The sequence below is a fragment of the Coptis chinensis genome, chromosome 2 (genome assembly GCF_015680905.1).
Source record: "Coptis chinensis isolate HL-2020 chromosome 2, ASM1568090v1, whole genome shotgun sequence".
Classification (NCBI taxonomy): domain Eukaryota; kingdom Viridiplantae; phylum Streptophyta; class Magnoliopsida; order Ranunculales; family Ranunculaceae; genus Coptis; species Coptis chinensis.
In genome coordinates this window covers 68146370-68218458 of record NC_141457.1, presented here as the reverse complement: position 1 = coordinate 68218458, position 72089 = coordinate 68146370, and the positions used below count along the sequence as shown (strand labels likewise).

The following is a 72089-nucleotide window of genomic DNA, read 5'->3' as shown; positions in this document are numbered from 1 at the left end:
AAAGGCTGACAGCTCAAGAAGCCCTTGCACACCCACTCAAGAAGCTCTGTCAGTGATATGATGAGTTGGATATTTCGTATAGTCCAGTTCAGTGTTTTTTTTTTTGATAAAAGTTTCATAGAGATATTTATATTAAAACATGCATAATAGCCTCCGGAGAATACATATAAACGTTTTTAGGTGCATGTGATCTAGCCTAGTCAGCCAGGCTCATTGGCCAAGAGTTTACAGTTACAGAAGTGGTTCTAAAGCCAAAAAATGAAAAAGAACTTAAAGAGGGATAGACCTTAAAGAGGCATGAGTGCTTTAATTTCCAGAATAGCATTCCAGGTCCAATTTGAATTCTTTTCAAGCTCCGTCAAAATCCTAGTAACTTTTTACTGGTGCCTAGTAACTTTTTTATTAGTGCCTTCAAAAGTAGCTTCCAACAGATACTTTTGCTTGGCCAAGTTCACTGCAAACTTAGCTATTAACAAATGTACATTGTGCTTCATTATTTGATAATGCTCTACTCTGTTGCGTATTAGCAGCAATATATCCTCAATTCCAGTCTCTAACAATCACAGTAGACACACTTGTTTTCTTAGTACACATAAACAAACCAGTGTAATTAACTTTAAACTTTCTGAAGGGATCGGAGGAGCAACCCAATTCTCCTCTCTGCAAGGTAAAATAACATCAAGAGAGATGTGAGATAGGTCACTATCTACACTCATCCGCTCTTGCCAAGTAGAGAAAGTTTTCTCTAAGATAGGGATAAAGTTAGGGTTCATAAAACTAAACCTACACTCATTTTGATGCCTCCATATATTATGCATAAGAGAGAAAGCATATGGAGATAAATGTTCAGAACTGCTATCTCTACTTCTAAAATAATTAAACCAGTTTTGTGTTACAAAAACATCACAATCCACCCTTAAATTGGCCAAGAAAGAAACCAAAGCTTGTTAGTCGAAGGACAAGTAAAGAAGAGATATTGGAAGTCCTTAACATGATTATTATAGAAAACACAGGAACATGGTGTTGCTCAAAAGTAGCTCCAGTAGATAAGAGGTTGTTTACAATTTTCCATAGAAAAAACTTCACTTTTGCAGGAATTTTCAGCTTCCAAATAATCATAAAATCAAATGATTGCTGAGCAGAAAAACACTGGCCAAGATTAATTTCCAACGCTGTAATAAAATTGAACGGAGATTTCATAGAAAATCTTCCATTAACTGCAGGGTTCCACATCAACTTATCTGAAGAAGACGGCCTAGCACTGATACTCACAATGGAGTTTAGAACTAGACTAGGAACCAAAGCACCGAGTCCCACACAATCCCAAGAACCATCAGGATTAATGAACTCATTGACAAAGAATATTAAGATCCACCAAAGGTGGTAGAGGCACAACCATGTCAATCAGAGAGCATGGTTTATCCATCACCTTAATCTATTGATCAGTCTAGAATTTCACAGAGACACCATCCCCAATATTACAGATAGCCCCCAACTCTACAAATCTCTTAACTTTTTGTAAACCTCTGCATATGAGGGGTCAACATGATTACGAAGAGTCAGATCTTTCTCATACTTGGCAAACATAAGATCACTCCATAAAGATTTCTCAGAGATAGCCTTCCATATGAGTTTACAGAGCAGAGCTAGATTAAAGAGATGAGAATCTCGAAACCCTAACCCCCATCAGCTTTAGGCATACATAACTTTTCCCAAGTGCATAAATGAATTATGAATATCATTACTCAGGGGCGGATGCAGGATTCTCCACAAGGGGCAGCTACTAGCCTTAATTGCCACTACTATTTGGTTTTTGACATTTTTAGGGGTATAATTCATGAATAGTGACCACTATTTTTTTTTTTGTAAAGTTAGGGGGTGCTATAGCCCCATACATCCAACTTATAGATCCGCCCTTGGCATTACTGTCAGCATCATTCCACCAGAAATTGCGACAAGCTTTATCCATTTTAGAGGTGATATCAAGAGGTAGATAAAAGGCATACATGGAGCAAATAGGCTTTGCCTGTGCAATAACCTTAACAAAGGTAGTCTTACCTGCCTGTGAAAGCAGTTTTCCTTGCCAATTTGAGATAGCTGCCCCTCGTATCTTATCTAAAAAAAAGATGAAGTCCTAGATTTTTGATGTAGAGAAAATAATGGGAGAACCCAAGTATTTATCTCTCGTAGAACATAGGCCTCACCTGAAGGGTATGCATGCATTACAACTTCTTGGATGTCATGAGAAGTACCTCCACTAAAAAGAATAGTAAACTTATCCAAATTTACCATCTGACTAGTGGCATTACAATAAAGGTTCATAATCTTCGTGATTTTGTGAACTTCAAAAGGGGAAGTTTTTCCAAAAACAATTAGATCGTCATCATAGAGCATATGTGAGACACTAGGTGCCCCCCTCGAGATCTTGATGCCAGAGATATCTTGTGCAGCTTGGGCATGAAGAAGAAGTCTTGACAAGGCCTCAGTGAGAATGATGAAGAGATAGGGGGATAAGGGATCCCGTTGTCTAAGTCCCCTCAAAGGTGTGGTAGTCCTTAAGGGGGGACCCATTTAACAAGACATTATACTTCACTGTAGATATGCAGAATTCCACTAGACTTATCCACTTGTTCGAGAAGCCCAGTTTAACCATGACAACAAAAAAAGCTCCCCAATCAAGTCGATCATAAGCTTTCGACATATCTACTTTAAGAGCAAACAGACCCAATTTATTCTTCTTACCCTTTTTTATCTTATGTATGATCTCATGAACCACTCCTATATTATCCCCTATAGATCTTTTGGGAGCAAAAGCCCCTTGGTTAGGTGATATAAACTTGGGCAATAAACTTCTCAGCCTATTTGCAAGGATCTTAGAAATAACTAACCTTGTAAGAGACATTACAAATTAAGGCTAATAGGTCTGTAATGAGAAGTTTTTGAGGGACAATCAATCTTAGGAATCAAAGAAATGTAAGTTTGATTGAGATATATTCCAAACATGCCAGTATTGAAAAAACATTGTACCATGCATTCTCACTAGATCCTCTCCAACCACTCTCTAATACTTTTGATAGAACATATCAAGAAAGCCATCAGGCCCAGGAGCTTTCAAACCACCGATACTCTTCACCACCTTTCTAATCTCAGTTATAGATGGACATCTAGTTAGAGAAACACTTTCAGAGATAGAGATACAAGGTTCAAACAAATCTAGGATGATGTCAAGGGAAGGTAGAAGAGTTGGATTTGGTGGAGATCTGAAAGTATTCTCAAATTAATGATGAAATGAACTCTTGTGCAACTTCCAGTCTAGAAGTAACCTAAAGTCCTGTTTCATTTTGAATTTTGTCAATACTATTCCTTCTCCTCCTGAAACTAGCATTAAAATGGAAGAATTTACTATTGTTATCAACCTCCAGAACCATAGAAGTATTTGAGTGTTGCTTCCAATATGATTCTTCCTTTTTGTACAACTCCAAGATATGCTCCTTGTGTTTCTAATCTCCACTAGCACGGGATCAGAAATAGGGCCAACTAGAAGAGAAGAGAGAGCATATTCAACTTCTTTAATCTAAGAAAAAATATTTCCAAAAGAAGTTTTGTTCCAAACCCTCAAAGAGGATTGCAGCTCAACAATTTTAGAGTTTAGATTGAAGGAAGGAGACCCATGAACATGAGTCTGCCAACAATGATGAATCACCTCTATAGAAGAGGGGTCTTTAGTCCACATCTCATGGAGCCTAAAAGGTTTAGGGACACTATCAACCTTCCCAGAAATATAAATGATAAGCACCCAAAACTGTAATATGAAAACCCATTGAGACATATAAATTTGGTTAATTATGTGTTTAATAATCATGAAATAAATATATTTTCATACTTTTGCAGGTATACGCAGTAAATATGAAAATATTGGTTAAACCTGCGTTAAAGCACGGGGAACGACGTATATATGAATTCTTCCAAATTAGCCATGTAAAACCCAACAAATCCGTACAGAAGCATCAAACTTCCGAAGCTCCTACCTCTTGAACCAGGACTCTGAATGTGACAAGTGAGCTGCTCAGACAATCAGGGCGATGAACTCTATGCATAGGCGGAAAGTTGTAAAATTGCCAAAAGACCAGACCGCCACTAGACTGCACGTGGACCCACTATGCAGGCCCGCAAGATTTGATGAGTCATCAATCATGGAGCATGTTAAGACAAAAATACCAAATTATTAGTGCAAAGTTGACACCTTGCATGTAATTAATTAGATTAGGTGTTAATAGTGAAAAAAAGGCAAGGTGTCACTTTGTTTTAATGTGGTGGGTAAAAATGAAGTAAATGTGGTTTGGTGTTTCACGTGGGAGGAAATGAGATTTCTCTCAAATGGAGAAGAAAACAAAACAAGGGGGGGACAATCCATTTATTCCCTTGACTTCTTTTCCTTTACCATATATTATTTTAGTTCCTTAGCCTTGGTTTTTATTTAGTTTTTGGTTTTGAAAAAAAAAACTTGTAATAGTTTTAATGGAGGAAACTTTGTTTCCTTCTAGTGGAAATAAAATCTAAATGCAAGTGAGTTTTTATAGTTAGTTTTCTTTTTGTTCTCTCTCCTTCTTTTTACATTCTACATTAGTCATCTTTTAGCACAAGGACCATGAGCTAAACCTCCCCTTTGTGGGGAGTTAATAATACTCATGTGAGGGAAAATCTTTGTTATTTGGTTTAGTAAGTTGTTTAGGAAGAACAACTAGACCTACATCCTATCCCAAAATAATAGTTGGTGTAGTGTCTAATTAGGGACCAAAGTGATGAGCTTAGAGATAAGTCATTGCTTTGGTTCTACATGCTAGCATGTATGAGCTTAGAGATGAGTCATATATGTTAGGGATCAAGTTTTCTTTTATTAGGACTTGTCTAAGAGTTCTAGGAAGATTAGATGCACTTACTAAAATCAAATAACAAAAGTTATCTTCACATGAGGAGAATTAACTCTCCACTTTTGTTTTATTAAAATTTTATCTTGTCTTAGTTTCATGTTTACGTAACTTAATGTTTTAAATTTTTGTGTAGTAAAGAAACCAAGTATTTAGTATTTATACAATCATAGCTAAACTTACTCACTAGTTTCCTAAAAAAGTAAAACCAAGTTGTAAGTGGTCCTAGAATTTAGGTTGGTTCGAATCCCTACTCCAAACAATATGAACACGAAGATCGTGAGTAAGGAAAAATATCTTTGAATTCGCACTTTGGCCAAAGAAGAGATTCAAATCTCTAATATAGAAAAAAGGTGAATATCAAAATGGCGTCGCTGCCATTCTAAATACCCAAGGACCTGTGCTTGCAAACTGGAATTGCTCTAAGGGGAAGCCTCCCACGCTCATCCTTTCATATATTTCTTTTTCTTATGTTTTCTTCGTTTTTTTTTTAAATTTCCCGCATTTTTGCTACTGATCCGCATACTGGTTTTGGTTGTACTGACAGGTTCCAAATACTAGGACCTGGAAACTAGGCTACAACAACCACTAAGCTTACTGTAAAACATTTGGCTGCTGTGCACGTTTCTTTTATTTGGTGGACTTGCGGGAAGCTTGCAGGTTCCAAATTTTCAATATTTTTGCATGCTTCACATGTATGCAGTTATTATGTCGTAGTTAATGGACTATATTTTGCATATTAGTTTAGTAATATGCATGAATCATGTGAATACGCCTGTGAATATATATATACGGTTAAGTAGTCATGAATTACATATTAATGTATATATACATACAAATGGTACTGCTTTTCATGGTTATATATATATATATATATATATATAAGTCACATGTTTAGCATATATATTACCGTATGAGTGGTTATTTGCATGTTGGCATATATAACTTAGGAGTTATACATAATAATTAGGGTGTGTTTTGGTATTTTGGCCATAACTTTGGCTACGGTTCTCTGAATCACGCGTGTGAGCTCAATTCGAAAAGATTTCGATGGCGCGCACGCTGTCACCACCCAGCTTTTCTCGGTAGAGGTCATTTTCGAGGTCAAAATCAACTGTTTTCTCCTTTAAAATCATTATTTTAGAAAATTGTGTTGTTTAATAAGTCGTTTTTGTCATGAAAGAGGAGAACATTCCAACTAGGGTTAAAATCTGAGTTGGGTAAGTTGTTTCTAAAACCTAAGGGGTGAAGCTCCTCTCTATGTGACACTTGCAATCTCAATGAGTATTGACGAAATCAAATTATTATACAATACAAGAGTCGTATTTTAGTCTAGGTAAAATACGTCGCCTATTTAGTTTACGTTTTCACATATTAGTATATATATGCGTATGTATAATATTTTCACATGCTACCATATCTAAATACGTATGAGTAATTCAAATTTGCTCAGAATGTAGATATCGCCTACGCAATATCGATTTACAAATAAAGCGCACATATCATTATTATCGATGTATATTTGCTCAGACGTATGGAAATATTTATCGATGATACAACTTTGCCTATTCGTATAGCTATAAGTATGAGTAGAGTATCTTCACATGCTACTGCATCTAGTATTGTATGAGTAGATCGTATTTGTATGCTTGTATTTTCACCCTTGCATAAATCTTTAAAAAAAAAAAAAAAAAAAAAAAAAAAAAAAAAACGACCTTGCATAAATTTTAATTCCATAAATCTTAATCATATTCCAACGGTGTCTAGGAAACTTGACAGATTGAGGTTACTTAATTAGAACCGTGCTTGCATGGAAAGCCTCCCTCATATCTCTCTTGTTACCTGGCCGTTGGTTTATGCACACGTATTCCTCGCTTCACTGCTACATTAGCAGCAGCTTAGGCCTACGTTGTCCAACTATAATACTTCAAGAGAATCATAAGACTCAAGTAATAATAAGTTCCTTCTATAAATTAGATCTAATTTTATGCTTGCATGAGATTAAGGTCTGGTTCCACTAAAGAATTTGAACATACCAATCGTCGAAAAAAATACGATAAGCAATTGCGCAAGTTCTCACCTAAAAATTGTTCTTCTTCTGTTAATTACCTTCATCAAGATCCTTCATCGCCATTACCTTCTGTCGTAATGGCCGATGATCCTCCACCAACTCAGAAGCCCTGTCAGACTTCTATACTGCATTACAGGAAGGACCTTCTTCCTGCATCAAACTTGAGGACATTGTTGGTGATTTTCGTATCCCGCCAAACGTTTTTAGTTTGTTACCTCTGTATCATGGTTTGGATCATGAAAAACTGTACAATCATCTTCCTAGGCTTCAACAAGTGGCCACAACATTTCACCATCTAGCCGTCTCTAAGGAACAACTCTTGCTTCGGCTGTTTCCATTCACTTTAGCGAAAAAGCGTCAATTTGGCTAGCAGGACAACAACCACAATCCATAGACACATGGAATAAACTTGTTCAAGCTTTCATGCTTCAATTTTACACTCAGAAGAAAACAACTCAAATGCTTTAGAAAATTCAATTCTTTCGTCAAAATCCTCATGAATCCTTTACGGAAGCATGGAGTCGTTTTACTGATCTTCTTTTAGAATGTCCTCCTCACCAACTAGACAAAGCTGTCCTTGTTCGTTTATTCTTTAATGGTCTTTCTAATCATCAAAAAGAAACTCTTGATATAATGAACGGTGGTTGCTTCATGGACAAAGGAGCGGGCTACTGAAGCATATACTTTTCTTGAAAAACAAGCGAAAAAAGGTACACACTGGGGTAACACTGAGTCGTCTAGATCATCCAAGGATACTGTAACAAAGGCTACATCTATTTTTGAGTTAAACCCGATCCCGAATTAAAAAATTTGATAGAATCCTTAACTAAAAAAGTAGATGCCCTTGCAGTTCAAGTAAACGATCAACTCCCAAAAAAGGTCATGAACGTTGACACATCCCCATGTGTTCTTTGTCTCAGTCCTGACCATCCTGATGCTTATTGTCTCTTGTTATATGCATCCCCTTCTCAACCATCAGAAGAGGCATGTGCATTCAACATTCCTAATGCACCTTGGCAACAACATCCGAATTTCGCCAAGCGGAATAATAACAATACGGTGGGGGCTCATCCGGGTTTAAGCTAATCTGCTCGACCAACCAACAACTTTATTCCATACTGCCAAGGAAATAATCAACAATACCAACAAAGTCAGCACCAATTTCAGAATACTTCGGATGCTAACTATCAAACTAACCGCAGCCTTGTTCTAGCCAATCCAAATCCCAACTATAATCAACAACTTCTCAGCAATAATCATGATCTAGTACCTGTTGCACAACCTGCGCCACTCGTTATGGATAGGACAAGTGAGACTTTCTTAGCTTACATGAACCAACAATCTCAAATTTTAACGTCTATCCAACAATCACTTCAACAATTGGCGCAAGAAAAGAGTTAGAAATGCATGTTTCCTGGACAAGCAGTTCCAAACCCTAAGCCAACAAACACTGCCTTTGAACTCACCAATGCACCTGGTACAAGTAATCCCAACCAAGGTGAGGTGCACGCAATCACTACTCTTCGATCTGGAAAAACTGTAAACAATCAAATACGTATCCCAGATGATCAACCAAAGGAATCCGACGGTTCAAATGAATCTATTTCCAATAATGAACCTATGGAGGATTCACCAAATACAACAAAGTCAACATCTCTTATTAACTGTAGGGATGGTTCCATGACTATGTCCTTCAGAAATCTTTCGATCGAGGTAAATGTGTTCAAGATGATGAAACAAATTCCAGAGCCTGACATTGATGGTGACGTGAACAGGGTTGATAGCATTGTGCACGACTATTTAACAAACACTTTTCCTGAAGATGAAGTATACGAATTTCTTTCCTTTAGCGATTCTGAATTTGAGGACGATGATTATACACAAGAAGTAAACGAGTTATTAAAGTCAATACCATTATTTGACCCTACGACCGTGATGTCCAGCGATTTGGATGAACATCAATCTGTTTACTTTATGGACGATGACTTTCCTCAAGAATCTTTAATACCCACTCCACCCGCCCCTGACTTAAAACCTCTTCCTTCGGAATTAAAATACGTACATCTTGATCCAGATGGTAGTCATCCAATTATTATATCATCTTAATTGGCTGATGATCAAGAATCTCGTTTAATAGATGTCATTCAATAACATCGTTCTGCTATTGGATGGTCCCTCAATGACATTAAGGGCATTGACCCTAATGTACGCACCCATCGCATACATCTTGAAGAAAATGCTAAGACGTTGCATGAACCGTAGCGTCATCTAAACCCAACCATGAAAGATGTGGTACGGGAGGAAGTTTTAAGATTACTCGATGTAGGTATTATTTACCCTATATCCGATAGTATTTGGGTGAGTCCAGTACACGTTGTTCCAAAGAAATCTGGCATTACAGTTGTGCACAATGATAAAGATGAATGCATCTCTACTCGTATTCCAATGAAATGGTGAATATGCATTGACTATCGCAAACTTAATGCAGTCACTCGTAAGGATCACTTTCCACTGCCCTTCATCGATCAGATGCTTGAACGGTTAGCCGGTCATGCGTATTACTATTTTCTTGATGGTTATTCAGGATATTTTCAGATAGTCATAGATCCTGCTGATCAAGAAAAGACTATGTTCACCTGTCCTTTTGGTACATTTGCATATAAACGAATGCCTTTCGGCCTTTGCAATGCACCTGGTACTTTCCAACGCTGCATGCTTCACATTTTCAGTGATATGGTTGAACGTTTTATGGAAGTATTCATGGACGACTTCTCAATATATGGAGATTCTTTCGATAGCTGTCTATCAAATCTTGAAAAGGTCTTTACACGTTGTGAAGAGAAAAACCTTGTTCTTAATTGGGAAAAATGTCATTTCATGGTTAAAAAAGGAATAGTTTTAGGACATATCGTTTCAAAAGACGGAATCGAAGTCGACAAAGCTAAGATAGAAAAAATTGCTTCATTTCCTATACCAAAAACAGTTCGAGACATTTACGCATTTTTAGGACACGCAGGTTTCTATAGGAGATTTATTCAAGATTTCTCAAAGGTTGCTCGACTTTTAACCAATCTTTTGCTTAAAGATGCCGTTTTTGACTTCAGTTTCAATTGCAAACAAGCTTTTGAGACTTTAAAATCCGCCTTAACTACCGCTCCGATAATTCAACCACCTGATTGGTCTAAACCTTTTGAATTAATGTGTGACACAAGTGACTATGCTATTGGAGCTGTACTAGGGTAACGCCGAGAAGATAAGCCAATTGTCATTTACTACGCGAGTAAAACCCTTAATGAAGCTCAACGTAACTATACAATCACTGAGAAAGAGTTTCTCGTCGTTGTATATGCCTTGGATAAGTTTCGTCCTTACCTAGTGGGTTTTTCCACAATTGTCTACACTGACCATGCGGCGCTTCGTTACCTATTAGTGAAAAAAGATGCAAAACAGAGGTTGATCCGCTGGATTCTCCTTTGCAAGAATTTACTATAGAAATTAGAGATAAAAAAGGTTGCGAAAATGTGGTTGCAGACCATTTATCAAGATTTGTCAGTGATATTGATACTGATACCAAACCTATCTGTGATTCTTTTCCAGATGAACACTTATATTCTGGTTTTTCGTCCCCCTGGTACGCTGACATAGTAAATTACTTAGTTACCGAGGAAGTCCCTTCATCTTGGTCTCAGTAATGACAAAAAAGTTCTTATCCATTTGTGAAATTTTATTTCTGGGATAATCCCTACCTCTTCAAGTATTGTTCCGACCAACTAATCCGTCGTTGCATTCCCGACTAGGAACACAATGACGTGTTATCCTTCTGCCATGAACAATCTTGTGGTGGTCATTTTAGTGGTAAGAAAACAGCGGCCAAGGTTCTACAATGTGGATTTTATTGGCCAACACTGCTTAGAGATGCACATGAGCATTGCAAAGCATGCAACCGCTGCCAGCAGCTAGGACACATTACTCAACGTAATATGATGCCCTTAAATCCCATTTTAATTGTGGAAATCTTTGATGTATGGGGCATCGACTTCATGGGTCCCTTCCCAAATTCTCATGGTTTCCTTTACATACTGGTAGTAGTTGACTACGTGTCAAAATGGATTAAGGCATTGGCATGTCATGCTAATGATCATAAAACTGTCGTTTTTTTCGTAAAAGAAAATATTTTCTCTTGATTTGGCGTTCCAAAAGCTATAATTAGTGATGGGGGAAAACATTTCTGTAATAAATTTTTTGAATCATTAGTAAAGAAATATGGAGTCACGCACAAAGTGGCAACTCCGTATCATCCTCAAACCAGTGGCCAAGTAGAAGTCTCTAATAGAGAGATCAAATCCATTTTGGAAAAAACTATTAATCTATCTAGAAAAGATTGGTCTCTATGATTATCTGATGCCTTGTGGGCATACAGAACAGCTTTTAAGACACCTATAGGGATGCCTTATCGCCTCATTTTTGAAAAACCTTGTCACCTGCCGGTTGAACTTGAGCATCGTGCTCTATGGGCCATCAAAAGCTTCAATTATAATACTAATGCGGCAGGCGCAAAGAGAAAATTGCAGTTAAATGAGCTTGACGAAATTCGAAGTGATGCCTATGATCTCTCGAAATCTTATAAAGCCAACATGAAAAGAGTGCATGACAAGCACATATTGAGAAAAGATTTCAAAGTTGGTCAAAAAGTTTTGTTGTATAACTCAAGATTACACATTTTTCCAGGAAAATTAAAAACTCGATGGTCTGGTCCTTTCATTGTCTCTGTTGTCACCCCTTATGGGGCTATATCTTTGAAAAACGTAAATGATGACAGCAAATTTCAAGTAAATGGCCAACACGTTAAACATTATCATGAGTTGCGCTCTCCAGATGTCGAAGAGGCTTTTCTTAAAGATCCAGTCTACATAGACTAATAGATTCACTGGTGTACTTCTTTCCATGTGATATAAACAGGGAAAGTATGCCATTAGGGTAGCCGGGCCCTCTTCTATTTTCTTTTCTAAAAATCCCTAGAGTGTGTGGTTGCAAGCGCCAGAACCTTAGTCCACAAAAAACTCTACTTCAGAATTGAGTATAAATGTCTTCTGTTAATCGAGCAAACGTGCCTTCTGGTAAACAATGGGTACCAAAAATTTCAACTCCTTCTTTCTCTTCCCTTTTCTATTCTTTTCCTCGCGAACTTCAGCTTATCATTTAGTGTAAATCTCACCCATCTTGAATAGGTAATAGTCGTAGTAATTTTGCTCGAAAGCGACGGGTGAAAAGGATGGGGTGGTGTATGAATTGTCAAACACCTTTCTGTCCAGGTCTTGATCTACTATCCGATATGAGCCGGTATAAGGTATATTATTGTCTGACACCAGCTCAGCAGGATAAACTTTGTTGTCGTCTCGTTGCTCCCACAGGTTGGGATTTGTCTTGAGGATCTGACGTTAAAAGACTCACATTCGTCTTGAGGGTTTGACGTTAAAAGACTCACATTCGTCTTGAAGATCTGACGTAAAAAGACTCAACATGTATATACTCGTTTTTTTTTAATCTTTCCCTTAGCACCAAGCATGGTGCCCAAAGAGAGTCGTGATATGCAACATCTAACATTTCCTAGTTCGTGCGGGCAATGGATTCCACCCAGGCCAACCCCGATCGGTTTTCTATGTGACTGTATTTCGGGGCGGTTTGAGGCTATACCATATGTACTAAGGGTAATATTATTATTAGACCATTGCACATTGGTTAGGGATGGTACCGTCCTGAACCCTAGGCTCCCAAAACATAAAGGTTAAGCCACAGTCTGGCTGGGTTGGGTTTGCCCAGAGCCGACATGAAAGTTGCCTGATTTAAGTTGTTTGTGGTGTTTTGTTTTTTTTGACTGCCGGTGTTGTCGACACGTTCCTCTCGACTTGTATATTTGTATATAAAATTTGTAAATAAATAATAAAAAAAAATGGGGGGTTGCATTCTGTTTTTACAAGATTCAACCCCCCCAAATAAAAATAAAAAGGTTTGAATATGCCTTATCCATACTCCATTGGATGGCATTTTTAATGCCGATCATTTTCACATCTCATTCGTTCAATTTGGAGTTAAAACGAAACGAAATTTCACGTTTGAAATTTCGGGACACTTCAAGACATAAGGGGAATTTCTGGAAATCATTTGGGCTTGGGCCAAAAATTAGAACCAGACCCAAATCACGAGTCAAAACCCAACGGTCAGATTTTCCATTATAAATCCAACTCTCCTCTTCCACTTTCACTCATCCCCTTCTCTCACTCTTCACAAATTCACATTTTCTTAAACATAATGAATCCAATCGAGTGATGGGAAAAGGAGCAACGCGAATGGGCTATCACAGTATTCATGATAACAGTGTTTATCATTTGTACTACTGTCACTCATGCATAACATGATCCAGAATATCTAAATCTATGTAACCGACAACTCTCTTTCCTTCTGTCATTTTGTATGTTAGTATGGTGTGTTAAATAATTCTCACACATTTGTACGGTTTACGTATTAAATGGAGAAGTTCCGTATTAACTATTTGTGTGCATTAGTTGTATTTTTACCTATTAAAAAAAAAATCAATCAACAACTAAGAAAACCATAACAAAGAAATTACCATCCAAATCTCACCAAAATAATTATATCTCTACTCATGGTGTTCAGAGAAGATCGCGCACGTTACACAATACGCATAACACTTGTCACATACGCAGCTCGATTATTCTATCCATGTTCTATTACTGAGGTATTATCATAAATTCTGAAATTATGGGTAGATCTAACAGCCATGTGAAACCTTCCCTCATACTTTCTATCATTTTAACATCTCATTAATTGTTTGTAGAAATCTAACATGAAAAGACTTATTATGGATACCCATTGTTGTTGTTCATAAAGGTCGGTGTAACAACAACACATGAGTCACTTGTGTTTTCATATATTAATTTTGGATTTAACTAAACTTGGAATCCTCATTGGTACAGACTCATAGATTGCCTATAAATCTCTTCTTTTCATCCATTCTCTTTCAAGCATTCTTCACTATACTTCCCTCCGTAATACTTCCAAATGGATCAACCAAGAAAAATAATGCCTGAGAACGACTACTTGAATTTTTTTGAAGATGGCCGGTTTTCTCCTTATTTTGACACTGAAATTGTACGTCGAGGATGGATGCCTCTTCTATATCATTCAGCAACTGGTTATTCCCAAGAATTGGTTATGATGTTCTACTAATTTAGCGAAACTGAAAATGGAAAATGCTATTTCAATGGCTATGGGCGACGATTGGAATTGACTAAGGAAATTATCTCCGACATACTTCAAATCCCAATGAATACCCAGGAGTTCCTTTTTCCAGAGTCATCATTTGATTCCATCAAAACTTTACTACGAGCTACCGTATCTCATGGTGAATTCGGAAATAGACATCACGTTGTTCTTCAACGCTCTTTGAAACAGAATCAACGAGTTGTGCTCCACTGGTTGGGACACAATGTGGTAGGTACATCACACCAATCAGAAGTCACAAAGTCTCAACTTCACCTACTTTGGGTTTTGCAGACTCAAAGGGATGATTTTTGTCTAATCCAACACCTCTGGAACGCGATCACTAGGAAAACAAAAAGGTCAGCGTCCTCTACCTACTTTAGTCACACAGATTATGATGCGTTGGGGTTATCCAATAATTTCTCCAGAGACACCCCTTCAAAGAGCAAATATTAGTGTGCTCCAAACAGACTACTCCGTTGGTTTTTGGACTCCTGACATTCTGACAGATGAACAGAACGACCCAAGCTCAAACTCTGAACTTTTCTTTGATGAAAATGCCATGATAAACATTTTTAATCCCATGGAAGGCATTCAATTTCTTCATCACGGCATGCGGGAACTATACGCTCGTCATAATATCATCATTACAACTCTTAAGGAATTCCAAGAACGTCAAGCAATGCATGATGTTGAACAGGAGGAAATCTTGGAAAATCATTCTTAGTCCTTGCAAAATCACGCTCTCCTAATGGAGAATCAAACTACACTCTCTGCCAGCCAAAGGGACATTCAGATGTAGCTCAGACAACAAATTGAAGAACTAAACACTGTGGTGCACGATATGCGTCTCCAATAACATCATAATAATGCATGATTTTCTTATTGAATAAAAATGGAATAATAATACTAAGTGAATAAATAAATAATCGTATATATTATTACGTTTTTCATTGTATTATTAATTTTGTTCTTATCTTTGTGTCTTCTTTTGTAAGAAATGCTTGCTAGAATCATTTATGTTGTGACTAACTAATTTTAACATGTGATTTGCAATGTCATTACAGGAGGGTTTATTTTCTTCCATACTCATTTATCCATCCAGTTGCCTTTCTCATTGCCCATTTCTTTACTTCATCCACCATGGCATCTTCATCAAACATTGCATCTTCATCAAACATGACACTTCCAAAACTCATTCCTGAGCAATCCTTTCAGTCTATGATGGATTCCAATACTTATGGCCATCTCTTCTGTGACTACATCACTAACATTGGGTGGTCTTCCCTAGTTCTACAACCTGACCAAACTTATTCTCTCGAGTTTGGCGCATACTTTTATGCTAATATGGAGGACACACCAAAGATTCAATCATGCGCATGGCTTTACTTAGACGGGTTCACAATCCTAGTTGGTGACACACATCATATTTTTTCTGAACAACAGCTTGCCCTAACTTTGGATCTTCCATATCACGAACCGGCCGCATCATGGCACTACATCTATCATAATTCTTACTGTTCCTTTCAGTGGCAAGTGTTTCGCGAAACTTACAGTGATGGTCTTGAGATTAAACGAGAAGGAGATGGCCATGTACCATGGCGCGACATCACCATTCCCTTAGCAAGCATGACCATGAACATGGGGACTGAGATGTTGTTTATACTCCTGAACATCATGGGAGATTGGCATTTTTCTACTGCCAATGAGGCTGCCTGCATAGTATTCAGTGCACTGGCTCAAGGTCATACATTATTTAACATCTTAGGTTGTGTTATTTCTAACCTGAAATGAGCTCGCACTTTTCAGGATCAGTATATTCTTTTACTTGTAACCGCTTTGCCGAATCATGAAGACACATTTCCCACAGTTTGCAGCTACTTTTCATGACTGGGTCAAGGTAGATTCTATGTGCCCAGCAAACAAAATCATTCGCTCATTAAGGTTTAGGCAATGGAAAGGTCCTGCTCGGTACCTGAGGCATGTTCGTTGTTACCCGAAGGATGAAAATATGAAGAAACATTTGAACAAATCCGGAGACAAAGAATGGGCAGAAATTTGGCAGACTATTATCTTTTGGCGCGATGCTAAGGAAATGCATTTCCTTATTGAGGACGCCAGGCCTACACATCTTGCTGGATGGTAAATTTGAGCTTGCCATTCTACATATATCTAGCTAAAAATTATGTTTCGTGTGCTATTGTCTTTCATTATTTTGTGTTCTATGTTTCGTGTGCTATTATACATTTCATTGTTCCTTTCTGTATAATATATTATGTTCTCCAACCTTTCTGTTCCAGCAATCTAGCCTTAATTTTTCTCATGGTTCTCAGGTAATTTCTCTCTTTATTTATTGATACTTCGAGGACTAAGCATCATTCTGTTTGGGGGTGCTTTTAACCTGTAGCAAAAATTAGGCAAATTGTAGCCTGTATATAGTTTTTATTTTCTTGTTAATAATTGTACTTAGTGACAAAGTTTTGTTTCCTTTTCAATGATGAAAATTGTCTAGAAATCTCATATTAGTATCTGAATTAGGATTCATTTTTAAGAAACTTAAGATAATACGTATGCAATAGTTTATACATCTTTTCATGAACATTCATGTATTGAGTATCATCGAGTGTACATAGCAGTAAGTTTCTGGAACCAACGGTTAGTTACTTAAACAATCAATCCTGTGAGAATCTAACAAAAAAGCCTCGATATGTGTGATATGTGATAATGACATAGAGGAGTAGTTTTTCCGATTAGAGAAAATCATGCATCTACTTACTTGATCACCGCCCGAACCCTAGGCGAGAATTTAGGCCTTCTTTGGATCGACATAGCTAAAAAAAAAAAAAAATCTTACCTGTTACAAATTTTATCGCTAGTCACTCCACTGAACCTTTCATTAAACCTTTCACTTTCACCAAAAATTCCTTACCTATCTATTAAACCAAATAAAAGAACCTACCTAAGTGATGAGTATGAGAAATAGGATGAAATGTGGAAAAATAAAGAGAAAGACTTGTCCCAAATGAAAGTCAGTTACTTGCTTCAAGAAAGAAAAATAGAATCATGTTCTTAAGTTTTAAAAAAAAAAAAAAAAAAAAAAAAAATCATCAGTATCTAGAGGCTTAAGAACAAGGTTGGAAAACTCAGTTAGAAGAAGGAAAGAAAACAAGGATTTCTCTAGTATAAATATCTTGAAGACCCTATTCTCTTATACTCGTAAATTTTGATTATCCATTTCCATTTCTTCTACACCATCACCTAAGCCCCACAATACCTAATAAAGACCTCTAACTCATTTAGGAGTAGGAAGGTGTGATAATAAGTAGTAGACGTGATTGATCGACCTCGGCTCCTCTGACTGTCATTGAGATGTGAGGAAATGTGTGCCCACTACACACTGTTGTTAATGAAACCTGAGTGGAAATTTTTTGAGTGAATTTGTGTTTCGACACAGACCTGTGAGAACCCATTTAAGTACGCTCTCCAAAGGATCCAGAAACGACCCTGCTAGTACATTTCAATGAAAAGTTCACTGCATACATGATCATATGTAGATGTTTTAATTATTGAATGCATATTAACTTAAGTTTCAAAGAAATCAATCATCGTTCCCTGCTAAGGAGATGTATGGATATCTGAGATTAATTTAGGAAACGAGTTTTTGTCACTAAATCGTTGTAGTATAAATGAAGTTTGTGAGTATCTTCTCTGGAAAACTCTAACGAGGTTATAACTCATCCACTAGGGAATTCCTAGTGGTTTAAGGCCTTGTTGCATATGGTCAATGCAACCGCACTTTGCGAAACGAGAATTAGTTAGGACTACACATTTTGGCCACTTATCTGTTTTAATGTCTCTTCTTTGCTTGAGGACAAGTAAAGTGCTGTTTGGGGGTAGTGTGATAAGCACCCAAAACTGTAATATGAAACCCCATTGAGACATAGAAATTTGGTTAATTATGTGTTTAATAATCATGAAATAAATATATTTTCGTACTTTTGCAGGTATTCGCAGTAAACGTGAAAATATTGGTTAAACCTGCGTTAAAGCACGGGGAACGACGTATATATGAATTCTTCCAAATTAGCCATGTAAAGCCCAACAAATCCACACAGAAGCATCAAACTTCCGAAGCTCATACCTCTTGAACCAGGACTCTGAATGTGACAAGTGAGTTGCTCAGACAATCAGGGCGATGAACTTTACGCACAGGCGGGAAGTTGTAAAATTGCCAAAAGACCGGACCGCCACTGGACTGCATGTGGACCTACTATGCGGGCCTGCAAGATTTGATGAGTCATCAATCATGGAGCATGTCAAGACAAAAATGCCAAATTATTGGTGCAAAGTTGACACCTTGCATGTAATTAATTAGATTAGGTGTTAATAGTGAAAAAAATGCAAGGTGTCACTTTGTTTTAATGTGGTGAGTAAAAATGAAGTAAATGTGGTTTGGTGTTTCACGTGGGAGGAAATGAGATTTCTCTCAAATGGAGAAGAAAACAAAACAAGGGGAGGACAATCCATTTACTCCCTTGACTTCTTTTCCTTTACCATGTATTATTTTAGTTCCTTAGCCTTGGTTTTTATTTAGTTTTTGGTTTTAAAAAAAAAAAGCTTGTAATAGTTTTAATGGAGGAAACTTTGTTTTCTTCTAGTAGAAATAAAATCTAAATGCAAGTGAGTTTTTATAGTTAGTTTTCTTTTTGTTCTCTCTCCCTCTTTTTACATTCTACATTAGTCATCTTTTAGCCCAAGGACCATGAGCTATACCTCCCCTTTGTGGGGAGTTAATAATACTCATGTGAGGGAAAATCTTTGTTATTTGGTTTAGTAAGTTGTTTAGGAAGAACAACTAGACCTACATCCTATCCCAAAATGATATTTGGTGTAGTGTCTAGTTAGGGATAAAAGTGATGAGCTTAGAGATAAGTCATTGCTTTGGTTCTACATGCTAGTATGTATGAGCTTAGAGATGAGTCATATATGTTAGGGATCAAGTTTTCTTTTATTAGGACTTGTCTAAGAGTTCTAGGAAGATTAGATGCATTTACTAAAATCAAATAACAAAAGTTATCTTCACATGAGGAGAATTAACTCTCCACTTTTGTTTTATTAAAATTTTATCTTGTCTTAGTTGCATGTTTACGTAACTTAATGTTTTAAATTTTTGTGTCGTAAAGAAACCAAGTATTTAGTATTTATACAATCATAGCTAAACTTACTCACTAGTTTCCTAAAAAAGTAAAACCAAGTTGTAAGTGGTCCTAGAATTTAGGTTGGTTCGAATCCCTACTCCAAACAATATGAACACGAAGATCGTGAGTAAGGAAAAATATCTTTGAATTCGCACTTTGGCCAAAGAAGAGATTCAAATCTCTAATATAGCAAAAAGGTGAATATCAATAAACAACTAAGGCAACATAATCAGAAGAAAAAGTAGTGACATGATGCACAAAAACCAAAGGAAAGAGATTTAACCACTTAGCATTAATTAGCAACAACACTATCCATCCTCTCCCTTATAATAGCAACCCCTATTTTACTATTGGACAAAGTAAAAGCAAAACCACGATAGCCAAGATCAGCCATCTCAAGATTCTCCATCAGGGAAACAAAATCATCAATATACCTAGAGGGTGTGGGATTCCCACCCTCTTTTTCAGACAAACTAGCAATAGCATTAAAGTCACCCATAATCAACCAAGGCCCATAAAGAACATTTCTCAAATCTCTTAGATAGGTCCACACAACAATTCTTTTATGAGCAACATGATCTCCATATATGAAAGATAGATGCCATGAAACATTAGAGAGGTAATTTTAAAACATACCATAAATGGCATTTTTGTTCCCATCCATCACTGAGAAAGAAATGTTATCCTTATAGAGAACACAACAAGGCCTCCACTTATTCCAACATGATCAACTGCAAAAACTTTATGATACGTAAGCTTTTTCTGTACATGCTTCAACTGCATATATAATAATTTAGTCTCTACTACAAATAAAACATCATGATTAAACTTCTTAATTAAAACTAAAATACTATGAATGCCCTCAGAAAGCCCATTCCCCGACAGTTCCAAGATGTAATCATGGCTTATTCAGGAAAGCTTATATAACCCAACTAACTCACCAACTTTTTCTAGGAAATACTTACACTTATACAACTCCAATCCTTGAAGAAAACAAAGGCTAAACCAGCTGAACTCCAAAAATAACAAAAAGAATCAAATTGTAGTCCACAATCGACTTCACAAACCCATAAGATAAAGACATTCAATCACTTTCTTACCACCCTTTAGAAGGCTCATCAATAAGTTATTCAATAAAACTGAATTTGGCTCACTGTCTCTGAAAAGTACTTCATCGAGATCATCATAAAGTGATATTCCACCACCTCAGAAAACCCAGAATAGGACTAACACTCCACCACAAGAAAGAGCCCAACTATCAATGGAAAAATCCACTCTTCATCAATTCATCCCTAACTAACATAGGAAATCGGCGAATCAAGACCTAGTTTCCTTTCATCAGAGCGTTATGTATCTCAGTGGTATTAGCAACACTTTTAAACCAATTCATCGCTGATATAAACACATAAAAAAAGATGCACCCTACAAACTTTATACAGAAGAAACAAGACTTGAAATTCAGTAGAAATAGGCAATTCTGGAGAAGGTGGAAGAAAGTAACTGAGTTTTTTTTGCGACACTGAGTTAATTAGCTACTAGGATCAAAATTCATTGTCTTATATATACAACTAGGAAATGGCCTAAATCTGATCAGAGTTGGCCTAAATCTCACCAGAAAAACTCTGGACGATTGTAACTTAATTTGGGATACTCTACCACCTTAGGCAGGCACTGCCATCACACTGAGAATATACTGAAATATAAAGTTGCGAAGTTGTCTTCTTCCTAAAGTTCATTCCTTTTTCACTTCAGATCTCAAACCGGCTACCTCAGATCCAAGCAAAATCATGAAGAAAAAGGAGCCCCTGTTGCAGTTGTTAATGAAACGGAAACTAGGTCCTTCATACCTTTCCCATATTCAAACAATGGCTATCCCAACTTGTTGACTGAGCATAATTCCAATTATTCTTGTTGCCCTTGATACAAAAAACGAGTAAGTTAATTAGCTACTAGGTTCATAATTTCATATCACACGGAAATGTTCACAAATGAACAACTGAAAGTCGCAATTAGGACTAATTGGATGGAAAACATGATTCACTTGCTCACCATGCTTCCGTGAACTACATTATAACATTTGGCAAGATAAATACCCAACTTTTTGACAATAGATCTAAGTAACTAGTATACTGCATAGCAGTGGGGGCGTGAGCGGAGAAAGGGTGGAGAATAACAGTGCCAAGTCCCCAGACACCCTTTGAGAGAATTGCAGCTACCAACAGGGAAGAGTGGGGCTCTCTTCTCCAAAACATTTTCAAAAGAATTCTAAGAACATCTCATCTAAGAAAACTACATTATACGCGTCAAGAAAATTTCAAAGTATAACACAATCATAACTAAGGCAGACTAATGCCTTTCCCACCAGAAAAGGATAAAACCAGGGAACTCACGCTCATGCTATTTACAAGGTGGTCTACGATCATAATGTCGACTATCAGTGTATATTCCTTCAAATCAGGACTACTTGTTCATCAAATTGATGAGAAAGTCCCATACAATTTTCTCTGACAGTACTAACAACATTGTTATTAGCTTAAGTTTGAATTAACAATGCAAATATCAAACCCCAAACATCAAGTACATTCCTCTACGTCTTCCACTAAAAAATCAAATTTCAATTCCTTTTAGTAAGTTCAATCGTATACTATATCATGAAAGATGAAAAACAAATCTATTATCTAAATTTCATGTTTTTATCATGTACTTTACTATCAATCTATTATCTAAAAACAAATCAAAAGAATAAAAAATATGTCTAAGCTACAAATTATGAAAACACAAAATTCAAAGCACCCAAATCATGAAAACAAAAAAATATCAAACACCCCAAGTTCTAAAACTATCAAAAAACATCAAATATCACTAAAATAATAAAACCCCATCACTTGATACTTCAATTCAAAGAATCCCAACTGAATTGAAGAGTGTGTAAGAGGAATAAAACTTACACAAAATCTTCCTTCTTCTTCTTTGCGTTCTCTAGCTCTGTGTTATGAATTTAGAGTGGGGTTAGAGAAATGAGAGTGAGAGATGAGTTATTGATGAGAATAAGAGAGAGGAGTTGAGAGACAGAGGAGTCATCGACAGAGAGAGAGAGAGAGAGATATTGGAGAGAAAGATCGAGTGTTTGGTGAAGAAAAAGTGAAGAGAGATTGAGGGACGGATGCATGTAAAACCAACCAAACTACATTTCCCAAGAACGCGTTAAGCCAGCTCATTTGATTATGTTGCATTGATGAAATGAGCCTATCTAGTCCAATTCAATGTTACATGCATAGGCTTCCAACTCTACTAGCATCAGCCAGGGCCGGCCTCGGGCCAATGTCATCTAAAGTCTTGCATAGGTCCCCAATATAAACTAAAACAAAAGGCCCCATTAAGCTCGAAAAAACCCACACAAAAAGCCCATTCTTTGAAAAAGAAATGGAAATAAAGGCCTCATACGTACCTTGCATTGGGCCCATTCAAACGCACCTGCCATGACAACATACATACAGTGCAGGAAATGACCTAACACCACGGGCATGCTTGATAAAAATTCCCACTTAATTGGGCAAATACTAGTGGCAAATATGAAATTTGCAAGGCACGTGAAGGAAAATTTGGAAAATGTCAAAAATATTTGCCAGGTCCTAAATTGCATCCAAGCAATGACAAATACCCTTTTAAGTAGGAAAATATTGATTTGCCGGGAAAATGGGTTATCAAGCAGCCGATAAGAATATATTATACATGAAATATCAAGTTGCATCAGTAATTCAGTATGCCTACATGTTATGCATAAAGAACCTCAGGAGTTCTTTGCCCATCATGCATGAACACTTTGAACGGTTGATGGGGATGCCCAGGAGTTCCTTAGCCATCATGAGACTGGAGATCTTTTCAACTGCTTAGACTAGTAGAATCCAAAAACAAATTTTCCTTTTTTTATATTAAGATGGCGTTCGACAATACGTCTAAAAGCTACTTTGTGGCTTTCTAGGAAGATAAAAGGCAAAAACTCGTTTGGTAATGTCCCAAAGTCAAGAAACCATAAAATTAAAAAGACAAAAATATAGCTTTTTGAGAAGACCAATAATTGCTTTCTATTTAGCCTATTTTTCAAGCTTTTCCCTTTGGGTTTTGTGGCATTTTATTGTGAAATTGGTCTATGCACAAGTGTTATTGCCTACCCGTGGATCAACCAACTGTTCCGCCTCACCTAGGTCACATGTTTGACTCCTCCCTCTAACAAGTTTATTTTATTTCTTTTTTCCTAAATTCCCATTTATATGATTAAATCTGATATAAAAACTTAAATTGTGTGTAGCTAGTTTCTAACTAGTTTTTTATTTATTTATTTATTTATTTCTTTTTTTCCTAAATTCCCACTTATATGATTAAATCTGATATAAAAACTTAAATTGTGCGTAGCTAGTTTCTAACAAGTTTATTTAATTTCTTTTTTCCTAAATTTTTATTTTTTTTCCCTAAATTTCCACTTATATGATTAAAATCTGATATAAAAACTTAAATTGTGCATAGGTAGTTTTGAAACCAAGGTCAACACTAAACCTAGCGCAAAAACTACTTGCTTCTCCACTATACTCCTTTAGATTAGTAATGAGATACTATAATATGTATAAACTAGGTAAAGACAAATGGTATTCATTTTAAAAAATGCTGATTAGGAAGCATTTTGAAATTTTGTTTACACCAAACAAACTTTTAACTTTTCAATTTCATCTTTTTGGGTTTAAAAATTTGTGTTTTTGACAAACGTGCTTATACTTTACATTAAGTGAAAAATCAAATAAGGACTTTCTAGCTTGGTAGCTTCTAGCTTTTTATTAGTTGCCAAACACCCCCTAAACAAAAAATATATATCCACCAAACTCCATTAGCCAACCATTAGAGATACTTTATAATGTTGACACAAATATGCTTGTTTTAGGACCAATTAATCAAATGAGCGGAGCGAACGTTTCATCGAGGGTGGGGGTATCGCCCAAAATGTAGTTTTGTAGGTTTTTGTCTGTCTGTCCTCAATCTCTCACCTTCCCTCTCTCTCCCTCTTCTTCCTTCATACTCCGCTACTTTCCCTCTCTCTCTCCCTCCTTCACTCTCCGCTCACGCCCCACTGCAATGCAGTATACTAGTTTACAATGTTTTTTTTTTTGGTAAAATCAATTAATTTACAATGTAATTACCTTTCCATTTTTTTTTTCTTTTTGAAAACAATTAATTTACTTATACTGATGCAATTATGTTTCAATCTTTTGCACTTGGACTTGATTACTCAGACTCCGGGTTTTGAGCAATTAGTATTGTTTCCCTTGGATTGTTATGGACTTGTGGCTACCATAGTACAAAATATCAGGATATGGCAAAATATCGATTTCTGATTTATGGATATGTATCGTGGATATATTCTTCTCTTTATAGATATTTGATATTGTTTCATATGTATATATAGTGGATATATATAAAATATCGATAAATATCGTGGATATTATGGATATTTCTTGATATATCATAATATATAATTTATATTTATTTGAAATATAATAATAAATATTAAATAAAATTGTTACCTACCTAAAATATCGCCAAATATCCCAAAATATTGTAAAATATTACTAAATATTGTAAATATCATTGAAATATCATAGATATTTGCAGTCTTATATACCTCTAAACATATCGTGATATTTATATATCTTTTGTTGAAATATGGATATTTATCTCAAAATATCGCGATATTACTGTGAGGTGGCTACAATATAACGACAAGTCGACAAGCCCACCGAATCATTTTAGTGGGGAAGCGGGAACACAAGAAACTGAAAATGTGGAAGAATCAGAAATTATGATCATACTCAACTCCTCTCTAAAACCCTCTTATTCCAAACCTACATCCATCATTACCCTCCACAAACCAAATAAACCCATTCATATCCCTTCCCCTCCACTTCAAAATCTCCCATTGCTTCAAAATCCCCCCAAGCCTAAAATCCACCTCAAATCAACACACCCTTTAAACAAAAACAAGAAGCAAAATAATTATAGTATCCACGACACGGAGGCGGCTTCGGCTGCAGACATTTTACGTCTAATGGACGTCCTAAAACTATCTATACCACATGATGTGTATGCTTATCTTATAAAAGAATGCACCCATTTACGTGACGCTGAAACTGGTGAACAAGTTCACACTCACATGACCAAAAGTGGTCATGGGCTGACTTTACTATTAGCCAACAGGTTATTATTCATGTATGTTTCTTGCGGTAGTCTGGATTCGGCACGAGAACTCTTTGATAAAATGATTGTTAAGGATTCTATCTCGTGGGCGATTATGATTGCGGGTTGTGTTGAGAATGAGGAGTATTTAGAAGCACTTACTTTGTTTAGATATAAGCAGATGGGATACCAATGTTATGAATCTTCGAAAGAATCGATGTGGGGTTTGGTTGTCGATTATATTCTAAGGGCGTGTGTTGGTGTGGGTGATTATGAAGTTGGGAAGCAAGTTCATGGATTGGTATTGAAAATGAATTGTTTTTCAGATGATGTGTTTCTAGGTAGCTTGTTTATTAACTTTTATGGAAAACTTGGGTGTGTTAGAAGTGCTAGATGTGTTTTTGATAATATGAGATTGCGTGATACTGTTATATGGACGACGATGATTGTCGTGTATAGTAGAGAAGAGCATTTTCAAGATGTACTAGAGGTTTTCAGAGAAATGGGAAGAGTGGGTTCAAAGAAAAACAACTTCACATTGTCAAGCGTTATTCGGGCATGTGGGAGACTAGGAGATGAACTGAGTGGCAGACAGATTCATGGAAATGCCATTAGAATTGGGGTTGAATCGGATCAGTTTGTTCAATGTAGTTTAGTAGACATGTATGGAAAATGTGGATTGGTAAAGGATGCAAGAAAAGTGTTTGAACTGACAAAGGTCACCGGGTCCAAGAAGAGAAGGAACGATGTTTGTTGGAATGCCATGCTAACTGGTTACACGCAGAACGGATTTTACAATGATGCCATCAAGTTTCTGTATCAAATGAAATCTGCTGGAGTGCAACCCCCGGAATCAATACTTAATCAAGTAAGGCTTGATTGTGGGATTTAATTACTAGTATTGTATACAACATTGTTAGTAGACTGATGTTACTCTTTGCTAGTGTGCTATAGATATCCAACTTGACTTTTAAGTCAATGGAAAATATGTAAAGCTTCTCATCTAAAAAGCTCTGTACGATTATACTATAAACAGAGATTCAGACTCGGTGCCTGTGTTTGTCTATTTGGTATTTCTCCTTTACATTTGATATAACTGGTGCGAGGTTGGCGTGACGAATACATAAATAATGCTTTTAGTGTGTTGATTCTGATGGGAATTGCTTCTTTTTCAGGGAGTTCCTTTTCCGAATCTGCCTTTGTTAGGACAATGACCTAACTAATGATTGGTCATGAAATGGATTCCTTAACGATTTTTTTTTTGCTTCCCCAACTTGGAGCTGGATCTTTGACATTTAACTTCGTGCATATCACAGTAGGTTCTCGTATTATTAGTAATGGATCATTGGCCATTTAGGCTTACAGGAGTCAGGAGAAATGGATCAAGACTCATATTACTACATAGCCTACAGCCGCCCTACAGAATATTTGGTCATCAAAGCAAAACTTCAGAGATGCAACAAAGCAAATCTTTCAAGCCCTTTTGCTGTGAGCCTATGACCAAGTGTTGTATTGTCCTTGCGTACTCCCTATCATGTCAAATATGTGGAGTATTTCCCAGCGTGATTATAATTAATAATTCTTTTGCAGAAGTCACACCACAACAACTTCTGTTGGGGTTGTCCTTACTCCTTACTAGTTTCATAACTGATGTACTGCTGTACTGGCCTTTACCCTACTGAATCCACCTGAATATTTTGGTATCACAAATTTATTGCTATTTGTTAGAAAAAATGGTGAAGGAGCAAATACATTTGTTTTCATTTGTCTCTTCAGTCTTCTCACTCTCTGAACAGTACAGGAGGTCATTCCTTGGTGTCATGAGAATCTGGAAAACATACTAATGCAATTTTTCTTCCCTTTCCTCACATAATTAAGTTCAAAATCATTTGCACTTTTTCTGATCCTAGTGATCCAAGAACTGTAGGCCAATCTTTAGTTGGAACTCTACACTAAAAGAATGTAGCTGCATTCAAGTGTTACAATAACATTGATAAAATCAGAAGTCTGCATAAGAAGTAGAGGGATATCTCCCCCCACCATTAGGTAAGGAGTAACTGCACCCTCAAAGCGAAGCAATGTACATATACTGGTTTGCTCATCCTCGAGGTTTTTTTTTTTGAATAGATTTTGGGGTTAAGGCAGACCCCTACCTGTATCATTAAAACATAGGAATTTACATGTCTTCTCTAAGAGTAGTCATTAGAGGAAGGTTCGGCATACATCACTTTCAAAGGCTTTGAGCTGGACACAATTGAATCTTCAAAGCATAACATTACACTAGAAGTACATCACAACTATATTTCATTTTGCAAATTGTTTAACCAAGGCCGGGTGATCTTTCAAAATGTGCCTTTGGGTTTTCTCAAAGTCTCGGAAGAAGTTACAACAATGGATGCAAGCAAATGTCAATCCCATTGAGTCATCCCAAACCTCCTTAATGTAGCCATCAAGATGCTTAACCTTCTTTTTTGCCATATATAAAGCTTTTTTCATCATAGCGATGGTAGGATCATCAATACCACCAGGAGAACGCTATCTCTGCTTCCTAGCTTTCTTTGGTTTCACAGCAGTCCTCCATTCATTGCCATTAATCGAGGGTGTTGTTGCCATATTTTCATAGCCAACCTCAACAGATTGAGAGCTAGTGCCTTCAACTTTGTTAGTTGTATCCAGAATAATGTGGTCGTTGAAGACACTCTCAATCTCTTTCTCATTACTATCCTTCTCATCAATGGCATATGGGTATTCATTTTCACTTGTATCCACAAGAGCTTCATACATATGATGGTGCTTGTTAACAAGAACAGGTGGGCTTTCAAGGAGATTAGCTTCGGTTTCTACAGCAATTACACAGTCTCCAAGTATAATAGTAGATGGTTGGACGTACATCAACAACAGTTGTATCATTAGCAAGAGCAGCAAATCTGTTACCTTGGTTACTTACAGTTGTAGTTGATGGCCGCCTACCCTAAGATCCATGTGCAGGCAACGAGTTGCTTCCACTGTCAATCACGCATTGACTAAGGACTTGTTCGGGTGTACTAGAACTAATCACGATGTTAGATAGTTCAGCACTGCCAGTGTTTTCTGCGCTCTTAGTTTCCTTCCTCTTCCACTGTTGGATATACCTCTTCTCACCATTTCCTACATTTTCTTTTGTAATAGTATTGTTCTTTGGTTTCGATTTTGGTAATTGCCTTTCACAACCAGCCTTGTTATGTCCAAACATTTGACAATTTATGCAAATTAAAGGCTTCCAAGTAAACTCTAGAGGAATAAAAATAACTTTGTAATTAGTGTTCACTTTTATCTTCAAAGATGACGGGAGATCCTTTTCCACTGAAATCTCAATGCAAACTCTTGCAAAAGAGAGCATTTGTTTCCCTTCTGTTGCTTTATCCATAAAAAGAGGTTTACCCATAGTACTAGCAAGCAAGCTCAAGCCTTTCTTGTTCCATAGTTGCTTTGGTACATTGAAAAATTTAACCCATATAGGTACATTTCAGATTGAGCCATTATTGTCTTCAACTTCTCTTGTCCATAGCCTTATGACAAACAATTTATCGGCAATGTAGAAAGAACCAACATCAAGTACATCTTCTTTGTCTTTGTCAATGTTGAACTTGAAGTAGTAGATATCCCCATCCAAGGCTATATCTACATCTCCATCCCAAAAGCTTCCATCTTTTCTTCACATTCTCTTTGACTAGAGTGTATGGCAGTTTCTTATCAAGAAAAAACCCCACAACTCTATCTTCCCACTCTTTCACTCCTTCTTCTAGTATAAATTCTTCAATAACCAATACATCATCAGAGAAGGTGGGTTTGATGTAGCATAGCTCTTCACTTCCCGCAGATGATGGTGGGGTTTTAAGGAGGGAGCTCCATGTTCTTTGCTCTGGAGAGATTCTTGTTTGAAGAGCTTGGGAAGGGATATGCATGAGAAGGTTGAGGGTGGCAATTTGATACTGGTGGTTGGGCAAGAGGGGCTGGCTGAGAAATGGTAATTGGGTTAGGGTTTTGAGGAGAGAAGGGGTCGGGATTTGGGTTAGGGTTTTGAAGAGGGAGGGGGCCCGGGGTTTTGGAGCGACTTCCATTTACATCTCCATGGAGGTATATCATCCTCGAGGTTGATATACCTGATTACGTCGTTTCTAAGACATGGTAACATTGATGTGCCTAATTTATGATTTCTACACTATGATGGGTTCCTGGGAGAGAATGACGGATGAGATACAAGCCATAATCACTGAAAACATTTTATTCTAGTCCTTGTTAGGCAACCTACCAAACTTTCATACTTCTGAGAAACTAAGAATATTAATCTGCATTGGTCTTTCTTGTCGAGGTAAAGATCTCACCCCCAAAATTGTACTTCAATTGTCCTTTTAAAGATCTCACTAGAGTACTTAAATTGTATCTAGGCATACATCATATCCCAAAATTATGCTACTTTAAGCTCTTTGATATTTTCTAATGATTTTCAATCTTCAAGATCGATGGAAAATGCACCACTTCCATTTGCTCTACAAAAATCTTCCAAATTCTTCACTTGGACCTACTACTCCAAATAGTATGAGGTTCAGAAAAGAGATTTGAAATTTTTGTTTATGAGTCTTAATCCCACATCAGTAACATATAAGTCTGCAGAAGCAAAGTTATGTCTATAAATCATTCATACGACATCATTAATACTTACTTACCTGGATGGGGTCAATGGGCGATCAAGAAGGTTCATGGCCTAGGTTAGTGACCTCCATTGCACTTAGGAGGGGTGCTCGCCTAAGATATCTCCAAGTGGGATAATCTACGTCATAATTTATTGTAGGGGGGTATGTGTTTGTGTGGCCCCTACCCCCTAACCAATTAAAAGTTCAAATATTAATGTGGTGGGCAATCTCTTTTGCTATTAATGTTGTATAGTTTTTATTTTCTAATTTCAAATTTAAGGAGATTTCTAGATAGTAAAGCGTGGTTTTTTTCTAGCAATTTGCATGAAATTGAAGCTGATTTCTGGTGTGGTGAGAGTGTGAGACAAAACAATTGTTTACTAGTTGATTAAGAGGCATGCTGTAATGGAAAAATTATGAGGAATACAAGATTATTATTTGACCTTATGATTGCTTGATTAGATATATCCTCTTATGTTTCTTCTAGAAGAACTAGAATGTTGTTGATACATAGTTGTTTGATTCATTTATTTTGTGCAGATTACTTGTTGTTTCTCTTCCAATTATCTTCAGGGTCAATAGTAATCCAATGTTTTCTTTTAAAAACGTTGTTTAAGCATCTCATCAGATTAAATTGGACACCAGGCCATCAAACTAAAATCATTATCGTCATACATAATTTTCTTGTACTGGGGGCTTGTAGTAACAAAAATAAAAAAGACAATGAAAAACATGAAGTATCACTGAAAGTTTGCAATTGTTCAGCCAGATGGTGCAGCACTGGCGTTGCGTGGAGAAGTTAAAGACTCTGGGTAAAATAGAAGAAGATATATGTATTAGCATGACTTTGACTACAGTAGAAATGTACGTGGTGCACAAGTTATAGACTAAGATATCAAGCTCTGCTCTTTGTGTTGACCATCAAGATGCACCTCATGAATTGCCAATATATATATATATATATATTGTCAACCTGAATATCGTAGTATATACATCATATCGAACTAGTAGAAATTCACCTGACATTAAAATCCATTATGAAGACCATGAAGCAATGTATACCATCTTTTACTTGAGTGAACACATTAGAAAAGAAAGAGATGAAACTTTACTACTTGGTGTCTTGGTGATAGAGCTTCAGACTTGAGAACAAGTTTAAGTTCAGATGTTGAGCTGCTAGAGAGTGATTTTCCAATTAAATATGATCTGGAAATTGAAAAATGTAATCATTTTGCGCAGGGGAAAGGAATATTAACTTTAAAGTATGTTCTATCGAAGCATATTATATAAGTCTGCTATTTGAAAATGTCTTCTCAGAATTCTATCACCCAGCAGAGTCAGGAACGAAATTTATTTAGCACGATTTATGTGTCACTCAGGTTTTTCGTCTTGAAAGACAGTGTACAATTTCTTTATTGAGCTAGTAATAGGAGTTTCAGACTACATATTTATGCATGTGTCAGTCATCTTTGATATTCCAAAGTTTGTTGACATTATTCATTCGGTGGTCCATAAAAAGAATTATATGGAGCTATTGTAAGATGCCTTATGAGAGTAAACTCATCTCCTTCTGCATTTTGTGAATGTCCGAACTAATGTAAAACATTATTAACTGAAAGCAACTCATTTGATCGGACAAAGAATTTGTTAAATGCATGCTCAAGTTTTATGTTTGCGCCAATGTTGCAATGGATTAGCTAACGTTTATGTGGACATGATATGTTTGCATCTTAACCTTGGATTCAAATCATTCTCAAGATTTTAACTTGACACCATACTATACGGTTGGCTACCTTCCCTGTTAATGTTAAGGGTCGAATGTTAGATGTATACATTCTCTTTGTTATCTTGTTTGTTGTTATGAGGGTTTAGTCCCACATATCTTAATTGAAACATGTATTGAAAGGCAAGCTGGTATAAAATCAGACCTTGGACAATGTACAACCATACCTTTCTCGGCCTTTTGGCTAAGATCAAGTGTAGTATCTGTTCTTATCAGTTTAATATCTGATATGTGAGGCAATGCCTCACATGATATTAAATAAATTTTCACTGGGGGAGGTTTGCCATAATAGCTTACTATTGAGACCTTCAAGAGTCGCCCATGCGTTGCACTATTGCTTGGGCTTGGCTCACCTTACCAAATCAATTGGAAATTTGTTTATTTAAGAATGAATATCTCCTTGGTGCTAAGGGGTACCTTAGCCGTAAGATTTTTTAGTGGAATTTACTCCTACAGGCTTCATATATACTATTCTGATCTTAGATTGCTTGCAAAGGATTTTCATAGATCCCTTTCCTACCGTCAACACTTACAATAACATGTACTCCTAAACGTACTTGAACATACTTTTAACTAATTTTTCCTCAAAAAACTTTGTTGCTTTTGATTCAAGCACAACTTTTGTAGCAATGGTCGAATTTGTTGCTTTTGATCTAAGCACAACATTAAAAATAGGTTAGATTAATTTCTCAAGAGAGTGCTTTCGGGGTGTTCTCGTGTTTGGTCCTTACCTCTCTCTCTATGTCAACTCCTGTGGATACCTCCATAGAACAATGTACTGGAGCCATGTTGACATAGGTCTGTCACTATTGCTCTGAGTTTGTTGACCTACTACTAGTATTGCTTTTCTTGGGAGTGCTGGTATGAAGACAATCATATATATATGGACTATTAAAGGTTGCATTTGCTGGTGCAGGAGGCACATGGACATAAACACTACGAATTCCTGCACAAGCCTTCGAGTGCATGGACTGCCTATTATTAAATATATATGTAATGAAATGCTCAGACGACACCTACTAGCTATTGCTAGAATTTGGCTTATGACACAAAAAAATCATCCTTGTTTCTCCTTTGTGAGAGATTGTACTTTAATCGGAATGAAAATGAATTATGTTCAACTGAAACATGATCTAGAAATGTACTGTGAGAGGGACAATAACAGAAACTCTAAAAGTACGAAACTATCTCAGTAACCAACATCAGGAGTTCAGAGACTGGACTTTAAGCGTCACTTTGGATTTTTTTTTCTAGGAAGGCAGTTAATAATATAATCTTTTAACCAGCTGGGACTACTATACGTTTGTGAATGCTTGTGATTTTTCAAAATTTGTAATGACAAATATATTATTTGGTGGGTTTGTGCCTTTGTGGTGTTACTGTAAGGGCCTTCTGGGGTTCAGGTCAAAAGAATCACTAATCCACTCATCTCAATCTGGGTTTCTTAAATGTCCACAACGATGTAATACATAATTATCTTGAAGGCTGCCTATTAGAGTGGAAAAAGGAACTCATCATATGTGGTGCAATGCCTTGTTGTGCCCTAAAAACTATGAAGCACACCAATCCAATGCAACGGAAGTGAACGACCAATATCAAATGTGGTAGAAGCAACAACCCACAATTACGGTGTATGAAATCAACTAAATCTACTATCTATATACTAAAGCAGAGACCTTTGAAAGAGAATTTTCTCTCTCCTAGGTGGCACTCTAATATGAGAGATAGATTTTTCTCTCTCCTACATGGCTTTCTACAATGCTTTCTACCATGCCACATGGACTCTTTAGAGAGTTTGATTCAATTTCCACTTTCCAAAAGAGTGCCTACTTCTACCACATGGTTTCCTATTTTAGTACAACTCTCCCAACTTAAGTACAATTCAAATTAGTCCCACAAATTCCGCTCAAACATAATTATGTTTAACTAGCAATTATTTCCTCAAAAATAGGAAAGAAATTACCACACAAATTCCCCATATATAAAGAATATGTCAATTATTTCCAAAAAAAAATAGGAAACATGATCTTATTACCTCTATATACTAAAGCAGATACCTCTTAAAGAGATTTTTCTCTCTCCTAGGTGGCACTCTAATATGAGAGATAGATTTTTCTCTCTCCTACATGGCTTTCTATAATGCTTTCTACCATGGCACGTGGACTCTTTAGAGAGTTTGATTCAATTTCCACTTTCCAAAAGAGTGCCTACTTCTACCACATGGTTTTCTATTTTAGTACAACTCTCCCAACTTAAGTGCAATTCAAATTAGTCCCCACAAATTCCGCCCAAACATAATTATGTTTAATTAGCAATTATTTCCTAAAAAATAAGAAAGAAATTACCACACAAATTCCGTACCTATAAAGAATATATCAATTATTTCCTAAAAAATAGGAAACATGATCTTATTACCCCCACAAATTATGTACATTTTTTTTTCTTCAGTGTTGGAATTAAAGATCAACATAAGCTATTTAACAAGATGTACTCTTTTAGTACAACTCTCCCAGCTTAAGTGCAATTCAAATTAGTATGTACAATTATTTTCTAAAACATAATTATCATCTCTCTCTATATTAAAGCAGAGTATATCTGAGGTGGACAGTCTCTTTTCTAGGTGGCGCTCTCCCAAGAGAGAGTGAAGCCACGTGGATCTCCAATAAAAACTGTCACCTAGACTTCTGTCTCAATTAAAACTCTCTATAATATAAACTGAAAACCTCCAAAGCTTTTCCTATACGGCTATACTGTCTTGAATCTCTCTCTCTCTTGACTTTTATATTCCTGATAGATAGAGTAATAGTTTATTAATAGTTTTCTCAATCTATTTCTCCCTTAATTCATCTTCTCAACTTGATTTTCTCATTAGCTTGTGTTGGATTACCATGAATCAGGTCAGCAATAATTAGTTATTTCTCTATTAGTTTGAATTAATCTGAGTTAATAAGTTTTAATCTAATTATGCAAAGATAAAATTTTCATACAATTTAATACATACTCATGTGACACACTGATTTTTGACATTTTTTTTGTCTTATAAAATCATTATGGTAGTTACTACATGCTATCACCTTAATTTGGTCAAGATTCAATTAGTTGCTACAATTGGGAATTTGGGATTGTGATCCTTATTACTGTTGCCACTTGATAAATTTTTGTTTGGCGATTCTTAGCATTGTAGCTGCATATGAAACACTTGCTTGAAAAATAGAAATTTGCAGGTAGTGAGTATTTGGTCATGATTTTTTTGAATTTTGGGATTATGTAGTGGCTGGAAACTTAACTGCTATGATGTTCAAGATAACTAATAACTTTTCTTGAGTTTTGGAAGTTCGCTATACTGTAAAAAAATCTTCTTATTATAAAGCCTTAACCTTCTTTTGGTTGCCCATTATGCACTAAAACCTTGGCTATTTTATCTCCAATAAATCTCATCAAATAAACTTTCTATAAACTTTATTCTTCTATTTGTGGGTGTGCGCTAATATAAAGTAAATTAATTAGGGATTGAGCATCAATGATTAGAATGAATATGTATACTATCAGCCCTTTTGTTTGAGATGTGTCTGATTTTTGAGCAAGCTAGAATGGCTAATAACATTTTGCACGCTAATGCATGGATGTAAGTATAGAAGTAGATTGGTTGAGAGTTTAATTTGAGCCAGAAAATATATAGATGGAATTCCGAATAGCCAGCGAATGGTGGAGGCAGACATAGATTGTGAAGTTAATGCATGAAGTCATGATCCGGTGGAGGTAAGCAAATTGATTGAGGAAATTACCTCCCAAGGGAGATTTGGACGTTCTCCATGCAAATCTCTATATTCATTGTCTCACACAATTGACAATAGAACTATTATCTCTAATATGAATTAGGTTTTCTTCTGTTTTATACTTTCAGCTCTTCTTTTGGTTTTTTATATTTTCCATTTTTGTTTTCTCTTCTATTAAAATGCATTGTAGTAGTCCACTAATTGCTAGGCAATTACAATACTCTCTTCTATTAGACATAGTTACAATACTATGTCTCACACACTCTCCTCTCTCTATTCATCTGTTGTAATTTAATCTATGTGTTTTATTGTGTGAATAGGCTTATTGTAGCAGGGTGCTATTGCCACTGTCCAATGCAATAGCCTAAGGTGATCTTCACTTCCTTAGGTCCTCCATTCCCAGTGAGTGAAATAATAAGACATGTAAACTCATACTGTAGCTGAGTATATTATCTTATATTTATTTGTTTATTCATTATTAGTGTTTGATTCAAGGTCTTTTAGAATGGAAAGTTGCATCTGAATTTCAATCCCAATTCATTTGTATATTCAAATTACACATAGAGGGGGGCAAGAATGCAAATCAAGAATTGTACAATATATATTTAAAACTATACACGTTGTTATGCAAACTTAGGTCAGGGATTTAGGGTAGTTTTTTTTAGGTTGTTTTGTGATGTTTAAGTATAATTAATCCACCCATTTTCCATGTGTGATCACTAATCACGATCCCAATCTAATGAAGAAATCTCTATTCCACATCCATCCCAATATCCCGCTAAATGAAATTTGGAGAGTTTAGACTCTGATGAAGAGTTATTCTCAAAGTGTGTGCCAAGTGGTTAGAACTTCACTTTATTCTGTCTACGTAGCCCTCGATTTTATGTCTTTGTTGACATTAGTTTTTTGAATAATCAACCTACACAATATGATAGTTGATACAAAATTTTGAAAATGGTATTAGCACTAACTATATCAAATTTAGGATGTTGGATATGACTACAACCGATGAAGCTATCATTTATTATTAGTTAGATTTGTTGTTATTGTAGTTGATTGTAGTCTGATGCAATAATTCGATCAGAACTAAGAACATGGTTGTCGATTTAATGGAAAAGGTTCTAATTGCCTCCAACGTGTTTTTGCAGATGCATGAATACTTGAACCGATTCTGAACTATTGTGGTGTTATGTTCACGTCAGTATCGACTTTTCTGACAAGAAAAATGTTTAAGTTTGCATGTAAATTGGCCACACTCATGTCATTGAGCGCATATTGATTCGTTACAAAACATTAAAAAACATTTGGATTGTGTTTGATTGAGTGATTATGCATTTGTGATGAATATCATTAGTATATACATGACAGGGAGTATACTTTCTATTAATCCACTAATACTTGCTTGCAGTGTTACATTGCTACCTTTTAATCCAAAAAGCAAGAATGGAAACAGAAAAGTTCTCAACAGACTTGCAGTTACTCATCACTTCACACCTTAGAAATAACTCTTTTCTGTCAACTCTTTCGACATCTCTATGTTTCTTCATAGACTGGGATCTCTTTTTGAGGTATGATCTAATAAGCATGTATTATAAATGGCGCACCATTATAAATATTACTGCATTAATTATTATAAAATTTCTTTTCAAACTGCAGGCTAATTGTATATGATATAGGTAGGTACGGTATATTTGGCTATACGATGTCAACATATTGAATGGTAACGAAATCAATAATGGAACTTGCCCTTCAAGGAATTGTGGAGTCGAGGTTGATGCTATGAATTATGATCCATAAACTTAAAGACATGATGATTTTCATTAATGAGACTGGTGTAATTGCTGAGCTAAAACTTGGTTATAAATTGCTATTCGAAATTTCAGGTATGAAGTCTTAAGTGGAACTTACGTGCACTGTGTATGCATGCCTATCTAATCATCAGCCCATCTATACCTACCATTTTAGTGTCTTATAAGAAATTGTTTGTTATATGGTGAATCAAGGACTACCATCGAAATTTTGTAGCCGATTTAAAAACTTTGTGGTACATCAAGAAAATTACATCTAACAAGTTTTCCAAAGCTATCATTTTTCTAACAGTGAGATAAATTAGTAAAAATTAACTTCATTAAATCTAATATTCAGGTGTGCAATTAAGACTGAGGAACTTAATGTGAATGTTACACACAATAATTCGATATATAGCAGTAGATGGGTGTTAAAGCACATTTTAGGCACATTGTGTCCATGATAAAAAGGTATATCATGAGCAAATGTGTACAACTATAGACTGCAAATAAATATTCAAATTTGCAACTTCCACTGAAAAGGGAGAAATGAACAAACATTTACCTACAAGCTTATGTGCAACTTAACCTCTTAATTGACTCAAAAGCTATCAGAAAGCAAATTACATGTATCAATGTTAAGAAGTTTACAGCCTTTTAAGTTTACGACTTTGACCAAGAGCTCGGACATATGGCCGGGTCAAAAACCTTGTATATACTAAAGTAGAGACCTCTGAAAGATATTTTTCTCTCTCCTAAGTGGCACTCTAATATGAGAGATAGATTTTTCTCTCTCGCACGTGGCTTTCTACAATGCTTTCTATTATGCCACGTGGACTCTTTAGAGAGTTTGATTCAATTTCCACTTTCCAAAAGAGTGCCTACTTACGATTAATATAGCTCTACCACATGGTTTTCTATTTTAGTACAACTTTCCCAACTTAAGTGCAATTCAAATTAGTCCCCACAAATTCCGCCCAAACATAATTATGTTTAACTAGCAATTATATATTTCTTCAAAAATAGGAAAGAAATTACCACACAAATTCCGCATGTATAAAAAATATATCAATTATTTACTTAAAAATAGGAAACATGATCTTATAACCCCCACAAATTATGTATGTATAGATTTTTTTTCAATGTTGGAATTAAAGATCAACATAAGCCATTTAACAAGACGTACTATTTTAGTACAACTCTCCCAACTTAAGTGCAATTCAAATTAGTATGCACAATTATTTCCTAAAACATAATTATATATACTAAAGCAGAGACCTTTGAAAGAGATTTTTCTCTCTCATAAGTGGCACTCAAATATGAGAGATATATATTTTTTCTCTCTTACGTGGCTTTCTACTATGCCACGTGGACTCTTTAGAGTGTTTGATTCAATTTCCACTTTCCAAAAGAGTGCCTACTTATGATTAATATAGCTCTACCACATGGTTTCCTATTTTAGTACAACTCTCCCAACTTAAGTGCAATTCAAATTAGTCCCCACAAATTCCACCCAAACATAATTATTTTTAACAAGCAATTATTTCCTCAAAAATAGGAAAGAAATTACCACACAAATTCCACACGTATAAAGAATATATCAATTATTTCCTAAAAAAATAGGAAACATGATCTTATTACCCCCACAAATTATGTACGTGTAGATTTTTTTTCAATGTTGGAATTAAAGATCAACATAAGCCATTTAACAAGACGTATTCTTTTAGTACAACTCTCCCAACTTAAGTGCAATTCAAATTAGTATGTATAATTATTTCCTAAAACATAATTAAATTCCGCTAAAATAATTATGTTTAACTAGCAATTATTTTTACCCCACAAATTCTGCAAAAATAATTATGTTTAACTAGTAATTATTTCCTCAAAAATACGTAAATCTGAAGCTCTCACCTAAAAATCTTAAATATAATTGGAAGTTTCGAAGAGAATAGATAATAGGCAATGAAGCCATGAAAGCACAGTAGAAAAGAATACAAATTGACCGGAAACTAGCATAACACGGTGATCATGGAAAGAACAATGTTAAATATGCCTTGATTTCCATTCTCAACAACATAAATGGACTTCATATTATTATTCTAAGACTATCTATTTGCAACATAAACCGTGTGTATACAGACATGTCACATACACATTATCTTACCCCTAATGGTATTAGCAATTTAGCTATAGGTAAAAGCATAAAATCTGAGTGAGAGGATGTCGTCATAAAATTGTAGGCATTGACACCACCAAAATAAATGTACATAATGAGACTTAAAATGAAACACACTCATTAAATTCAAAGCTGTAAAAGAATGACCATTACATTGAATTAAGCAAGACTTGGCACCAAGACATCTCCATCTGCCCCTGTGAATAGATTTTGATATTTAATGTTGGAATTAACGAAAAGAAGATCATTATTGTTGTGGCCAAGTAACCTCCTTGCCAGTTAAGAAAATACAAAACAGGACTCAATTAGAGAAATTATGTGTTTGTCAAAAAATCATGAAAAAAGTCTAGAAACTATGTTCGGTACGTGTCTAGGTTCCATCTTAACATAAAATCCATTTGATATAACATCACAAAAACCTTGACTGGAAATGGAGCTTTTGAGTGGATTTCAAAGGGGTTTGGGGAATGGGACATATGGGATAGACTGATGATAGGCGCATTGGAGTATGGAACACACTTGGTCCAAATAAATACCTATTTTGAAATATTGACAGGTGGCCAGAATACCGCTAGGGATGAGATCGACCAACTGTAACTTGGAAAAAGACCATAATTTACTCAAAATTTATAAGAAGGAAATAAAGAATAAGATAAATTGAGTAGGGCAAATACATAAGGAGACTCTTAATTGTTGAGATGACCAAAAGTTTTCGAATTAAGCTATCAAGTTTAATATTAAGGGGACTGGGGGAGATAAAAGAACTTGAATATTTTGTACTTATAACTTATATATAACTTATAAGTTCTTACTACTATAAGTGTTTGCTACATTTTGTACCTACATAGAATAATTGTGATGTATTAGTTGGGGTGTTCACGTGTGGTATCAGGAGTTGCTACCAAATACATAGTTAAAACCTTATGTATATTGAAGGGTTTAACTAAAGCATCACATTTTGTGCTTGAATTAGATCGTAAAAATTTTAAATGTAAAATCTATCAAAATGAAGCATTTCCTATTAAGAAACTCTCGATCTATAGGGGAAGTTTAAATCTTATTAGCCTTAGGGATAAGGCGGGAAAAAAAAATTTATATATATATATATATATATATCGACCGTTCAAGTAATAAAAAATTATAGGGAAAAATGAGAGTAAGAGAGGCATATATGTGGTATATATCCATCCATATTGAATTGCAGATACATCAATGATAGAATCATTTTTTATTGGACTAAATACAATTATAGGTCCTCTAATATATGAAATGCAATAAAATAGAAAAGAAATCAAACAAGGGAGATAGATGACTAAGGATTCAAGCCCATAGCACACGGTTTCATAAAATCCGAACGATTTTCCCAATCTAAATCGATCAGGTTTTACATGAAGAAGATTTTGTTCAGCATGTTCTATTTGATACGGATAGGAGAAGAACCCGACTCGGTAGTCATACAAATTGGTTGATGATTTTGAAGAACTGGAAACTGAATAAGAGTCAACCGAAGATAGTGGTAGTCGTTCACGAAAAGCCAAACTTTTAATCATTTTTAATGATAACTAAGTTATAAAGTCAGTTGTTGAATTGGACTCCTTATGGACATTACCTTACGTATCAATTCCCAAACCAAACTTTTGGAACACCTTATCAATTCCCAAACCAATCTTTTGCAACACCTTCTCACTCAATGCATCAAAATATTGTCATGCAACTATTTGGTAAGTTTACAGTTACTTCGAAACAAAAAACAAAGTTAATATATATTGTCTGACCACCACATCAAGACATAAATAGTAATACCTACTACGACATACGTAATTTTGATGTCTAGAAATTATAGATTAATTTTATGAACAACACCACCAAAAGCACAACTGAACAAGTAGAAGACGAGTCAATAAACACAAGTGAATAACTAACATGTTGGTTACCAACATACTATTCTCAAGAATACCAAACACACAGAAAATATGACTAGCTAGCATCGGAATGGTACATATCAAATCCAGTTCAACTCCCGATCCTATTTTTTGAATAATAAGAAATAATAAATGGATTCAGATGCATAAGTGGACAACATACAATGATTGATTAAGTGTAGTCAGAGCACGCAAAGAACAAAATCTACCTACAATTCCAGAAAAGTATTACAAGAGATCAGTTATTGTCTGTTCAATTTCAGAGATCTTCACAAAAGAGTCCTCAAGAATCGACCAATCAATGCAGTAAAGATTCTCCATCATCCATGCCTCTTAGGTAACACACTGTTACCCATTTGGAGTCCCCAACTAAGAGCAATTATTTGTGCAAGAGTTTTCAACAATTTCTCTGACACCATACTTAATCTTAGATGCTTACGCACAATACTCTTTAGCCATGTTGAACTAGGGGAACCTAATGGTTAATATCCCTGCAAAGTGAAGGCCAGATATGGAAAAAAGCTCTGCAAATATTAACGTTAGAAGCTTAAGTTCCTTAAAAATTATAACTCATGGATAGGTGTACTCCGTTTAATTGGCAAAAGGCACGCAACTGAGAATGTTGACAAGCTGGGTGGCATTCCACCCGATTGACAGTAGCAAGGACACTTGAAACTTCCAAAAGCTCTCCCAACTTTTTTGACAAAAAAATTCTAATACCTATAGCATGAGACTTGCCAAAATCATAAAGACCCTCCATTGCTTTCCAAGGTACTAGGAAATTCATGTGAATCTATTACAATTTTCACACATGGGCAATTGTATGTGGTGGTTTAAAGAACAACATCTAGACAGGGATTGAGATATATATCTAAATTATCTGGACAATGTAGTTGAATCATTAAAATGTGAGAATAAGACCTCATTAATGATTTAACCTTATTTTGGATGTAGAAACTAGAGCATGTATACTGATTACTCAAAGGAACATACATGCAAATATACAATGATATACACTAATACAGTGATACACAATTACACATGACTAAGTATAATAAAGATCGGAGAACAAAATTTTCTTTCTCTAATATAATAGGCCACATAGGAACAGAAACAACTTATCTGGCTTATTCGTTTAAAAATCTCAACAAAAAAATATTGGGCTTCTCATAACATCCCATAGCATCAATGTTACTTAAACAATTCAATAACCGAACCGTTACCTATATCACATTACTGTGAACTAAAATACTGGACAAATTAAAGAGGTGCTGAGGTGGGATGGTCAACGAAGTAGTATATTTCCAAGGAAATAATAAACAATGCAACAATATACTATGCATTACTATAGATTTAATCAATTACAAATTCTCTAGAACGGATTTACTCATTGCACTTAAAAATATATTTAAAAACAAATATATCAAATAAATACCTGCAATAACACTGTCAAGAATGAAGAAGAATTGTTGAAGGAGACAAATGCAACTGATAAAGAACATAAAAGGAATTTAAAAATCCAAAAAGAATATAATAACTTCAAATTAATCCAAAGAGAAATGATCGAAGTAATAACTTCATTCTCAGTTTCAAGTTTTAACTAAAAAATTGAACATAGGTTTCACAAAAAAAGGTCTAAATAGGAGACACTAGGACATATGCTCTAACTCAAGAGACATGTACTCTTCACTCTAATAACAACTAAGTTTGGACCAATTACAATAGCCAAGCCTAAAGCCCATTAAAGTACTAGCTATTAAAGTCAATTTATATGTAAGTCAAATCCGGTATGACTCTCAATAGTCTTAATTCAAACATATGAAACAAGTTGGCAGTACTAAAAAACTGCAATTGGAACAATATATATGTGCAATGTTTTTGGGGTTTGGAGGGATGACGTATCTGGTTGCAGACTATCTTTCCAAGCAATGCAAGTCACAAGAATAAGCATAATGGTTTTAAAAGTTTTTTTTTGTAAACTCTACTTCAACTTGGAAACTTCAAGTGATAATAGTAAAATTAGTAGTGGGTCACTGCCTCATTGGTTGGGTTAGTTGCTTATACTCTTAGGAGTCTTACGCAAAAGAGCCACACATTTTGTACTTGAATTACACCATAAATTTTTTAAATATAAAAACTATCATAATAAAGTATTTCTTTTACATCATGAAAGATACCTAAAAGATCCCAGGCGTATGCCCGGGTTCAAAATCTAGTAACTTCTAAACAAGTAGTATACAATGTAAACTACTCACCAATTCAAACAAACAACCAAGATAAGAGAGACAAAGATTTACGTGGTTTAGTTTGTGCCTAATCCACAACCAAATAGAGAAATTTTCAATAGAGAGAATATTTAAAAGAGTACAATAAGCTCTCACCTTGATTCCAAAGAATCTTCAAAGTTTCCCAAGAAGAAACTCACAAATCTCTCTTTTTCTCTCCTTACAATAATGTTCTCTCAAATCTATAACTTTTAATGGTGTAGACAACTACCAAAGAGTTTGGGCATAAACAAATGAAAAGAAGACTCAAGTCTTTCTTCTTCCAAAGCTCTCTAAAGAGAGGCACCAAATCCCAAACCCTAACAACCAATTTTGTCTCACTTCTAATTTATAAACCATAACTTTGTTTTTATAGTGTAGCTGAAATTTCGGTGGTATACGAAATTTCAATCCATTTAGGCATATCCAACATGCCTCACATGATATTCACTTATTTTTTTTAAGGGAGGGAGTCCACCATAATAGCTTGCTATTGAGAATCTTACCAATTGCCAATCTTTGCACTAATGCTCGGGCCTAGCTCATCCCGCAAAATGAACTAAAATTGTTCCTAGGGAAAACATCCTTAGCAATTACTTTAAAGTTTAGTGCTTTCAAAGTGTCGCCCAAAGCATAATTAATAGTAACTAGAACTAAATTTGAGATTGTCCAAAATAACTTGAAATAGTAATGGTCCTCACAGTATTACTATATTCCTGCCAAATGTGTATAAACATGAACTTTGTTTGATGACATTTGAATGATGATGTTGTTATCTCCCATGACTGGATAGCCATTTGTGTTGTTATCTAAGCAGCAAGCAACTCTACTTCATAAGGATTGTTACCTTGAACCAATACCCCTTTCTCTACATGATAACTGGAGCTACTCCCATCCTCCAGCCTTGTTGAAAGTAGCATTAAGTCTCAAATTACTATTTTCCAATCTTCCAATACTCTGAGATGTGCTCAAGTTTGGTGAGGAACTAGGTTGCGATTAGAAATAACTAGTTGAGCTTCAAAATCCCGTAGGCAATCCCTTTATTGTCACTTGGAGAACTGATCTAGTCCTCCACTAGAAAATTTAGTAGGTTGACGTACCCACTAACATCATCTGGCACACACAATCCATTAGATCATTGATGTACCTAATTCGAGATTTCTGCACTATAATGTCAGACTATAAGAAAGACAACAACGGGCATAACCACTAAACACATTTGAATCCAATTAATCCTTGTTAATAAATAACCAACATAGCTTTAACATTAGGATGGGTCGCTTTAACTGTTCCACCTCTGGATGCCAAAACAGAATGTAAATATTGGACTGTAATACAATGGTGAGCTACAGTTATGAGGCAATTTTATGGTCTTGCTTCTGTTGTGCCAGAAAAAAAAACTAGTAAGATTTCCAGACACGGATGACCCATTGTAGCTTGGGCATAATGTAAACCATTGTAACTTCTTTGTATTGCCTCTCAACGTACATGAACTAGTATGGTAAACATGCAAACACAAGTGTGTTTCAGCGCATGTGAGAGTAACACGTGGCGCACAATAGCAAAAAATGTCCATGCAACATCAAAAGTAACAGACCAATTGTACTGTTGTATTTCCCTTTATACTCTTACAATACAATATTTACTACAATATTTGACAAAATAGCAATTGAAATTTAATGATTCTATAGGGACAAAACCGTTTTTAAAATGTGACCAAGAGTTTGAAATATATATAAGAAAAATATTAAAACACTATTCTAGGACTATAGATGAGGGCCGCAATTTTTAAAGTAGTAAAGATAATAGGAGTGTATTAGAGTGGCATATTACACGTAAGGCGTTCTCGTAGTGCTTCACTTAGTGACGTACACATACTATTTGCTGAACTGGGATTTAGTCCCACATGGGAGAGCTACTGAATGGGATATCCACATATCGAAGTATATAAGTACACCAAAACCAACATTGAAACATACTTACCTAGACAAGATCAATAGGCAATCAAGAAGGCCCATGGCCTATACTTACCTGGACGGGATCAATAGGCAATCAAGAAGGCCCAGGGCCTAGGTTAGTGACCTCCATTGCACTTAGGAGGGGTGCTCGCCTAAGGTATCTCCAGGCCAAGTGGGATAGTCTATGTTATAATTTGTTGTAGGGGGGTATGTGTTCGCGCAACCCCTACTAACTTAAAATTTAAATATTTAATAACTGTTAATATTCAGTCTTTCGGATCTAATCTAACGTTTTATTTATCAACTTGGAAAAATTGATGCAAATGACTGGTCAAGGCATGGCTTTTCGCTGTTAATTTGTACAAAATTGCAACTTGGTTTTGGTAGTTAAACGAACAAGAGTTTCTTAGTTGTAATGCAAATAGTTCTTGATCTAATTGATTGGATTTAACTTGTCAATGTTTGGTTTAATTTGAGCAACAACTACTCTATTAAGTTATGAGCAATACTACAAGTGTAAGGTATTTTGTTTTTGGCACGCTTTAATTTTTTAGCATATCAGCGCAACAAAAGATGAAATTGATCAAAACTAAAAACATTACAGTCCCAAAATCTGCTCATAAATTGGGCTCACCTTCCAATGTCTAATGGATTCAAAACTCAGTTATGGTGTCTGCTACCATATGTCATTATATGGGGGTTATGGAACTCAAGGAACAATGCAATTTTTTGCAATGGTGGTGTACTGGTTGGGAGCTGAAAAGACAGACAAACTTCGCAGACATGATGGTGAATTGGGGCTCTCTCACTACAATTTAAGTGTGAGTTTGCTAGGGTATAGAAGGTGCATGTTGGTGACTTTGATGGAGAAGGTTACCCGTATTGTAATTGGTTTGTAACTGAGGACCTCCCTCAAGAGTCTACTCTAAAGTATACCCTATACTTTGTACTTATTGGTTTTCAGAAACATACCATCTCTTTTACCTGATAAAAAAAAACATTACCGTCTTCCCACATGCATTGGTGTGGGAAGTTTTGTTTTCCTCCAAGCTTTTTTTAGTCCATCTCTTTTATCTTGAGCCCCGTAATAACATTAAAAATCTTTGAAAACATTGGCCAACAAGAGAGAGATTTTAGTTGGATCGTAGGTGGAGAAAGATCTTACAAAGTTGTAAGCCCCTCAAGGGGAGGCTAATTGTTGTTAGTATTTACTAGTGCAAATAACTAAAATAAGCAGAAGAACTGACTATATATACATAGTTTTGATTGGCAAGCGAGATTGTTAAGAGGTCCCCTACCCCTTTTCATTAAGAAAGAGCAAATTTGTTACATTCTTGCATACATTTTTCCAATGGCATCATCATAAACTATTTTCCTAATATCTTTGAAGAAATAGGAATTATATGAACTTGGTAGATGGTATGTTTGAGGCTAGAGCATAGACTAGCTTGTTCGCCTCCCTAAAAATGTGCTTAATAGAAAAAAAAATCATGATTTCCTATCAACTTCCTAATGTTAGCCATCAAATGATTGGCTTGCCATGGATGTTGTCCCTTGTTCCTTATGAAGGCCACCTTCTTAAGTTGCCTTCATGCTGCTAGTTGGAGCCTTTATTCCAGTCCTTGTAGTTCAATGAGTGCAATCTGCCTGAAGTTTGCTTTGCCATGTCCCGCTGCTATTACTTCACCTGTGTCATCTCTAATAGTTGCAGCCCAGCCACCTTAATGCCCTTAAAGAATGTCGTATGTGTTCAAGTTACAAATTCATTGTTATGCTCTTTCACATTTGCACTTCTTGACTTCCCTTTCTTTTATCTAAACACTGATGTTCTATATCCTCATGCAACTAGCTCTTTCTGGTCCTTTAGTCATTGTAACGTTCAGTGAATTGGCCTTGGTCTTAGCATCCTTGAAAATCAGCTTCGCAAGCTGTGGTGCATTGCATTACTTGTTTTCAAAGATCCTATTGCATAGAACTCCGCCCTTGACAAATAGTTCAAGTTTAGATGTGGAGCTATTACTAGCATGGTGTTTCTCCATTGTGACAAACTGATCTTCAAGTGAAATATGGTGGTTTATATTATCTTGAATTGAAACATGGTCTAGAAATCAAAGATGGGCAAGGGTAGGTACCAACCAGAAGGTATGTTTTGCCAAAGTGTCGACAATGAAGTATTTTTCGTGTACTCAAGGTACACGGTTCACGGCCCGAAAGAACCATATTTCAACTAGCACTCATTGAAGAGACATGATTTTTAAGTGTCACTTTGGTCTTTTGTGCAGCAACTCATTTCCTTATTGGAGTTACTAATCAGAGTTTTTGTGTGGCTTTTCGGATTTTTAACGTTTAAATTTAGTGGAAGAGAAAAATCTAATGGCAAAATTGCTTGAGGCTTCAGGTTATCAGACTTCATTCATCTTAATATTGATTTCTTGACTGTCTAAAACAATGTAAAACACAATTACACTGAGACTTCTCTCTGTGTTCGTGTGCACGCTCACATCCTTAACCTTGTGGATCCAAACCTTCTCCAAGATTTAAGCGACATATACATTTGATCAAATGGTTCACTGCCACTCGGATTATACATCCGATTATCAATTTAACATTAAAAGCATAACGTGACTTGTACACATATTTTTAGTTATCTCTCATCTGCTTATCTCAAATATGTGTTTACTCCCACAATGACCACTCAAAACATATATTTGTAGAAAATTAGGGTAGAAAAAATAACCTCTTCCAATTCCCAATTCATACCTTTCTCGGCCTTTTGGCTAAGATCAAGTGTTGTATCTGTTCTTATCAGTGTAATATCTGATATGTGAGGCAATGTCTCACACGATATTAAATTAATTTTTGACTGGGGACGGTCTGCCATAAAGCTTGCTATTGAGACCTTCAAGAGTCTCCCATGCGTTGCACTGGCTTGGCTCGATCACCCTACCAAATCAATGAAATTTTCAAGTGTATTGTTGGGGGTGCTGGGAAATTCAAAAATCAACTGCATAGCCTCTACATCATCTATCAAGTAATTTGTTTTACCAGTCTCAGTTTAAATCGGCCCCTATTGAACTTCCCAAGGTTTCCTTGGGCTATTTGCGCTGTTTTGAATGTACAAGGTGCTTTTTCAGAATGCAAAATAACGGGCTGGCTAAGTAGTTTTGCAAAGCATAGCTATGGCACATGTTCAGACCCTCATACAAGCAACTGATGTCAGATACGAACTTAAAGTACAATAAGTGTACAAATTCTGCATTACTAAGAAAATGTTATAAACCATCTCGTATAGAAGCTAATGGAAGTTAGAGAAATCAGATCACTCAAGCCAATATAGCATATTAAATTGCAAGCTCAAACATGCTAAATGGCCTCTACAATCCCATGCACCTCAATGTTGTCATCATCAGCTCTAGTAGCCCGAAATTGTGAATCAGGTGAATTCATATCAATGTAATGCCCATGCTGTTCCAAAACATAGCTCCGTTCGGCATTCCCACACAAGCAGCTTCCAAAGCTATGCCCACCCCAATGCCAATCATGCCAAGGTCGTTTTATTAAAGTTATCGTTTGGCATTGGTCACCAGTCACCACAGTATCACTGAAAACCCCAACCAAGGATCCGAATTGTGGCCTTCCACATCTCCAATATCAGCTCCAACCAAGGATCCGAATTGTGGCTTTCCACATCTCCAATATCAGCTCAGTAGTGAGGAAGCGGGTCGCTTTGCCCTCTCCCCTCATCTGATATTTATTAACCATCGCCATTGAGGATATGAAGGGCTATTACTTCATTTTGATCTCTCCCCTCACATCTAATGTTTATTAAGAGGATATTAAGGGGGCTATTACTTCATTTTGATCTCAAGAATTCGCCAGAGCAGCAAACAACATATATATTAATCAATGCAAACATTTTCACTTTGAATTGTTAGGGCTTTTCAATGCTGAAAAACACTCAAAATATTGGCTTATGCTACTATGAGCAGCGAGCACACAGTATTCTTTGGTAAAAGGCAAAAGAATAGTTCGCTCTGTGCTCACTGGCATGACTGCGTGGTTTTGGAGGGAAATGAGTAGCTTCTTAAATACCAACAGTGAACTGCGTGGTTTTTGAGGGAAATGAGTAGCTTCTTAAATACCAACAGTAAACTGTGCGCAATGTTTCTCCTGAGCAGTGTGGGACTATCAATGTACTAGGGACTTAGGGAGTAGGGACTATAAAAGTTAGCCCTGCTTTGATTGTTCATTTACTCCCCAAAGAAACACTGGAAAGGACTAGTGTCACTTTGCACACCCTAAAGATTGCTTCTTTTTTGTTCTACCAACGTTATAATTGGTCCTTTGGTTTTTCAAAGTACATAAATGGTATAAACTCTAGAACCTACTTCAATTCCTATCAGCATAGAAAAAAAAAAAAAACCAACAATGGATTCTCTATGCCCAACATAAACGAAAGATTTATTAAACCCTTTCAATTTCGTCAAACAAAATGATCTCACCATGAAATCCTTGGAACCAGCAAGAAGATAATCAGAATGATGGGATTGGTGGCATCCCTTTGGTTTTGGAACATGAATGGATATCTAGAAGGTTCATGCTCACAACTTCAATGTTTTTCTCAATGAGGCATGCACAAAAATGCTTTTGTTATGTTCAATTTTTGGTTTTACAGTAATTACTGGAAAAGACATAGGAAAAGTTGGCCTATGATTCCAAAGCCCTTCAAATTTAGGTGAACTTAGAGAGGAGGAGCAATTAATTTACTAACTACTAGTCTCGCCCAAAGTTGGGGAGAAAGTTAATTTGATTGGAAAATATACTAGAAAGAGTGTATGCACAAAAATGTGTACCTAGGTCTATGCAATTGATTTTAGAGTCGCCACTAACTTTATTAAGGAAAAGTTGAGTAAAACCTATGTGAAGGATTAGCCCTCGAAACTAGATGATTATTGGGTTTGGGAGTCAAGGTACGATGTGGGAAGGTGTTAGGCACCCACATTCGTCTGGTAAAAACCAACCTTACTTCTATTGAGGTGTAAAGTTTTGAGAAAAAAGAATGGAGAAAGCTTGAAAATTAACCTACCAAGTTGGATGATCTTCACTAAATTATTTAAAGACTAATAACTATATGTTATATAAAACTAAAAAAAATAACCTAATATGCAATGCTAAATGAAACAAAAGAGAAAAGAAATATATCACCTTGTTTGGAATGCTCTCTCATACTTGATTGTAGATTGATTGACTAATTGTTGATCTTGATCGATTGTTGATGAATGATGATGATGAATTTGATTTTGAATTGTCAATTTTGATTTTTGGATTGAAATAGGTGATTTGGGAGAATAAACAACTTTTGGTGAAATGGAGCTTCTACTAAGGATTGAACTAGAAGAAAAAGAGACTCAAGACGAAGAACTTCATTAGAAAAACCTCAAAGTCAAAATTTTACCTTCAACTCAAGATTAAACTAAAGAAATTATACCCTAAAATGATGAACTAGAAAAGAAAAAAAAAAAAGAAGAACACTCAAGAAAAGAAGACTACTAGGCTATTAGCTATGAATAACTAGTTCCAGATTATTAACTCCGAAATACTAGCTCCAGATCATTTTTTCGTGGGTGAATGAGACCCATATTTATAGTTTTTTGGGATGGATTTCAATATGGTAATGAGTTTTGTCACACCCTAAATTTCCAAACAATATTTAAAATAATTATATTCAATTATCTGGAAACCCGGGGTGAAACAAAACCCAAAACTCTGTTATCAAACACAATATATACAAAATTGAAATCAAAAGAAAACTAAAAGGAACAATCCTTAAATCACATTATTTAACTACAAAGCAACTAACCAACTCTATTACATCTGTCTCGAAACAAAACTGTACCCTTTAGAAAATCTTAAACCAGAAGACTCCAAGAGCAACTCCAAATCACGTGTCCTTATCCACTGCACTCCACCATCTATGTTCCTAAGAACACACCCGTTGCAAAACAAAGCAAACATGGGTTGGCAAATTGAATTTACTGGTATGAGTAGACTAACAACAAAATATATATAATAATATTTCAAATTAATAAATATAACATTACCAACCATTTCAACTTGGAAGACAATATAGTTCCGTTTTCCAAAACGGCGTATAGTTTCTTCCCAAGTAAGATTTCACCCCAAATATACAAATTTCAAGAATCTCATATAATAGTACTCATCATTCCCACTCTCCAAAATAACTCACAACATAAATACCACTTACATTCCATTTATTAAATGCACATATAATAACCTAATTAAATATGAGTTTGATATACCTTACCTTTAAGCCAACACGTCGTCTCAGAATATGATATTTACGTCCCCGCAGAAAAGATTAATAGATCCTACCCTCCTGCAAAACAGAGTTAGACATCACAATAAAATGATTTATCTTAGCCAGTCAAATTTCCATTCATAACCAAACCTCATTTAAGACATTTAAGTCTAATTGATATAACACGGTTAGATCACATATTCGGGAATACCACTTATCATAATACCTATATCAAGGGTAGTCATTCATATGACATCATTCGTCATAAAGTTTCTGCGTGCATAACCATAGATCTCGGACTATCACAAGTCATTAATATTTTTAGTAATAACATATCAAGTTATAGGCATTTCATGATCACATAGAAATCACAATCATTTACTAATATTATTCACAGTCACACTTCACATCCATAACATCACACCATTCATATACTTTTACTTAAAAACCACTCGTCTACTTATGAGAACAGGAAAATATCACACCCAAGGAGTACATTCATCTCTTGTGAGTATCAACTCATGTAAACCACGTATATATTTCTCATAAGAAATCATATACATCATATGCAATAACTCCATCACACGCAAAATCAATATTTTTACTTTGCTTATTAATTAGCTTGTTGACTCATTTATTCAAAGACACAGCCCAACCTTTAGTTCCTACTCCACAATTTGCACTACACATATTTGCCAAATCACACATATTCGTGTGCCTCACTCACACCGAGTACCACTACAAGACATATGTCCCAAGCGGGATATCGCCTCCAGGAAACATACTTTCATCTTGTAAACTCATAACTTGTGAGTCACAGCCATCTCTGGGCTTTCCATACACATAATCACAAAGCCTCCTTTGGGCATAATAAAATATCAGGTCATTCATGGCACATTCAATAAATACCTTGAGTCATTTCCGCCACATTCAAAGAATACCCATCGTAACACTAACGGGCCATTCATGGCACATTCAATGAATGGCCTAAGTCATTCCCGCCACATTCAAGGAATATGCAAACTTACATTCCCGTACATTCAAGGAATACGACCAACCCGCAAGGCGAATACCTTAGTTCCTCTCTAGGGCAATCCAAACTATTGTGTCATTCATGGCACATTCAATGAATACCTGTCTATCACATGACATCACAAGTCATAATATATCATTACCAAATCCTGAGGCGTGGAGAGTTCTAAAGAAGTAGGCAACACATTAAAACATTATTATCACTTATAATTATGCTAGCATTACTCATGTCAAAACAGACCACACATGCAGAGAGTCATTTTTGCGCGTCAAGGCAAATCAAGCACTTAAATATCATTGAATGTAAACAGACTTATAATCAAACAAATACAATTTACATAACCACACTCATATACACAATATCGTAAACAAATAGTTCATTAGCCCAAATTCAAGTCCACACATACTAATGTCCAAAACAAATCCACATATACTAAAGTCTATATTCATATACAACTTCTATCTCACACACATATATTTATGTAGTCTCAAAACAACAGTAATTTATAACAAAATCACATAGTTATCACACAAACTAATATATATATTATAGATATAGTGGCTGCACTTTTGTTCAAAGCTGCCTACGCATCCAAATCTTTCAGGATTGGAATCAAGCCTTCGTAGTTCTTAACCAATTCTCCAAATATTTTAATAATCACGATAAAAGAAAACATATAGATATCTTTTTATTCCACACCAATATTTCTACAATAGTAAGAATATATCGAAAGTATAATAACCACTGACCATCTAATACCATCATGTAACCACCCAACTATATCCATTTTAAACTTTAGCTAATTCTAATAACCTTGTTAATTCGTGCCTTGATAGACAACCCACCATTGGATCTGCCTAAAATTTGTATATGTCATTTAATTGGATATCAAGAATCTATGGATTTAAATTTGAGGTCGATCCGATAATAGGTTGACCTCCATCTAAGCAGAAACAAAGGACTGCGCCCATCAGTTTTATGGTGTAGTTTCTACTACAACCAATCCCACTAATGGAAGCCTCGACAGATATCAAGCCGTTAGATAAATCTAAAAAACTAATATGGAAGACTACAATGTTTCAGGAAACTATGGATTAAATTTCATACAAATCCGAGTACGGAAGGGTCACCATCTAACCATAAACAAAAGACTGCGCACTGCAGTTTTTTTGGTGTAGAAACACTACGACCTGTCACACTTATGCGCGCCTCGACAGAAATCCAACCGTTGGATTTGTCTAAAGTTTTAATATGTCAGACTACAATGTCTTATAAAACTACGGATTAAATATGAAGTCAATCCATTACTAATTTGACCTCTATCTAGTAAGAAACTTCTGCCTGTGCAGTGTAATTTTTTAGGTCACCCTTTTTCAGTTCATCTTCTTCTCAAATATTTTTAGTTAATACTGTTTTAGCAAGATTTGCCAAAACACACCAGTTGAGGGTTGGAAGTAATATTTTTTGGAGATGGTGAAAGAGATGGTGATTGAGGAAAGATGAGACTGTACTTCGGTTTTGAAGTTGCCTATGTACCCAAAGATATTGCTTGGGATCAAGTCTCGATTGCGTAGTTCTGGAAAAATGACGAAGGTTGGATTTTATAGGTAGGATTGGTGATAGTTACTTCCTCGTTCTCCAATATTCCAATCGTGGGATGAAGTTGGAGAATTGGCGGGAGAACTGTCCAATCATGGGATAAAGTTGGAGAATTGGCGGGACATCTGTCAACTCGTGGAATGAAGTTGGAGAACTGGCGGGACATCTGTCAGATCGTGGGATGAAGTTGGAGAACTTGCGGGACATCTGTCAGCTCGTGGGATGAAGTTGGAGAACCTGGCGGGAGAACTGTCATTTCGTGGGATGAAATTGGGCTGGCGGGACATCATCAACTCGTGGAATGAAGTTGGCTAAGCTGGCCGGGACATCTGTCAGCTCGTGGGATGAAGTTGGAGAACTGGTGGGAGAACTGTCAGCTCGTGGGATGAAGTTAGAGAACTGGTGGGAGAACTGTCAGCTCGTGGGATGAAGTTGGAGAACTGGCGGGAGAACTGTCAGCTCGTGGGATGAAGTTGGAGAACTGGCGGGACATCTGTCAGCTCGTGGAATGAAGTTAGAGAACTGGCGGGAGAACTGTCAGCTCGTGGGATGAAGTTGGAGAACTGGCGGGACATCTGTCAGCTCATGGAATGTAGGCTTTGAGCATGGGCTTTTTCATAGATAAGCTCTAAGCATGGGCTCTGAGCGTGAGCTTGTTTATAGTTGGGCTCTGAGCGCGGGCTTGTTTATAGTTGGGCTCTGAGCATGGGCTTGTATTGAATTAGGCTTTTATTGGGCCACATTTGTGGGGGCCGGAACATCGCCCTCTCTTTGTTACATGGGCAAAGCCTGTGTGGCAAAGAACTATTAATATTTATGGTACTTGGTAGGTTAGTAAATTGGTAAAAAATGATGGGTGTTGAAGGCAAATAGGATTTTTTATTTTATTTTATTTTTTTATTTATTTATTTTTATTTATTTTTTATATAGAGTTTGTATAAATTTGGAATTTGATATTGTTGAATTGATTGTATAATGGCGAAAATATGTAATGGCAGTTTGGTAAATATAATTTTGTTAGAATGGTTAAAGATGAAAGGCTATAGACTTATATCCCACGGGCTTTTTGAAGGTTGTTATGGAGATCAAACTTAAATATATGGTTTGTTTTGTAGGGGGCCAGTATAATGGGCTCAAATGCCATTTTCGAGGAAAAGCCCTCTGCTTCGTCAAAATCGTGAGAGAAACCTCCTTTCTTCCTTTAAAAATTTGGACATCAATGTATGCTATCAACACTTTTATTGTGGTATGGGTGTTAGTCATTGGATTTGGATTTTGGGGGTGGGCTAGTGTGAATAACTTTGTCAGACAAGTTGATACATTTGGTCTGTTTTCAAAGTGGTTTAATGTGCCAAGCCCCCACCACTAGTGGCACTTGCACCGGTCCATCATCACTGAGTCATTGATGCGAATGGGTTTAACCACATCGAATCTACTTAATTTGAAGATCCCCTACAACGGCAATTTGAAAAAATAGATTGTTATGAAACCAGTGGGGCAATTCGACCCCAGCGGCAATTTAAACTCTAGCGGCAATTCATGATCAAGTCCAGCGGTAATTCAAACCGTATAGTCGTAGTTGTCAATTCATGATCAAGTCCAGTGGTAATTCAAACTTCTGCGGCAATCTAAACTCGAGCGGCAATTCATGATCAAGTCCAGCGGTAATTCAAACTTCTGCGGCAATCTAAACTCGAGCGGCAATCTAAACTCGAGCGGCAATTCATGATCAAGTCCAACAGTAATTCAAACTCGGGCGGCATCGACAGTTCAAAGATTCGGCATCACGGGATCGGCAAAAGTGATCGAAGCTAAACTGCTTTCAAAGAGATTGGCGGCATGTCTTACGTTAGATTCGGCAATTAATTAAATCTACAACTTTCTTTTCCAAAAATTCATCGGTCGCGAAGCCATGACAACAATCAACTCTGAAATGGCCTTGAAGACACCTAAACTCATTTCGTCGATTATCAATTTATGGCTTTAACAAGTACTGGGCCGTTTAGTATACCATGCTTGACCCAATCTGGGCAAGAGATGCTTTTACTACAACGAGCTCCATATGTTATAGGGTCTTCCTTTAGCCGGATCAGAGAACATGCCCCGGATCCTCAATAGAAGTTTAAAAGCTAAATTCAGAAAGCGACATGACAAAGCGACTTGACACCCGGCATTTGAAGGCATCAAGCAAATATTGGCCCTTTGCATATCCTTCACATTTCCAAGAATAGGTAAAACTTCGGGACATGACATCTTTCGGCCGTGGAGTAAAGCTGTGAAGCTTCAATGAAGCAAAATCTGCAAGGATTTGAACCGTAGCTGGTAGGGAAGAATTAGGCCCGACAAGTGCAGAAAAATTTCTTTATATCATCGGATCGGGCAAATGAGAACCTATATGCTCTAATCCACATAATTTTTCGGAATGTGATTACAAGGATTCTTATGTATGAATGGAAGCACACCATGTAATCAAGGAATCAAAATGAGAGAGTTATGAGCTTCTATTTCTATAGTGTATGGTAATGAAGCTAGCTTTAATCTAATTTCAATTGCTTGACAGAAATGCAAGAAGAGATACATTACATTACACTCGAACAGAATAGCAAGAATCAAGAAGCAATAAAGGGTGGAGTGAAGGGATGTCTTTTAGTGAATTGATGGAGGCTACTCGAACAAGTGATGATTCGTCAGCGGGAGAAGAAACGAGGACGTGTATTGCATCTGGTAATTGAATTTTTCACTGAATTGATCGGCTAGTTTATCGGCATGTTTCGATCCGCCAAATTCAAACTTTTAGTAAGTGAGTTACATTTGAAGATAAACTAATAGAACAAGGTCGGTTGAAGATCTTTGCAATTAATTTCCAAATTGAATTCACACTTCATATATAACAAGGTCTCTTGAAGATAACCTAATAAAAGGGAAGCTTAAAGCGAATTAGGAAAGTGATTGTTGGGTGGGTGTTGAAAATCTAGTCCTATTGGTATCACGACTCGAGTTAGAATATCTATAAAAGGAGAACTTCGTGGGAGCGAGAATAATTATCAGACTTAAAAGATAGAGATAGCTAGAATTGAGAAGAGAAGAATAAAAGTTCAAATTATCTCCTTTGTGTTCTTGTTTTACTTTTGCAGTAAGGTATGTTTTTATTAACCGTTCACACTTTTTTTTTTTTTTTTTTTTTTTTTTTAATTTTTTATTAATGAGGAATGTATATTAGGATTTGTATCTATGTAGTGATCGCGAGACAGTAAACAAGTGTTTAAATCTTATTATCAAAGAAAGAGAAGGATTAATCGATACTATTCTATTTTTTGACATGATTGAAAATATTTGATAATGGAGAAGAATTATAACTTGAAGAGGAGATGGGGTGATAAGGGGATTTTAATATGAATAGGGTGTGAAGGGATTTGATCTTTGATAGTTTGAGAGCAAAGTATGATATCGGAGATGATGTTTCTATTGAGTATGTTGGTAACGATATCGACCAAAAATGTGAAAAGGATGAGATAATTTTATTTTTTCACATTTTTGGCTTTAATAGTGTTCCATTTCGAAATCGGTTTCGAGTTATTAGCTCGATGGAGAGTACATCCTTTACAATTATCTCCTGGCTATTGGGCTATATTTGCCCGTGTAGCGAGAATTTGTAAGGTTTATCAAAATAGTATGTCGTCAGACCTTTTGTTTGAGTTATTGAAGCCTCTGCGGCAAAACAAGGCCTCTTCTAAAAGTTATGCATTGGGATATCATAACCATCACAACCAGAATTATCAGTTTTTTGGGATGCCTTCGAACTACAAGAATGCGAAATTGTATGGTTTTAAGATTAAAGGCAATTGGAGGTTCGAAGATATTGATTATCCTAACAATATATCAGGTAAGATATTAACTTAATATTCTTATAATTATAATTTTAAATAGTTAGCATCACATTTTGATTATCTTGTTTATTTATTTATTTTTTTTTTTTAGGGGATTTTCTGAAGTTTCCAAATAAATCAGTGTTTAGCAGCGTGATGATAAAAAAGAAATTTGTTAGTTTGTTTAGCCATAATGTAGATGTCTATGATCTTTCGTTTCCAGACGATATAGTAGATTATTATCATGATATAGAAACTAGACTGCGGAATGAGCCTAGGGAATTAGCACCTTACTGTGGCTCAAAGAAGAGAAAGAATATTATTGTGGATGATAGCAGTGAAGATGACGAAGAAGTAGAAGGAGATGACTCTGAGGATAGTTGTAACGCCCGTATTTTTAAAATACGTTTTTATCTATTTAATTAATTAATTTAATTATTTATTTTCAAAATTCGTCGGATTGGACTCGGGATACGTGGGCTGGTTTTGGGCGAAGTGCGTGTGGGGCTTGGGTTTTAGGACCCAAGTATATAAACACATTTTTCTAGAAAATAGGGTTCTGGAGAATAAAATATTAAAAATGGAAGAGAGAAACTGGTTTCTTTGGAGAGGTGGAGCCTTATGACGGTTCGGACTGAGGAGGATTCGTGGGTTTTAATTCAGTGAGTAGCTATTTGGCTATTTCACCGGATTTATAGTTTTAAGCATATATCGTATAATCATTTTAATATTTACGTTTTCTTATTCATTATATTTGTTTTGATTTGACGTCGTGTTGTTGAGTTGGTATAACTCTAGTGATTTCGGATTTGTTTTAAAACCGTCGAACTTGGTTAAAATTGGGTAAAACCGGCGGAAGCTTCGAATGAGCATCAATGGCAGCCCCCGTCCGTATCTGAGTTCTTGGGATCTTGTGGGGGCTAAGTGATTGCTATGGGTTGCTAGTCTGTGGTTAGCATAGAGCTGTTGGAAGCTCTCAAGAGGCGTTAATGGCGCCGAACGCCATTACTGGGATACTGAAGGTTTTGGTTTTTTTTGTTTTATTTGTCGTGTTTGAACTGCGATTTGGTATTGGGAGTGGGTGTATGGATTGAATGGTTTGTAGTGATGGGACTGAGTGTTGTGAAGTGGGAGAAAGCTTGAACCGCCGTTAATGGCGTTACTGTGTTACTGAAGGATTTGGTTTTTTTTGTATTTATGTTCGTGTTTGAACTATTTTTGGTTGATGTTGTGGGTGGTTGATGTATGTTGGTATGTGGGAATGTTGGTTGAGTGATGAGGGCTGTCGATTGAAGCTCGAAGCTCCATCAATGGGGTCGCGATTTTCAGATCTAGATTTAGGAAGATTTTTGATTGTATGATTTTCGGTTTTTGCATTTATTAAAGTTGGAGGGGTTTTCTTGAGGAGAAAAATTGGTGGGTCAAAATGGGTGGTTGTGTAGAAGGTGTGGTGGTCGGTTTTTGGTGGCTGTTGGTGGAGGGGAAGATGAACAGTAACAATTTCGGTTTGGGCTTTGGGCCTAACCCCTTTTGGTTTTAGGTGGGCGAAATTTAAATGTTTGGTTTGGGCCAAATTCTTTATTTTTGTCTTGGGCGATTTCTTGTAGTTGTTGGGCCGATTTTTTATTGGGTTTAGGTTGGGCCCGGTTTAGCTTAAGTTTTCTTGGGCGGTTTCTATGAGTTTGTTTGGGCGAACTTCGGTTGTGTTTTAGGCGATTCGATCTAAAGTTTTTGGGCCATTTCTAATATTGTTTGGGGCCAGTCCATAGGACTTAAAGTAGATCTAATTGGGTCTTTAAACGTTTAGACTTTCGGGTTCTAAGGTTTGGGCTTGGCGGTTAGGTCCGAACCATTACCGCGGTCATGAGCCCATGAGCCATGCACCATTGACCTTAGCCATGAGCCATGGCTATGACCCTGAACTTGTCGAACAGGGAAACGACAGTTTGACTTTGACCCTGATATGTTGAGTTTGACTTTGACCTTTGACCTTTGACCATGACATGTTGACTTTGACCAGGACAGTTTGACTTTGACCCTGATATGTTGAGTTTGACTTTGACCTTTGACCTTTGACCATGACATGTTGACTTTGACTAGGACAGTTTGACTTTGACCCTGATATGTTGAGTTTGACTTTGACCTTTGACCATGACATGTTGACTTTGATCAGGACAGTTTGACTTTGACCATGATATGTTGACTTTGACCATGACAGTTTGACTTTGACCAGGACATGTTGACTTTGACCATGACATGTTGACTTTGACTTTGACCGTTGACCTTCGACCGTTGACTTTGACTGTGGAATGTTGACTTTTCCAGTTTTTCACATATTTGATTGTATGGACAAATATAGTAATAAAATATTGTTGAGATTGTATAACTTGGTTGGTCATTATCTAATTTAGATTTGACGTGAGTAGTGTGTAAAATATTTATATATTGGGTTTTGATTGTGGACTTTTGACTGTCTAATTGTGCTACGTGTTAAGTTGTATATTGTATGGACAAATCAGATGATAAAATGCTGTGGAAGCTTGTATATATTTGGTTGTCATTATCTAAGAAAGATTTGACATTTATGTTGTGTATTTTGACACGCGTGGCGATATTGAGATGTTAGGAGATATTATATTCCTAATACGTTATAAGAAAAATGTATGCGATACGTTGAAGCATTATGACATGATATCATATGTTGGGATATTTATATTAAGGCAATATCTTGGAGAAATGTATATACACTCTATTATTTTATATGTGAGATGCTACTATGAGGTAGCATAGTATTGATGAATATTTGCCCACGGGAGTGTGGTGTAGTGCAATAATATATTGGCACGTGAAAGAATGAATTTTGGTTATGAGATATAATTGAGATGTTTCTAAATATTGTGGCTTAGTGCAATAAGGCAATTGACACGCGACGTGATATAGTGGAATGTTTATGAGTCATTAATGTATGACACCTGAATAAATTACGTAACGAAAACCCTAGAACGACTACCACAACTCATGTGATTGGCCCTTCCGGCGTTTAGGTTAATCTGAATGGCCTTCGGTGACCCTTCCGGGCGTTCAAGAAATTTTGAATGGCCCTCTGGCGTAGCCGAATAATAGTGGCTTGATTATTCCGTTCGCAAAATAGAACGATGATCGCAATATTTTATGCCGAATAGTGGCATTACTTACATAATTGCTTCCGTGTGAGGATTTACGGTGTCGCGGCATCCATTTCGTGGTGGTTACGCACCGAAAGTGGTTCATTATGTAAGGGGGGCATGGATGTACATGTTCGGCGTTGGGTAGCGATTGTGGTAGCCAGGGAAACTAGGTAAGACATAGATCTGACGTGCTTTTAGGGGACACGCAAAGAAAACCTTAATTAATATAATTATGGTAATATATTTGTTAATGATGTATCCGTAGATAGATGATTATATATAGTTTTTGCGAAGGGTGGGTCAAATTAATTACTTGGGCGAGAGACGACCTCCAGCTCTGTGATTGAGAAGGAAATGAGGCGTGTATAATACGTTTGTTTGGTTATTTGTCTAGTTGAACTAAAAGCCTCGATGGAGGAACTACATGCCTTATTTATGATCATTATATAGTATGTTGTGTGGTTAGTGGGAAGTTAAAGGCCTCGGTGGAGGAACTACCGCCTTAATTATTGTACTTGAGTATGTTATATTAGTCGTTGAAAGTTAAAAGGCCTCGGTGGAGGAACTAACCATTATGGATTATGTATATATTTGTATAAGTATATGTTGTTTTTAGAGCTACTCACACCAAAGCATTTTATAATGTCAACCGATTACATGTTTGTTTATCGGGTGTGTTCATTAAATGAACATAGTTGATAAGTCTTAATGAGGTTTAGTCATGAAGAAGATTGGGCTGCTTGCTTGTGGTTTTCGTTAGCATTGCATCTCGGGATAAGTTTTGTTTTCCTTGAGGTGATATAGATTTTCAGTTGAGATAAGGTTATTTGTATTTTCATTTGTAAATTGTTTTTGGTAATGAAGATGACCGTTGTTTAAGTTAAAATTTTTATTGGTTTTAATTATCCCATATTTTAAAACCGTTTTTATGGTTTTGGGGGAGTGGAAGTCCACACCCTCGAAATCGAAGAGTCGAGGACAAATAATGTTTTTTTCAGATGAAGCCGAAATTGGCCGTGACAATAGTGGACAAGAAAATATTAGAAAGAAGAAAAAAGTGTGCGTCCAAAAAGAAGGAAAAGAAAATGGGGATAACTTTCAAGTAAAATTGAGGAAGGGATTGATAGTCGTAGAACATACGTATATAATAATTCTTTTTAAAATATCATATATGTAATACCTATAATATGTTTTGGAATGATGTTTCATTGTGATGGTTTTTTGTCTTCCGTACATAAAACTATTGATGTGCTTGATATTGATGATGATGATGATATCGGTGGGAAGCGATGACTAATAGTATATATCCGGACTTGATGTTAGTGTTGATCTTGTTTCTGTGATTTAGAATAATATTCATTATTGATTATTTAATGGTTCTTTTGGTAATGTAGATGGAAAAAGTTGGCGATGGTGGGAGATACAATGGGTTCAAACACATTTGTCAAGATCAATTTTGGAGTGCCAACTCCTTTTGGTGGAAGTAGTATTGGAGTTCCAACACATTTGTTGGCACCAATCTTGGTGTAGCAGCAACCGATGGCACCATTGCTGGTGTGTCGAAGTTAAGTATCAACCGCATTGTTTGCACTAGTCTTTGGATTGCCGACTTACATTTGTTAATACCGATGCGGTATGTTAACGAAGTGTCAACGATTGTTGGTACAAATCTTTGGATTGCCGACCTGGCGACACCGACATGACGAGGTGTGTCAACGAAGTGTGTACCGTTGTTAGTACCGACATCATTGTTGGCTCAATTGTACCTTCTTCGTTGCAGCCGGGGATGGCGGTAGTTCTACAACACCTATGCTCATCACTCCAGACATGCAGGCCTTGGCAATTGAAGGTTAGATGTTAAATAGCTATTTAAATAGTATTTACTGATTATTATATATTATTATTTTAAATCCTTTTGTCTAATATATCAGATCCAGAGTTATTGTGTTTGGATTATCAACGAAGTGTAGATTTTGGAAAAACCGTTAATATGTTGAATTCAAAGCTTGCAGAGGTAATTTTTAGTGTGTGTGTGTTTTTTTTTTTTTAGGGTAACACATTATTTTTTCTATTAGGCGTCGAAGCTTGGGGATTGTGCTAAAGAAATCTTAGAAGCAAAAGAAAATCATAAGATTAAAACCAGTGAATATGCGAGATTGAGAAATATTTGGAAGGAGAGAGATCTCATCTTTCAGGAGAATGAACATTTGAGAGGAGTACTTATGCGAAATGAAGTGGTTTTGCACGACTATGAGATGAAAATGAATATCATGAAAGCTGAAGTGTCGAAACAGAATCAAGAAATTGTTGTTCTCAAGGAGCAGAAGGTTTTGAGTGATGAAGTTGCGATTTTAAAATGTGAGAAATTGGAATTGGCAAAACGAGTTTGCGAGGCTGAGGGGATTAGAGGAGACTACAAGGTACTATTGGAAGAGAATGCATTTTTGAAGAAGGAGTTAGATGAATGTCATGAGAGGGTGGAAAATTTTAGAGTAGTGTGTGAAGAGAAGGATGATATAATTGAGAAGCATGCAGTTGAAACTAAGAAATCTGGGGCGTTGTTGCGTGAAGCATCGGCAAGTGTTGGACTTTGGAAATCAAGAGATTCTGAGAAATGGGAAAAATGCAAAGAATTTGGCCGATTATTATACTATATGTTATAGGAAGTTGGAAGATGTATCTCCGTCGGATCTATTAGGTGTTCCAGTTCCAGTGGAGGATAACATTATGCCATAACTTTTTGAGTGAAGTTTTTATTTTTTTTTATTGTTATGATGATGTGAGGTTAGGTTACGGTTTTTTTTTTCGATTATATTTATTTTTTCCATTTGTATTCATGATATTTGGTTTTATCTATTTTTTATTAGATTGGTAATCATAATAGGTCGGTCAAAATATATAATAGTTGGGTAATCTGGCCTTGAGGTAGGTCGGCAAAATAGATATAAGTATTAAGGAACCATAATATAATAATAACGTAATGAAATTTGGGGAGTCGCCGCCCCCATAACGTAATGCAATTTGGGGTGTCGCCGCCCCCATAGTGTAATGATAACGTAATGAAATTTGGGGTGTCGCCGCCCTAATAGTGTAATGATAACGTAATGAAATTTGGAGTGTCGCCGCCCCCATTGTATAATGATAACGTAATGAAATTTGGGGTGTCGCCGCCCCCATAGTTTAATGATAACATAATGAAATTTGGGGAATCGCCGCCCCCGTAGTGTAATGATAACATAATGAAATATGGGGTGTCACCGCCCCCATAGTGTAATGCAATTTGGGGTGTCGTCGCCCCCATAGTGTAATGATAACGTAATGAAATTTGGGGAGTCGCCGCCCCCATAGTGTAATGATAACAAAATTTGGGATATTTGATAGCTAGTTAAAACGAAAGATGGATCGAATTTTATTGAATTATAAAATGATTACAATGAATGAAAAACAAACATTCAACGATAAAACTTTTTCAAATGAAAAGCATTCCATGGCTTGGCAAATTTTTCTCTGGTGATTAAATGAAGGAAATAAGACCCTTTGGATGCCGGGTCTATCAATAATGAACGGTCCTTCCCAATTCTCGACAAATTTTCAGATTCAATGAGCTTCTGTTTGCGGCTAAGTACCCAATCTTCTGGTTCAAAACTCTTGAGGCAAAGCTTTCTATCATATTTGCGTTTCATGGCTGCTTGATATTTTATTAGACATTGTAAAGCTTCTTCTCAAGTTTTATCAATTGAGTCTGCCACCAAAGTTAGAGATGCGTCATTGTTACCAGTTTGGTATACGTCCTTGTAGTTGGTGCAATTAATTCGCCGGAGGACAAAGATCCATGCCATAAGCTAGATTGAAAGGGGAAAGATTGGTAGAATGCTTTGGAGTGGTGCGATAAGCCCAAAGCACTGCTGGGAACTCTTTAACCCAATTTCCTTTTGCTTCATTAAGCTTCTTCTTTAAAGTCGAGAGAATCATCTTATTGGTTTATACCTTGTCCATTTGCTTGTGGATAATATGGAGCGGAGAAATTATCTTTGAATTTTTAGTGAGGCAAAAAATTTGTGAATTTCTTCCGCATCAAATTGTTTACCGTTGTCAGAGACGATGTTAGATGGAATTCTAAATCGACAAACGATGTCTTTCCATAAGAAATGCCGTACATCTGTTGCTGAGATGTTGACAAGCAGTTGAGCTTCTACCCATTTAGTGAAATAATCAGTCACAACCAATAAAAATCGTACACTTCCAGGAGCCTTTGGTAGGGGTCCCACAATATCCAAGGCCCATTTCGCAAAAGGCCAAGGGCTTAGAATTGGGTGGAGTTCCGTTGCTGGAAGTTTGCCCATATTTGCATGTTTTTGACATGGTATGCATTTTTGGGCAAATTCTGTTGAGTGTCTTTGCATGCTAGGCCACCAGTATCCCTGAGTCATGGCTTTATGTGCAAGACTACGTCCCCCAGAATGGTTTCCACAAAGTCCGGAGTGTATCTCTTCGAGAACTAGATGACCTTGATCTTTGGAAAGACATCCGAAAAAAGAGGATCGAAATTATTTGCTTTCCTATAAAGTAGGAGATTTCCTTTAGAATTTGGAATTATGACAAATTTCCAGGCATCTCTCTTAATTTTGTAGGAAAGCGACGAATCCTCAGGTAGAGTTCCATGTTGCAGAAATTCTAAATAAATAGGTCTCCAATCATCTGGTGAAGTGTTATCATCGATAGATTGGAGATCCAAATGTGGTACTTCTAGAGAATTATCTGCTTCGTGGGACTTATCTTCCATATCAACATTGATTTGGTCGGCATCATGTGTGGGTGGAGAATCAGTCTCAACATGATGATCGGCCAAACCTTGATGGTCGGCTAAATCTTCTTGAGCTGCTTCCTCTGAGTGAGAGTCTGAACTTGTACCGGCCGATTGAGCTAGCTCTTCTCTCTTTCTTTTCCTTTTTGTTACGGCATTCACTTGCTCGAATTCGAATTTCCGAGATGTTGTCTGGAAATAGCATAGATGAGCAATATATAAGTTTTGAACATGTTCTTCTATGACAATTATGCTTGGAAAAGGTTGGAAATCAATATAGATTTTTCTTTCATTGTTAACATCAACTGCAGCAGAGAGATAGGCTAAGGCATCGGCATGACGATTATCATTATTGGAGAGTCCGGTGGTGAACAAAGAATGGATTTGAAATGAATGGATAGCTCATGCATTTTTGGACATATGCAGCCATCCTATCATTTCGAAAGCAACAAAAGATCCGCCAAATTGATTCGCGAACAAGCTTTGAGTCGTTGAATAACTCGATTTTTTGTCGCCCCGTGTCAAGTGCCGTTCGCATTGCATAAAGAACCGCTTCATATTCAACTTCATTGTTTGATGCGCAAAATCCGAGGCGAATAGATTTTTCAATTTTCTCGCCATCAGGTCGGATCAAAACACAACCAAGGCCTGAACTTGATTTGTTCTTGGAACCGTTCGTATGTATAGTCCATAAAGTAGGGTCGACACTTGTGGATGGATCGGCCGATCCTTGTTGTGGATTAGGAGGAGGTTCGTCAAACTGCTATTCCATGGTCGGTATGTCATCGACAGGAAAATCGGCCATAAGTGATGCCATTGCGTGGCCTTTCTCAGATGATCGGGTTTTATAGATAATTTCGTAGGCACTCAAATATGTTTCCCATTCTGCTAATCGGCTCGAATCAGCATTTCGAAGAACTTTTCTCAAGGGGTATTCGGTGTAGACATTGATGATGTCGCCTTTGAAAATAAGGCTTCAATCTTAGTGCACTATGGACAAGTGAGAGAGCTATTTTCTCAATCTGTGAATACCTTGTTTCTGGAGCTGTAAGGGTCTTACTTATGAAGAAAATTGGTTGTTCATTTTCATCATCAATGAATAAGACGACACTCACAGCTATTTCTGATGCTGCCAAATAGATGCCAATTGTTTGTCCGGTGGTCGGACTAGCAAGAATTGGCGGCTGTACTAGGTATTCTTTCATTTTCTGAAAAGCTACGTCACACTCATCTGTCCATTTTGGGGATCCCTTAATGGCTTGGAAAAAGGAGTGGAGCCGATCTGAATATTTTGAGATAAATCTACCCAAAGCGGCTATCCTACCCGTAAGTTGCTGAATTTGCTTCTTGGTTTTTGGCGAGGGCATTTCAGTAATTGCACGGATTTGATCAGGGTTAGCTTCAATGCCTCGTTTGGTCATAAGATATCCAAGAAATTTTCCCGATGCTAATCCAAATGCGCATTTTGATGGATTTAGACGCATTCGAATATGCATCAGCCGATCAAAATATTTTTGCAAGTGATGAAGGTGTGATGACTCTTCATGCGACTTGATGACCATATCGTCAATATAAGCTTCCATAAACTTGCCTAAGAAGTCTGAAAATGATGTATTAATGAATTTCTGATATGTTGCCGGTGCATTTTTTAGACCGAAAGGCATTACCTTATAGCAAAATAAGCCTTGGTCTGTTATGGAAGTTGTAAGTTCTTGTTCATCTTCGGCTAAAGCAATTTGATAAAATCCCATTGAGGCATCCATAAAAGAAATTCTTTTAAACCCTGAAGTGGCATCAACCATTTCAGAAATACGAGGCAAGGGATACGGGTGAACAGGACATTTTTTATTGACATCAGTAAAATCAACACAGATTCTAAGTTTCCCATTTTTCTTAGGGACTGCTACTACATTTGATATCCATTTCGGATATAGTACAGGCCTAATAAAATTAACACTTAGAAGTTTGTCGATTTCTTCTTTCACTTTGAGCTTTCGATCGGGAGCCATTCGGCGAGGCTTCTGACACACTGGCTTTTGTGTTTTGTCTATATCCAACCTGTGACATGCAAGTGAAGGATCAATCCCAGGCATTTGTTCGACCGTCCACGCAAACATTGTGCAATTTTTCTTCAAAAGCTTAATGAGATTATCATGTTCTTTCTTGGAAATTTCCGCAGAAATAAAAGTGGTTTCTTCTTCCTTGTTGCCGATCTGTACTTCGAGGAGTCTGTCGATGGTCGGGGGGCCACCTAAAAGCTGCTCCATAGCATTTACCCGGCCAATGTAATTCTGTAATTTCTCCTTTTTCCCATCGACATTTAGGATGGTGTTACCCTTGACTTCCGAATCTTTATAATCTTCGAGTATAGACTCATGACACTTCAAAGCTGCTCTCTGATCACTTCGAACTTTGCATACCCTACCATCACACCAGAACTTGATAGCCTGATGGAAAGTAGAAACGACAGCTCCCATTGAGTGAATCCAATCTCTTCCTAGAATGACATTGTAGGAGGAGTTACAATCCAAGAGAAGAAAATCAATTGTAACTTCCTTGTTCATTAATGTCACTGGAAGAGAGCATCTACCAACTGATGTTCTTTCTTGTCCCATCGGGCCAATGATAGGATTTGGATCGGGAACTATCATTTTTCGGGGAGGTTGAGTCCTTTGTAACAACGCTTGTAGATCACACTTGCCGAACTACCTGTATCGATCATGATTTTCTGCACACGATGAATTCCAACAAAAGCTTGTATTACTGGCGGCATCATAATGAGGATGGTGCACTCCTATCGTCATTGTCGGCCCAATGAGAGGTCCTTCCTCATAAGTTTGATTACCCATTCATTCCGTGGAGAAAATCATATCCACTATAAACATAGTGGTGGCTGAGATCGATGATCTTGGAGTGATTAAAATTCTTCTTACTGGGTGTTAGACATTGAATCAACTCGGCATGACCGACTTTGATTACATTGTGTGCGTAACGACTAAAGCTTGTTTCGTTTTACCCGGGACATAATCACGGAGCATACCCTTCTCGATCAAACCTTGGATTCTACCCCTTAGAGATCGGCATTGTTCGGGTTTCATGACCAAAATCATCGTGAAATTTGCACCGCGTGGATTTGTCACGTGTAGCCTTGGTATCTTGGAGAGAGGAAAAGGTGGAGATAAGATATTCTTTTCCTTAATCTTCTCATAGATAACAGCCGTACTTCGTTGAGGCGGTAAGATTTAACTCTGGAAGTTTCTTTTGTTATTTGCCGTTCCATTGTTGTGGCCTACCATCACTCTTGGACTTTTGATGGGTTGTTTGTTGAAACTTCGGTTTTGACTGCTTCTCGCGGCTTGCTTATTCGATCCCTATCTCGTGAACTTCGTGCGATGCATCATCTTCAACTCGAATAAACCGTTGAGTTCGAGAGAAAAGTTCATAACGAGTTGTTGGGACGCCTTTTACAATAGAGTTGTAAATGCCGCCCCTATCATAATTAATGCCTTCCTTGAAGGCATAAATGACAAGAATATCAGATGCATCTGAGATTTCAACAGCCGCTTTCCGAAATCTCGCAACAAACTTACTGAGCTTTTCTTCTTTTTGTTGTTTAATACTGAATAGAGAATCAATATGTTTCGGTTCTTTCTAGTTGTGACGAAAATGTTCGGCAAACTTGTAAGCCAGATCAGTAAAATTGTGGATGGATCTTTCTGGAAGCATGTTAAACCATCTCATCGACTCAATTCCAATGAGTGTGGACGGAATAACTTGCAAAGAAGAGCATCGTCGAAAGTCCATAAGATCATCTTGTTTTACGTAATTAACAAGATGCATCAAAGGATCTCCATCAATCTCATCATACTTTTCGAATTCTGGCTGCTTGAAGTCCTTGTGATGAATAGTTGTTTGGATTCGGAGAGAGAAGGGAGAATCGATACCACTCTCGATAGCAAGATTTTCAGATTTTTATTTTTTCGTGACTCCTTATCATTTTACAGCCTTCAAATTATCATCAAGCGTGTAGGCGTCGTTCAGAAAATGTTACATTCTCTTGACGATGGTCATGACCGAACTGTAGACGTTTTGGCCAAGATTTCTTCAGAGGAGGTGGAGTTAGTTCTCGATCCGGCCCATGTAGGTGAAGGTGACCGAGCCAAGAGGAGTTCGGTTCCTTCGCCTCCTATGGTGAACATCGGAGAATACGGACGGAGGCCGGGGCCACAACCATTTTCTTGACTGATGCAAGTGAGTCTCCATCTCCATGGCTACCATTGTCAACATACTTTGGCCGACAATGAGCTCTTGGATTGGGACTACAACTTGTTTTAACTAGGTTGTGAACTAGAACCGCTTGGTGAATAGTCTTCTTTGTCGAGATCGGGCGATATTGCTGTTATTGCGACGAGGACTTGCGGTATTTTGCCTACCCCTTCTAGAGCTTGGGGTAGGAACTTCATTGGTTTTTCGTTGGTTGGGTAGTCTATCTTGCCGACCTATATGAATATTTTGCCGATCTCCCTTAGTACGGTTCGAATCGGTAAAACCGGTTTTCGTCATGAGATCTTTTGTGAGTTGGTGATCCCTGACAAGGTGGTCGGCATCAAGGTCGGCAGAGGAGCTTGTGGATTCGCTTACGATTACACTGGAAAGTGTAGGCTTTCGGCGTTGCATATTTTGTTTGCCGAAGCCTTTAAGTAGTAGTTTAATTCGCCGATTTCTCTTGGTGCGGGAGTTTGTACTCGGAGTCTTTGATAGAGATTCTTCAGTGTTCAAACGATCCCAAACATTTTTAGCCGTGGACCCTGAATCATCTTTGAGAAGTTGACGCAGTTGTTTCTTCAGATTGTTATTCTTGCTCTCCAATTGTCGGAGACGACGGTCTACCTGAGTTGATGGATCGGATATATGAATACCCACTCTCTCACCGCAGATGGCGAGGACCATCGGACTTGGAAAGTGAATTCCATGAAGGTGAATGTTGAACAATGCGGGTAAAAGGGATACTTTCACCGTTGTTTGTTTTTCGAGAAGCCATTGACGTAACTTTTGTTTTGTGGTTGAGGGTAGGAGCACAGACGACGCCAAATATGTTTCAGCAAGATTTGCCAAAACACACCAGTTGAGGGTTGGAAGTAATGTTTTTTGGAGATGGTGATTGAGGAAAGATGAGACTAGACTTCGGTTTTGAAGTTGCCTACGTACCCAAAGATATTGCTTGGGATCAAGTCTCGATTGCGTAGTTCTGGAAAAATGATG

At 36.6% G+C, this 72089-nt stretch overlaps 1 protein-coding gene, 1 long non-coding RNA gene and 5 other non-coding genes across 7 annotated transcripts; 6 read left to right on the top strand and 1 right to left on the bottom strand.

The window, feature by feature from the left end:
• The first annotated feature begins 25276 nt into the window (after window positions 1-25276).
• On the top strand, window positions 25277-27292 carry LOC147517367 (Tetratricopeptide repeat (TPR)-like superfamily protein). Its single transcript, XM_086594675.1, has 2 exons — window positions 25277-26568; window positions 26876-27292. Exons 1-2 carry the CDS (start codon window positions 25327-25329, stop codon window positions 26912-26914), a joined length of 1281 nt encoding a protein of 426 aa, XP_086450801.1. The 5' UTR covers window positions 25277-25326; the 3' UTR covers window positions 26915-27292.
• Window positions 27293-30398: 3106 nt separating this feature from the next.
• On the top strand, window positions 30399-30557 carry LOC147517366 (U1 spliceosomal RNA). The gene has a single exon (XR_015214583.1). It is a non-coding gene; the product is annotated as a U1 spliceosomal RNA (small nuclear RNA).
• Window positions 30558-32319: 1762 nt separating this feature from the next.
• On the top strand, window positions 32320-32514 carry LOC147517365 (U2 spliceosomal RNA). The gene has a single exon (XR_015214504.1). It is a non-coding gene; the product is annotated as a U2 spliceosomal RNA (small nuclear RNA).
• Window positions 32515-34886: 2372 nt separating this feature from the next.
• On the top strand, window positions 34887-36337 carry LOC147517364 (uncharacterized). The gene is made up of 3 exons (XR_015213847.1): window positions 34887-35053; window positions 35836-35915; window positions 36253-36337. It is a non-coding gene; the product is annotated as an uncharacterized LOC147517364 (long non-coding RNA).
• A 9767-nt stretch (window positions 36338-46104) lies between these two features.
• LOC147517363 (U1 spliceosomal RNA) lies at window positions 46105-46268 on the top strand. Its single transcript, XR_015214614.1, has one exon. It is a non-coding gene; the product is annotated as a U1 spliceosomal RNA (small nuclear RNA).
• Window positions 46269-48795: 2527 nt separating this feature from the next.
• Window positions 48796-48986, top strand: LOC147517362 (U2 spliceosomal RNA). Its single transcript, XR_015214522.1, has one exon. It is a non-coding gene; the product is annotated as a U2 spliceosomal RNA (small nuclear RNA).
• Window positions 48987-49974: 988 nt separating this feature from the next.
• Window positions 49975-50091, bottom strand: LOC147517361 (U5 spliceosomal RNA). Its single transcript, XR_015214706.1, has one exon. It is a non-coding gene; the product is annotated as a U5 spliceosomal RNA (small nuclear RNA).
• Window positions 50092-72089: the final 21998 nt, after the last annotated feature.

Bases quoted from the DNA above. Each gene is read 5' to 3' on its own strand.
- LOC147517367 (XM_086594675.1), top strand. From the start codon at position 25,327: ATGATCATACTCAACTCCTCTCTAAAACCCTCTTATTCCAAACCTACA. The intron at 26,569-26,875 runs GTAAGGCTTGAT...CTTCTTTTTCAG, and splicing joins CGGAATCAATACTTAATCAA to GGAGTTCCTTTTCCGAATCT.